Source organism: Carcharodon carcharias, chromosome 16 (genome assembly GCF_017639515.1).
Source record: "Carcharodon carcharias isolate sCarCar2 chromosome 16, sCarCar2.pri, whole genome shotgun sequence".
Lineage (NCBI taxonomy): Eukaryota > Metazoa > Chordata > Chondrichthyes > Lamniformes > Lamnidae > Carcharodon > Carcharodon carcharias.
The window spans coordinates 1,456,162-1,523,165 of NC_054482.1; the positions used below are offsets into that span (position 1 = coordinate 1,456,162).

At 43.7% G+C, this 67,004-nt stretch overlaps 1 long non-coding RNA gene across 1 annotated transcript; it reads right to left on the minus strand.

Annotated features, from left to right (window-relative positions):
* Positions 1–33,491: 33,491 nt before the first annotated feature.
* LOC121289451 lies at positions 33,492–59,231 on the minus strand. Its single transcript, XR_005945566.1, has 3 exons — positions 59,103–59,231; positions 40,464–40,542; positions 33,492–33,808 (listed from the first exon to the last, which is right to left on the minus strand). It is a non-coding gene; the product is annotated as an uncharacterized LOC121289451 (long non-coding RNA).
* Between the last annotated feature and the right edge of the window lie 7,773 nt (positions 59,232–67,004).

Sequence of the window (67,004 nt, forward strand, 5' to 3'; positions counted from 1 at the left end):
GGCCTCCTTCTGTGCTGTAACTTTTCTATGGTTCTAAGAAATTGAATCATCAGGAGGTGAGCAGTCATTGAGGTAGTCTGAGTCAAGGTGGCTTTTCAGGAAATTCAGAGGCTATATCTTTGAAAGTGAAGAGTTAAAACCCCATATGAAGGAGGCAGAGTTTAACGAGATTGTGTGATTCACAATGGTCATTGACATCTGGGTGGGTTGCTGAGAAATCCATGGGGTCTGTCTTGGTTGCATTTGCCATTTAATGGGCGGTGTGCTATGTACCATCACAGTTTGCCTGTCAATTCATATCTACCTCGTGTAAATTTTGAATGTTAGAGTATAAGATAGATATCGTAGATTGATTTTCTTTTCTGACTTTGTATAGTCAAGTTTGTTTTGTTTGTTTAAAATGATGGAATCTTGTGGCTTTATTCACCTAGTGGGGAACTGGTATTTCAAACCTTGTCTATTTTAAGCAAAAAGTTAATGATCCCTAACCAAATCATAACAGATGTAAAATTTCAAGTTACATTTAGAAGCACTTTGGTCCTCACAAAAGATGACTCCAGATTGAAATAGCTACTGCTTTGTCAGTTGACTTTGCTCATTAAAAGAATTGCTAAAGACAAACTTCCTCATGCCAATCAGAAGTTAAACTCCTTGAGTGAGTTATGCCCTGTTTAAACAACTTCCCAGAGGGTGAAGTACAAGCAATGACCTTAAAATAGCAGCTAAACCACAATCCTGTTCTGGATCCCTGCAACGAGCAACATGACAGGAGTGTGTAATAATGCAAGTGTTGTAATCAGATAACTGTGCATTCAGTCCTTTTTATCTGTCTTTAACTCCAGTTCTTCAGCTCTTACTAACATTGCAGGTCAGATCTTTGTGAATCCACCCTCCTTCCCTTTACCTCTAGCAGGATATGTTCCAGTTGACTGAGCCATGCTAAGCAGCTAGCTCAAGTTAAAGTTTTTAAAAAATATATTAACCATGGTATTGCATTGAAATTCACTCCATTGAGTCTTGATGACATCAATTCCAATTCTCAAGTGTTACCAAGGTGATAAGCTACTGGCAGCTTCTGAACCTGTCCCTTACCCAGTGACACCAGGCTAAGGGAGTGAAAATAGGCCACAATTAAGTGAGAGTCCTAACTCCTTCCAACCTTGCAGTTTATCATACACTTAGCAAACTTAATCGCCAGGATTTTTCATGCCCGCTGGTGTCAGGCATGTTCAGTGGCGCGAGCAGACAATATGGTGCAATGGGTTTCACAACCTGGCATGAAACCAGTTTGCGATCGCCCGCTCAGACCGCCGATGACAGGCCACTTTTCCCGCCATCAGACATTGGGAACCTCATTGTAATACATCAGCATATCATTACAAGGCCAGCTTATTGGACTCAGCCACACCCTCGCCCCACCCCACCCCCCACTGCCTCCAACTGGATTGTCCGCCCACATCAGTGGGAAATCATGCTGATGTGTTTTACAACAGTATGTACTTAATGGGCTGCACTTCGCTCTGGACTTCAAGGTTCATTTGCCTACCTTGCTTCGGTCAGCACACACAGTCATCAGCGCCAGGCTTCACAGACAGCACCACATCACTTTTAGGGGGGCTCACGGGTAAGTCTCTACCTACCAGACCAGCCACATGGCGGGGGTGGCTTTTCAATGGCCGCAGGGCTAAGGTTTGCTTGTGGGAGAGTTGAAGTGGCCTCAGACAAGGGAAGAGGCTACAGGGTGAGAGCTGTTCTGGGGAAGGGGGGGGGTCTCAGAGTTAGTGTGGGGGTACATGCTGATCTGTGCAAATGACCTCAAGATGGTGAGCGCTGAGGAGTCAGTCTGCAGAGGAGATGAGGCTAGATGGACATGTGAGGGTGTGTGTGTGAGAATGGGCAGTGATATCCCTTGAGCTGGCAGTGAGTGAGATGCCAGCGAATGTGTGATGGGCTTGAATGTGTGAGTTTATAGTGCTGAGATGGTTGCCATACCCTGGCTGCACAGGTGAGATCATTCATCCTTTACCTGCATTGGAAGGCCAACCTCTTCTGTGCAGCATTGGCGCTGATCACCACTGGCATTGCCTACCAAGCCGAAGTGGTAATGTAGCTGCCCCTCCTGTGGCCAGAGCAGAGGTAGAGGGCATCACAGTGGGGCCTCCACGGTGTCCAAAAGCTCGAGGGCTGCAGGCTTCTTGCTTTTCGGGGCCATGTCTTCTTTGCTGTAGTCCTGAGCTGGAAACACTGAGCGTGACTGTACTTTAAATGGTGCCTGGTGAAATGAAGCTTTGAGGTGACAGCATAGCGGACGAATGACAGCCCACCAGCCATGGAATTGGCATGTTTCCTGGGAATGCATAAGTAACAGCGGATTTGGAATGATATGGCGTGAAAACCGGCCATTGCAGCCGGAGTGGAAAACATGATTTTACCTGCCCGCTACCGCACTTCTACCAAAGAGTGGCAAATACCAAAATATGGTGGGAATATATTTCTAAACGGACTAACCCTGACTTGAAACCCATCCTAAAAGCTCAGTAAGTGCTGTCAGTGACTTGACTGCCATGTTATTGAGAATGAATTGCCCTAGCAATAAACTGCAGAACTGTGTATTAACAAGTATCAATGATTTGCTTTAAAATGAACATTCTGTCGAAGGGTCATGAGGACTCGAAACGTCAACTCTTTTCTTCTCCGCCGATGCTGCCAGACCTGCTGAGTTTTTCCAGGTAATTCTGTTTTTGTTTATAATATAATCTTCTCCTCATTATCTGAAATAACTTCAAAGATTGAATGTCGCTGTGTGGGGACATGTAAAACTAAGGTCAATTTAATAGAACCATCAAAAAAAAAAATCAGAAAATTACAAAGGTCCCAAAATGGAAACTGGACTGATTTACTAATACTATTAGGTATTCCTTTCCAACTGAGGAAACTGTCACTTACTGCAGAATGTTTCTGTGATATTTTAAAAAAACCCACTTAAAATCCGAATATATCCAAGAGTTTTGTTTCCTCAGCATAATTTTCTCCCTTCCTAACTGTGGTTGATGTGCAACTTATTCAGTCACCGGTAGATATCTAGCACTTGCCCCAAGACCAGTTGTCACGAGTGTGCCAGTCAGTGGGAGTCGACTAGTTATGTGACCATGCAGGCATTACAGCTGAACCTGGCACTGCCATCATGTCACGTTCAGCCATGCAAGCTATCTGTTAGTGGTCACAGGATAGCAACCAGGAGTGGAAATCCTTGCTAAATTTTGATACCCTCCTTCTTCCACAGACATCAAAGCTATTTGTAGCACTGCCCTGGTTTGAGATCAGTCAGATTAGCAAAGTGGAGGCTGAACATGGGACTGTATGACTTAGTATCACATCAGTCACTGCATTAGCTTTAAATTATGGGGGAGGAATCTAACAACTTTAACTGTCAGCAAACATTCTGGCCTGTCCCTTGCAGAGCAAGCAATATCCAGGAACATTAACATTAATGTAAAGCTGCTTTCAATGCCGCTTACTTTGTGAAGAATAACTTTCCCACATCACTAGATTTTTCCTTCAGGTTAGCCTGCAGCACATTGCACAAGTATCTTTGACCTAGCTGAAACCAGACTGAAACAATGAACCTAGAGCTAGCCAGTCCTGTTCTAATCAGGCCAGAATGTGACATGGATGACTTGCAAAATGATGAAATTGGCCTTATCTGGAATTCGAGAATCTAAGAGCTGTATGAATCAATCCAAAATCTATAATGTCACAGAAACATTTAATGATATGTACTTTTATTAGTATTATGAGGGTTTGTGTGAATATCACTTTAAAAAGATTCCTGCAGAGTTAGTTTGTCAAGTTGGAGGAAAAATAATCCTGTTTTCCACACTTAGCTGTGGGTTAAAAATTGTTTCAGGTACCTCTTTCCCTTTTGTGAGCTGGTCCCCACTATATAACAAATGAGTAGAATATACAGGTTCCATCAGACAATATCAATGGGGTTAGATGCTAAATCAAGCCAAAAAATGATCATTATTTTAGAATCGATTTGCAGAGCCAGAGTTGACCTGTCAGGGAAGGAATTATGCTGTGAGCAAAAACCTCACCCATCTTGGCATGATTGTAACCACAGCTCACACTGCATGCTTAATGCCACGTGCTGCCTTGTGCACTCTCTCTTCAGCAGCACAGATTGACTCAAAGCTCATCTCAAAGCTTTCCTGGTCTGCATTTGCACTTTGCTCTTTGCCTCATCCGATGCTTTAACAAATTATTTTACTTCCTTTCAGGTATCAAGGATCACCAGCGTCAACAACTCTTACAGACTAATGCCCCTCCAGGTTCTCCTACCCCTTCACTTTCCTCTGATCCCATGCCTTCTATCCATCTCACCCTTTGCCATGTTTTCACTCTCCCCTCTCTCACCCCAAATGACCTGTCCTCGACAAAGGCCTCAGCTTCACCCTCTTGTGTCTCCACTCCAATGAATTTTGGGCTCAACATGGTGCTGAACTCTTCTGCCACCATTGTCTTTGCATGCACTTCTTTGGCCAGGAATCGTCCCCCCCTCTCCCTTGCTCCTTTCTCCAGAATTCTCAATCCACCTGGACCCATCCATCAGGCCTTTCATTCTCTCTAGACCTTTTCATCGAGAACTGCTGGTGTGACATTGGCTGTCTCAATTTCTCTGCTCCCCCCACTCATTCTAACCAATTGACCTCTGAACTGGCAACACTCCATTCTCTCAGGTCCAACCTTGATATTGTAATCAAACCTGCTGATAAGAGTGACACATTTGTTGTCATAGAGTCATTCGGTTATACAGCACAGTAAAAGCCCTTCAGCCCATCGTGTCCATGCTGGCCATCAAGCACCTATCTACTCTAATCCCATTTTCCAGCACTTGGCCCGTAGCCCTGTATGCTATGGCGTTTCAAGTGCTCACCTAAACACTTCTTAATGCCCTGAAGAAGGATCATACAGGCTCAAAATGTTAACTCTGTTTCTATCTCCACAAATGCTGTCAGGCCTGCTGAGATCTACCAGCATTTTCTGTTTTTATTTCTGTTTTCCAGCATCCGCAGTATTTTGCTTTTATTCTACTTTGACGCCACTGACTTCTTCAAAATAATAGGTGTTGCTACGAGAATCTATATGGATCCTTGCTATGCCTGCCCTTTTGTGGGATATGTGGAATGTTCTTTTTTCCAGCACTACTCAGGTCCCATCCATCACCTCTTTTTCTGATACATTGATGATGGTATTGGTGTCATTTCCTGCTCTTGCCCGAAACTAGAAAATTTCACCAACTTTGCTTCCAATTTCCACTCTTCCCTTATCTCCATGTGGCCCATCTCCAACTCTTCCATTCCCTTTCTCAACTTCTGTGTCTCCATGTCTGGGGATGAGGATAGGCAACAAACCAATATCCATTTGAAGCCCATTGACTTCCACTGCTATCTTGACTATATTTCCTCCTGCCCAACTTCCTAGAATAACTGTATTCCATTCTCCCAGTTTCTTCATCTCCAACACATCTAATTTAACAATGCCAGCTTCCATATCAATTTACCAATGAATCATGCTCTGCCAGTTCCATTGCCCCCAACATGATGCCATCACCAGACACACCATCCCATGCCCTCCCCTTTCAGCATTCTGAAGGGACCATTCCCTCCATGACTGTCTGCCCACTGCTCTATCTCCCAACATCGTTCCCATTCCCAAGGCACCTTGCTATGCAAGTACATGAGATGCATCATATGCCCTTTCCATTTTGTTATCCAGGGCCCTGAACACTCCTCCCAGGTGAAGCAGCAGTTCACTTGTACTTCTTTCAATTTCAAATGCTGTATTCATTGGTCACGATGCAGTCTCCTCGACACTGGGGAGACCAAAACCAGATTGGGTAACTGCTTTGCAGAACACCTCCACTAACTTTGCAAATGTGACCCCCAACTTCCAGGCGCTTGTCACTTTAAATCTCTGACCCATTCCACTCTGATCAGTTTGGCCTCAGCCTCTGGCAGTGTTCCAATGAAGCTCAATTTAGACCTAAGGAACAGCACTTTATCGTTCGTTTAGATGCTTTACAGCCATCTACACTCAACATTGTGTTCAACAAGTTCATCCAATCTTAGAATTATAAAATGGTTACAGCACAGAAGGCAGCAATTTGACCTGTCTTGTCCATGTTGGCTCTCTGCAAGAGTAACTCTGCTGGTCCCACTCCACCGCCTACTCCCTGTAGCCCTGCAAATCTTTTCCCTTCAAATAATTATCCAATTCCCTTTTGAAAGCTAGGATTGAATCTGCCTCCACCACACCCTCGAGTAGTGCATTCCAGATCCTAATCACTCATTGCATGAAAAAGCTTGTCGTCATGTCACTCTTTTGTCTTTTGCAAATCACCTTAAATCGGTGTCCTCTGGTTCTCAATTCTTCTGTTAATGGGAACAGTTTCTCCCTAGCTATTCTGTGCAGACCGTTCATGATTTTGAATAGATCATAACTTCTGCTCCCATTTTTTGGAAGGCAGCTAATGGTAATGATTCTGATATTCCTATTTATACCTCCTCTGGACCCAGCATTTGTTTCTTTACTTGTCCCGTTGCCATTTTCTTTTGTCTTGTACCATCATCCCCTTTTTATCATTTAGTTTCTCCAACCCCCATCACAAACCTTCTATTTTGTTCCTCCACCACCAGCCCTTTTCCCTGCCTCTGTCCTTGCTTAAAACCAGTTACATCTCTAACTTCTTCCAATTCTGACAAACGGTCAGCAACCTAAAACCTAAACTCTGCTTCTCTCCCCACAGATGCTGCCTGACCCGCTGTGTATTTCAGATTTTATTTCAGATTTCAAGATCCGTGGTAATTTGCTTTTGTGGCTGCACCTTCGAGGTGGTGAGTGACATATCTCAACTGCTTGGAGAATCTGACCTTAATTAACCCCACTCTCGAAATAGGGGATGTCCCACAGGATGTCTCTGGAGGAAAGAAGTTGATTCACAGCTCTTGGAGCACCAAGAGGAGAAATGTGTTTAACACTAGCCAGTTCAGCATTTCTGCTGGGTGTATAATGTTGGTGCCTGTGTGGAAGATTTCAGCCCAGCATTTAAATTTTGTGTACTGGATGCTGCTCCAGGATCGTTTTGTGAAGTGTCTAATTATGAACTGAAGGGTTATAAGTTTAGTGCTGCATTTAATGGGATCTGCTGTGTTGATCTTTTGCATCAATCAATTTTCCATTCTTAAAACACTAATTCATAGATTAAAGCCTAACCCACAGGACATGACAGCGTGATGACTCCTCTATTATCTAACAACTAGCGGGATGTGAAAGGTCTTGCTTGTATTGTTTCAAGTGAGTACATGACAAGCCTTCTCCCATTGATCATGTGATCATGGGTACTGCTACATTGGCAGTTTTTGCGCACTCAAGGTCGCACTTTAATCTGCACGAGTGAACTTTGCTCACAGGATCGTTTGACACATTTCATTTTAATGCCCTGTCCACCTGGTTTCTTCCAGGCATGAGGAGCTAAAATTCCCCTTACTATTTCAGTCAAAAGAGTTAAAAGCAACAAGTTTTGTCAGGTAGGAATATGGAGTCTAAGAGATTTGTTTAAATAATTAAAATTGACATATTTCCTTCATGATTCTCTTTCACACCTACCAGGCTCTCAGTCACTGTGTTAATTGCACAGTGTGGGAAGGTAAAGTAGATCAGTTTTAGTAACTGAGTACACTCACTCTGTGACAATCTAGGGAATTAGTTCACAACAACCTTGTCTTTGAAAGTAGGTTAAATGGTATTGACGTAAGCAGACCATTCCTGTCTGCCATGCATTGATGTTTGGTGGGACAATATGAGTTTTTGTAGTACTCAAAGCAATGATAATGAAGACAGCAAGCAATTTGACTGCACCTGGGTTTATTTCGTGAAAGCTAGTGAATGACTTAATTTAACGTCTTAAACAAAAGCTGCTTTCCATTGTCAAGCATCCATTCATACAATGGGCCTGTAAGGACTGAATTTGTAGCTTTGCTGTCTTGGTTATTATTGACAAAAACAGGGCTTGGAATGTTTTTGTTCTCTGTGTGTTTTGTATTTGGCGAGGGACAGAATTGGGCAGGATGTATATGACAGAGGGAGATATGGTCTGACGTAATAGCAAAAAATACACTAAGAGATGGATTCAGAGAAATGACCTTGAGTTACAAGTACATTAGTAATTTAGTCTGGGCTAGATTTGAACCCAATTTGCAATAAAAAAAATGCACAATCTACTAACTCACTTTGTCACTCACTGTCCTGTATTAAAGAATGTGACAGATCAATAAAAGACATGCTGTAGCAACTTCAAGTTTCACATTGACAACCGCAGCCAGGAAGAGGTCACTGATAGTGGTCAGAATTGTGCACAGCTGAGTGTTGCAGATTGGCACATTTCAAGACCTAGCACTACGTGCTGAGGGACACACATTAAAGCTTGCAGCAGCACTGCAAAGGTGCAATGGGGAAAAAAACCACCATCTAAAGCCTTTCAGCCATTGTGCACAAAGGGCCTGGAAGCTGTGTAGAACTCCTTAGGCTGTATGCTGGACATTGAATGTATATAGTAAATATCACACGTATCACAATTGTATTGAGGCACAAGAGAGTGTAACATGCTCAGTGGTGATAAGTTGAATATTATTGCACTTTCTGTTATTACGACCAGGTGAGAAGGGGTGAACTGGCTCCCCACTATTCAACCTCCCCGGTTGGTCACAACAAAGGTTTAAGTTTCTTTTTCACAAGGAAATGCCTTTTCCCAATCAGAATGAATTTAACTGATTAAGGCAGGAGCAATAAGGAGTTAATCAAACCAGGCTTTCTTGATCAAAGAAAGATTAATTTATTAACCCGAGAAAAATGATAAAAAGACAATATCATGCATTCGGCCCTCATGCAGTTATTCAGGCACACATATGCACATACACACACACACACAGACACACAGACACTCACACAAACTCACACGCATACACACGCACACATACACATATCAGAAATAAGGGAAAAAAATATAGGAAGAGAGAGCGGCCTTCAGCCTATTTCTTCTGCAGAAGATTTTCTTGACACCGTTTGTGTCACTTGCAATCTCTTTCAATGGCTGGGCAGCCTTGCCTTGAAATACTTCAACCATTGTGTATTTCCGAGAGGCTTTGGGTCCGTCTGTGTCAATGTCCAATACTTTGCATTTTTTATGTCCCTTCCTTATACAAATACATGTTTTGATGGATATCTGGATCTTCACAATCTTCACAATCCCCTGAGGGTGATTTTTTTGTTTCTCACTTTCATCATGGAATATGGCTTTGAACTTTTAAGCAGTTTGTTCCGTCTCAGTTCAAATTACAAAATTTCCCATCATTGTCAAAGATAAAAGGACATAGCCTCATGACACCATAATGACCACTTTGAAATATTTTGGAATGTTCTTTTAGATAATTTATGAATGAGGTATATTTCTGAAAAAAAAGTGGTCAGAAAACTAACTTCCATCTCTTTAATATATAATTTGTACCATTGGTTGCAAAAGGATAGAGGAGCAGGCTGTCTGATAATGAATGACACTTCTGACGATTAATAGTTCATGAGTGAGGGACCTCATATCAAGGATAAAATGATTGCAAACAGGGTAATAATCAAAAACCATAAATAAAATAACTCTTTATTAGAGCCTGGCACTTCTTTCTACTGAAAAAGATAAATACTTACTGATAGAAATGCAATTTCTTCCCTTTCCATTTCAAGTAGTTGGTAAAGATTGATGCAGTTCAGATCCAACACCTCAACCCCTCACTAAGGATCGTACCAAGGAATTTGAGCTGAACAATTGGTTTTGATGGAGATGCGTTTTAATGAAGATTGTCCAAAACTAAGATATAAAAGCCATGGCTAACTCAATCTGCCTCCTGTTATTAACCTTTCTTGATCTAGTGTTTATTTTCAATAGAATATCATCTCGGAATGAAAGGAAAAGTAAAAATCCAAAATAGCTCACAACAAGAGTTAGAATGAGGCTTCAAAGGCAAGTACTACATTACACCAGGTTGCCAAGGCATTCTGGAAGTTAGTGAGCATGTGGATGAATGAGTTAAGTAGTAATGGGAGAGGTGGGGAAGGTGCCATTAAAACCTGATCTAGCAACTGTCCAGCTCAACCATCCCCGATGCTGACTGCTGTGCGTTTTCCTATTATGCTAATTAAGCCTCCTTCCGTATGGTTGAAGGTTCATAGAGTGGGGAGATCTCCTATTATGCTGATTGTCTCCCCCTTAGTAACAGCATTAAAGTGGCAAGGGGCTTTCAACCCTTGACATGTGTGAGCCAGCTTATTGATTGACAGAAGTACCAAGTATGGCCAGAGTGAGAAATCGTTGTAAGCACAGTAATGGCTTTCAAAAACATAGAAAGATTTATGTACAGAAGGAGGCTATTCATCCCATTGTGTCTGTGTTGGCCACAAAAGAGTTAATCAACTCTTGCTCCACAGCTGTAGGTTACAGCACCTCAGTTGCATACCCAAGTGTTTTTAAATACTTTTGAAGGTGTTAATCCAAGCACATAAGAAATGTAGTAAAGTCTTCTCTGCTGATCAGGGACAATCTTGGGAAGAGAAGGACTGAGAGTGTAGAGAGATAGATGAGTTCATGCTGTACCCACTACAGCAGTCAATCCACGTCAGCATGCAAAACCCCTGGGCCTCTGCTGGAATCTTCTTGCCTCCAAGTATCTTCCTGCAGTTCCGCAGTCTTGCCTCTATGCTTTGATCACAAGAAAGATAACTTCCCCTTTAAGCTGTTGTAGATCCTTAAGCGATTGCTTTCCCTTTTCCCACCTCCTGCTGTTTTCCCAGTGGGAGACTGAATTCACCGCCATGGTTCTTCAGTGGAAGATCTTAATGCACTCTGCGTACCATTTGCCATCAGCAGATCTGATATTCATTCCATGGTGTCTGGAACTTAGCTGTGGAACCTGACTCCAGCTGTGAATCGTCACGGTTCCACTCACATTGTGTACCAGTGAGACAAAGCAAAGGAGCACTCTTAGAAAGTGAAGCTTTCTGAGCATCCTTAGAACAAATAAAAGGCCATTTGGTGACTTTAAACTGTAGTATGAATGAAATGAGGAAGCCTCTGCAATTGTCCAATTTGGCATACCATCACCTAGGGAACAGCATGTTACAACATTCCAGAGAGCTCCAGGAGACCAAGTTACTGCTCTTCATAGTTTGTAGTGGATTTAAATGCTGTTGTGCACTTCCCATCACAACAGTATGAACGTGTACTTCTCACTGAATCACCATGAATTTGACAGATGAATCATCACTTTCAGGCTATCAACCCACAACTCTATGGCAAACATTCAATGAGCACTCAATGTGGCCAGATTCCAGATTCACCAACATTCCAAAAAAAATATATAAAAATTGCTTGGCCCACTTTCGTTATACAAAATATTGGAGTTTATGGTTATGTCAGGGTGCAAAACACATTACGGGGTAATGCTTTCCGATTTGGGTACAATTGCCAGTCTTGAGGAAAATTGTGCTCAAATCCATTAGTTTTCAGAAGTGTTCTTTTGCTTATGTTTCCAATCAATAAGCCCATTTTCATATCACAAGCATTTTAGCATGTAATTTTTTGAATTCTTTCGCATTCAAAAATATTCCTTGACATACTTAAAAGTGGTATGCTGGGACATTTTTATTCATTGCCTCCCTATCAGCACTTTGGGTGTATGATGGGCTGCAGAAACTCAAAAAGGCCTCTCACCACCACCTTCTCAAGGACAATTAGGGATGGGCAATAAACAATGGTCTGGCCAGAGACAATGAAGGAATTGCAAAAAGACATCTGGAAATGGGTTTATCACAGAAAAGTAAACATTTCTGTTCAGTGCCTGGTCCATCACCTGCCTGTAACTGGGGCAGAATTTTCTGGTCGGCGCATGGAGGTGGGCCTGACATGCCCATGATGTCAGGCATGCATCCCGATGTCATCGTGCGCCATTACGATACTTCGTTCGGCGGGCGCGCACCAGAATCGGCTGCATGCCCGTCAAAATGTAAACGGCCTATTAAGGCCATTAAGAAATTAATGGAGCCACTTGTGAATGCTGCCTGTCCAACCTTAAGGTTGGCGGGCAGGCAAAAAGCCCAAGCAGCCTTTGCGTTTTTCAGGAAACCTCATCCATGTGCAGGATGAGGTTTCCTGAAGCTTATATATATATATATATAAAAAAACATGTCTCCACTCAGGTGACACAGTCACATGAGGGGACATGTTTAAATAAATTTTTAACTGATTTCTTTAATTATTTTAATATCTATTCAATCTCCCTGAGGCAGCTCCGTGCCTCAGGGAGATTGCTGCGCTCTTTTCCTCACTTGTGTGAAAGAGCGCTGGCCCTGACTCCCCCCCTCCCCCCCACCCGCACAGGTAGCGCTGAGCGCTACTGGTTGTGTCTTACGCTGGGTGGGCCTTAATTGGCCTGTCTGTGTAAGATGGTGGCGAGGAGCCAGTCACGGGTGGTGATCAGTTACCCGGTTGCCCCTGCCTGCATCTGCCCAGACTACCCGCCATAGGAAAACTCCTGGCCCAGATTTTAAATGACTGAAAATTAGTCTAAAAAATCATAATGTACCATTGGTATACTGCGGACAGTTTCTTTGTAAATTAAGTGTCTTTTATATTGAAAAGCTTTTAAAATAAGCTGCCTTATGCCTAAAAAAAATGTTTAATTTTAAGAATCTCCTCAAAGGTCCACAAATGGACAAATGAGCTGGAATATGTAATAGGAATATTTAGATTCTAAAATGGTAGAAATTGGTATTGATTACACCTGTTTTTTTGGGGCATCCAATCTGCACAGACATTGTTCTCACTGCTAAATCTGTGGGCATAAACTTGCCATAGTGATTAATTCAATCAGTGCTGTGGCCAACTGTGTAGGTGGGGCCAACTGCTCACATCTGATTTTTAAACTGGTGCAAAAAAATCATGGAAACTTCAGTTTGATCTGGACCCAGTTTGCACTTGAAATTCCTTGATCTTGTGCATGGTTTGGCCAATTTCGGGGTGAAATGCACTGAGAAAAACCAGTGTCACCTAGTGGAAACTCCAGGCCTATACATAAACAATGCACAGTGTGCCCTCTGCACATGACTAATAGCATTTTCTTCTTAAACAGGACAGAATCTTCGGAAGCTACAGATATTGAACTGATGCCAGGGCGAGATATTATGAACCAACATTTAGCTGGGTTATTCCAGATCTCCCTGGGTCTGAAATGTTTGAGGTCTGAATGTGTTCACCTAAAATGGATTGTCAAACTTTCTTTCACAGGTACAATCGATCTCTAGACAGTCTGTTTGCATATTTAGATCTGAAATAAATAGGCAGCCGTTTTTCTTTTTAGGACAAATATTCAAGATATTTCTGGAAAATGTTTCAAGAGAGTTCAGTATGTGCCTGTAAACAACACTGGGCTTGAAGAATTTCGTGTTACACTTCAGAGAAAGCAAAGAGAATTTTTATTCTCAGGCCTGAAAATTCAATTAAATGGGTGAAAAGTGGGCATGCTCTACACTTCTATATTATGTATATAACTGCTTTGCATATTAATGAAATGGCTAATTGCACTCCAGCTGGAACTGTTAATTACAGTTAATATAGCCTCATGACTTATTTATCCACAAATAAATATATGAACACGCTGTTTAGTGGAAATGATACAGTGCTGAGAGAATTCTTTAATTACTGAACAATGTAGTATGTATGAGAACCTTCACACCTCAGTAAACTGCCACATAGTCGCTTCCTGCATTGTGCAGTCAAATTAAGTTTCTTTGTGCGGATGTGGTATGGGGGGTTTCCACTTATTACCCGAGTGACGTTAATGCCTTGGGTTTTGCAGGCTATTCTATAATCTCACATATCCATATTTATAAAAAGCCAAACACACAAGTTTTACAGGCACAGAAAGGGTTTTACTTATGCTTAAATTTTTCTGCAAATTCTTATTGCTTTTTTTTTTGTTTGTTCTTTGCTTTTGGAGTTAAAGTGAACTTTGTACACTGACAAAGAGGTGATCAGCTCATATTGATTTTAATTCCATCTATTGTCCCTTTCACCTTCCGAGCTAAGCTGCTTCTACTAATTCAAGTTAAGCTGCTCTTTCCCACTCTAACTTCCTCCACCTGCAACTTTGGACACCTCAATTAAAGGGAAAGATTACTAATGGGAAAAATTGGCAGGAACTGTGGGTAAAGAACAGGGGAGTGGGATAAATTGTTAGCTCCACAACATAGGCACAATGGGCTGAATGGCCTCCTGTACTGTAAGATTCTATAATTCAGTCAAGTACTTCTTTGTCTCAGGGGGAATGTGCCTGGTTTTTTTTTTACCAGTTTCTGTTATACCTACTTTTGTGTAGTTGTTAAAGACTCGAATCAGAAGAACAGTCTTTCTGAACATTTGACATGAGCATTTCTTGTTTTATACTGAGCTGGAATATGTAATAGGAATATTTAGGTTCTAAAATGGTAGAAATTGGTATTGATTACACCTGGTTTTTGGGGCATCCAATCTGTACAGACGTTGTTCTCACTGCTAAATCTGTGGGACCCATTTTTTAGGCATCCAGGTTGGTGCCTTGAATATAGTAATGAGCCTGTACAAAGCTGGTTACCATTGAGCACCATTGAGGTATTGAGCCAAAACAGTTTAGGATTCTTCAACAGCTCCTGTGGCCGCCAAATAAAGATAGGTTTTTAAAAAAAATATTAAGGAACATTTCTGTGGTGCCAGGAAGAGCAGAAGGGACTCGACAGTCCTATTGTTTAACACACACTCCCACCACTGTTAATCTCCCCTTTCCATCTGGAGTTTAACAGGTGGACCAGCATGGACTTCTCTCATGAAGTGGGCTGCTCATGGAGGCATGAATAGCACTGACAGATTGCCTCAGCTATGTAGATTAGGCCTGAGAATTAATTCCTGGCAATCCTCATGTAACGTTATTTTCAAACCCAGGCTAATTTCTACCCCCTAACATGTCCAAATTAAAGAACAGGTTCTGACCTGCCTCTTTCCTCTTCTCTTCATGATATGTATCAATGGAGGAGCTTTAAAAGATGTGAAGGTTGCAGCTTGATCCATATGTCTGGTTAATGATAGTTAATGTTGATAAATGTAGTGGGATGCATATGGTGAGGCAAATGCTTAGCAGGTACACACCATGTGCTTGGCTCTGAATTAAAGTCTATCCAGAGGGAAGGAGGCCTGAGTGTTACTGTGCACTCATCCTTAAAGGTTCACAATGTGCTGAACCCATAGCAAAACAAATAGGGTTTTAGGATGTGTAAAGTAGAATGACTCTATATAAAACAGAAAGCAACATAGTCTCAAATTTTTGCTCCAAGTTGGGAAACATTTATAAAAATATAATAGAAGGAGTAAGGCTCTCTAGTTCTCACCACTCACATCCCCTCATGTCCCACATACTCCACATGCCCCATCCATGCCAACTCCCCTCACCTCATGCCCTCCACCCACCTCCTCACCTACACCCCCATGGCCCCTCATAGCCCCCATGACAACCTATGCCCCTCTACCCACACTCATGGCCCCATAAAACACCCATGCCAACCTATGCCCCTCTACCCACCCCCACGAATGCTCATAACCTCCATGCCAACCTATGCCCCTTTACCCACCCCCTTTAAACCCTCCATGCCAAATTATTGCCAACTAATGACCACCACTCATCCCCATAGCCCTTTATAGACCCTATGCTAACTCAGTGCCAATGCATGCTGACCAATGTCACCCCTAGTCATTCCCAAAGCCCCACAGCCAACTTAATGCCAACTTATGTACCACCCACCACCCTATATCTGTAACAAACCTTATTAAAAACAAACACACTCATTTATAAAAAGCCCATTCAATACATTTACATATTTTCAAGTACTTAATCCCTTATAAAAATATATACATAGCTCCACATCAAAGAAGATAGATCCCTTTATAACAATATGGAGCTGTCAATAAAACAATGAATTTACAGGCCCCCACTGTGATAGTGATAGGCTGTGGAAGCAGCTAAACAGTACTAATCCTATAATGATAACCCTCAGGCTTATGTCAGCAAATATCTATTGAAATTGCAAGCACCATTTGTTTTCAACTGAGAGCCACAGCATTTTGTTTTTTTCCCCCAAAAATTTAAAGGGCAGTGGATTTTCATGACTTGACAGCTTGACAGCTCCACAAACTTTATCCACCTTTTACGCACACTCATGTCTACTGTTAACAAGCCCCAAAGGGTACCTAGCCTCTCCAAAGAGCTCGAGTAGCTTTAGATTTTTTCCTCAAATTTGTAAAGGCCAGTAGTCATATTTCAGAAACCTGGGTGATGAAAATTGCTTCTGATTTGAAAGCAGGTGCACTTTTAAATGTGCTGCTGACTCAGTGAACTGCGGATGTGTAAAATACGCCCATTCCTGCCAGCAAAAATGGTGGATGCCCGGTTTGGGGGCAGGACTTCAGGAATTGGGGTTCTGGTGCCATTTTTGCTAAGGCATAGAGCACTTCTGTCTCTGCAAAAATACAGATCATGGTGTCCTCGTACAAGACCATGGTTAGGCTCCATCTAGACTACTGTCTAGTTCTAGTCTCCTCATAAAATGATATATACTGAGGCATTAGAAATAGCTCAGCAGAAGGATGAGCTGTTCATACATAATCTAATAACTTTAGCAATCACCATAGTCTCGGAGAGCTGGGTCTGTTTAAGCCAAAGAAGCTTAGACTTCTGAGACACTTAACTGAAGTATTTAAAGTGATGAAGGAACTAGACTGTTTAGATGTGGGCTGACTATTTGAATTGGTTAAGCTCAAGAGAATAATGGAATATGTATACAAGCTTGGAAAGCATAGAACTATGTTCGATCTTAAGAAACTCTTCAGAATCACCGAGCTTTGGAATAGGATTGTACTTCATGCCATAGATACAGATTAGTTGCAACCATTCAAAATGGAGCTGGACAGGTAGCTGAAGATGGCCAATATTGCTGCCAACAGAGGGTTGATAGGTTGTTGGGTAATGTATCATGTGGTCATTGTAATCACCTAGAACTTACCTATGGTCGTCTTTGTGGGTCAGATATTAATGTCCAGGAATTCCCTTTCCTTGAATTGGCCTAAGGCTTTATTAAAATCCTGTCGTCTGCTCTCCCAGAAAATGTCATAATGAGTATTGGACACCATATTGCTTAGTTGCACCATGGCTGAAAAGCACAGAATCGAAAAACCAGCTGATTTCTTGTTCTGTCTATCTTTATAAGATATTTATAGTGTTATGACCCGGAGGAGTGCGCAGTTGATCTAGACCCACTACTCCACAGGTCACAACATTAGTGTAAATGTTTAATTCACTCACCAAAATGGCCAATTATTTACCTTCGCCCCTGTTAGACCCAGAATGAAAGAGAATTTAACCAGGCTTGTTTCAATTAATTCAGAATGATTGTTCTATTATAAAATGAAACTCCTTTTTAAAACAAGTTGCAAGAACAGGTTAACACACAATTTGTAATCTGGAAGTGTAACAACCTATCCTTTTTAAAATACCCCAGCATATGGGCACTACACACACACACACACACACGACAAACAAATAGGGTCTCTGCAGCCAAAAATAGAAAATGCTGGAAAAACTCAGCAGGTTTTTCAGTATCTGTGGAGAAAAAAAACAGAGTTAACATTCCCAGTCCTTATGACTCTTCTTCAGAGCTAAAGAGAAGTAAAATAGGTGCTACCAACACCACCCCCCCCACCCTAAACAGTATAAATTTTGTTACATTTTACTTCTCTTTAGTTCTGAAGAAGAGTCATAAGGACTCAGAACGTTAACTCTGTTTTTTTTCTCCACAGATGCTGTCAGACCTGCCGAAGTTTTCCAGCATTTTCTGTTTTTGTTTCAGATTTCCAGAATCCGCAGTATTTTGCTTTTATCTTAGGGTCTCTGCAGAGATGGGTGGTTGAAGAAAAGACCTTATAAAAAATAGGATAAGGTTCACAGGGCTTTGCGCTGTCAATCTGGAGCTCCCTTGTGTGAAGGCAGATCTCTAGTAGATGCTTGGAGCTTCTCACCAGCAGAACTTCAGCGTGGAGGAGCTTGGAGCTGGATCAATCCTTCTTATCTCAGCCTCTCGGGTTTCAAAATGCAGACAAGTTTCACTGAGATGAAGATTCTTAGCTGGACACTGATAATCACAACGGGGAGGATTTTCTCCCTGTCGGGTGGGCCGGTAGGGAGAGGCACGGGCGGGCATGGAGCTGATCGCCACCCGTGATTGGCTGTGAACCACCGTTTTACATGGGCAAGCCAATTAAGGCCCACCCAGCATGACAACCAGCCGGAAGCACTCAGCGCTACCTGTGCGGGCAGAGGGAGGAGGGAGAGTCAGAGCCTGCACTCTTTCATGCATGCGTGTGAAAGAGAACAGAAATCTCCCTGAGGCACGGAGGTTAATTCCTTTATCAGAAATTGAAAAAGGGAGTAAATAAAATTATTCAGACATGTCCCCTCATGTAACACTGCCACATGAGCTGGGACATGTTTATGAATTTTCTTGAAACGTTTTATTGAATTAATAAACCCTTCAGGAAGCCTCACCTCACCTGTGGTTGAGGTTCCAAGAAAAATGCGAAGGCTGCCTGGGCTCTTCACCTGCCGGCCAACCTTAAGGTTAGATGGGCAGCCCTGACAATTACTTCAATTAGATTATTAACGACCTTAACAGGCCTTTGACAGTTCGGCAAGCATGCAGCCAACTCCGGTGCGCGCCCATCGTACTGAAGATTGGAATGATGCGGGGTGACATCAGGACACATGCCCGACATCACCGCCCGTCATTTTACGCTTCAGTGGACGGTTAACCCCACATGCCAAACAGAAGATTCTGGCCACTGTATTTTAGGCAAGGCAAAGAGAGTGTGAGCTGGGCAGCTTTTCCCCATTTCTCAGTTTATTCCAAACTGAGTTCAAAAAAGCAAGTTCAGTACATAAATCTCACCTTCGTCAGGTGACTTCCAGGAAATCACCAGGGGCTTTGCCTTTAAAACAGTATTCTTTTCCCAGCCATAAAAGTAATTACTATTCAAATAAGCAAATAGCTCTCCTCAAGTGCCATGCAGGTCAGGTAATTTCTTGGAAAAAGCATGCTTGTTCAAAACCCAAGGTGAATTAATGACTTCTTTTTAAAAAAAATCCCAAGTTTCCAAATAATGTAACATCCTTCCAAATTTTAAAAGAAAATGCACTTCTTGAAAATATGGTTCTAACAGTAGGCTTGTATTTATTTTGTTAACAAGTTACCTACGTCACTGAAATGCCATAAGAGGTTCTCACTCAGCATATCTTATAATGTCAGATCTCCTTGTTCCACCTGGCACTCATATAAGTTAGGCCTGTTGCAGCAAGCTTCACAATTAAACAAAGCAATGTCAAGTAAATATCTATCAAACTGTAGAACCTACCCAAAATTCATGTACTATAGACTTTCATTTTCACCATGCCTCTTTGTCAGAGGACCAGGCTCAAAGCATACATTGCTAAGCTCTCATTTCAAATGTTGACCTATCTTTGGGCCAAAGTAGAAAATAGGAGGATTAATTTTTTTAAGCCACTTTGTCGGCTGTTTCAGTATGTTCCCAGGAATCTGTTCTGTAGGCTGCAGATCAGCCACGAGGATAGCCAGCTGGTTCCCTCCATCTGCAAAAAAAAATACTGTGAATTTTGGCGATCAAAACTGAAGGTGCTGGAAAGACTCAGCAGGGCATGCAGCATCTGCGGAGAGAGAAACCGAGTTAACGTTTCAGTCTGATCGCCTTTAATCCGAACTGGAATCGCTGCTCTCCCAGGAATCCGTAATGTTCTGGTGGATAGGGCCTCTGGAATAGGAGAATTTAGAGTGAAAGGGATGAACTCGCTTTAATTCAACATAATTTGTGTGAATTTGACAACCTAAGTTAGTGTCCCAACATCAATAGAATGTTTCAACTGAAATGTCAAAGTGGAATAAGGCAGCCTGTTTGAGGTCTGTGCTGTGGTACCACTTCAAAAACTTTAGAGGGCGTGTGCACCTTGCACTTTTCCTGACCTGAGAAAGTTTTCTATACTAAATACACCATGGAAAATATCGGTAATTGCTATCAAAGCAAATCTGCTCTGAGTGTCAGTATAGATAAGTCAGTCACAAAATATGTCTCTGTAGCCATGGTAGTTCTATTGCTGCAGATGAGAGTTTAGGTAAAATATGGCACTCGCATCATTCTAGCCCATAGCCAGTGCGGCCCAGGCTAAATGTCAAGTTGTTGTGGGTGATATCACCAGCTTTTGCTACGTGTGCCCTAAGTTTGCAGAATAGGCAAATTATGCTGTCAGTCAGCACCTATTGCTCATTTGATGTCCATTATGCCATTTTGGACCATGTTGCTTCTGTTAGCTCCTTCTCTTGAGCAGGCAGAGCTGAACAGGCATTCAACCGCACGAGGGATTCCCCATCATTTAAAGACATCGCAATTCAACTTTCAGATGAGGTCCTTTTCACCATCTACAGGCTCTTGTAAGGATTGTTGGAGTAGTTCAGAAAAATTGTTAACCTGCAGAGAATGAATGGGGCTGCACTTTGGGAAGGTGTTGTTTGCTTCCGAAAGGCCTTGAGCACATATGAACATACGAGCAAGGAGCAGGAGTAGACCATTCAGCCCTTTGAGCCTGCTCCACCATTTAATAAGATCAAGGCTGATCTGATAGTAACCTGAAATCTGCATCCCACCTACGCCCGATAACCTATCACCCTCTTGCTTAACAAGAATCTACCCACCTCTGCCTTAAAAATATTCAAAGACTCTGCTTCCACCACATTTTCAGGAAGAGAGTTCCAAAGGTTCCACAACCCTCTGAGAGAAAAAAAATTGCCTCATCCCTGTTTTAAATGGGTGACCCCTTATTTTTAAACAGTGACCCCTACAAGAGGAAACATCCTTTCCACATCCACCCTGTCAAGATCCCCAAGGATCTTCTATGTTTCAACCAAGTCTCTTCCTAGTCTTCTAAACTCCAGCGGATACAAGCCTAGTCTACCCAACCTTTCCTCATAAGACAGCCCATCTATTCCAGGTATCAGTCTGGTAAACCTTCTCTGAACTGCTTCCAATGCATTTACATTCTTCCTTAAATAAGGTGACCAATACTGTACACAGTGCTCCAAATGTGGTCTCACTAGTGCCCTGTACAACTGAAGCATAACCTCCCTACCTTTGTATACAATTATCCTCACAATAAATGCTAACATTCTATTAGCTTTCCTAATTACCTGCTGTACCTGCATACTAGCCTTTTGTGATTCATGCACTAGGACACTCAGATCCTTCTGCACCTCAGAGCTCTGCAATCTCTCACCATTTAGATAATAAGCTTCTCTTTTTCCCTCCCTTCCAAAATGGACAATTTCATATTTTCCCACATTAGGCTCCATCTGCCAGATCTTTATCCACTCACTTAGCCTATCTATATCTGTTTGTAGCCTCCAAATGTCCTCTTCACAACATATTTTCATTCTCTGCAGATTAACAATTTTTCTGAACTACTCCAACTATCTTTACAAGAGCCTGTAGATGGTGAAAAGGACCTCATCTGAAAGTTGAATAGCGATGTCCTTAAATGATGAGGGATCCCTTGTGCAGCCAGCAAATTTGGTAACCATCCCTTCAATCCCTTCATGCAAGTTATTTATATAAATTGTAAACAGTTGAGGTCTCAGCACTGATCCCTGTGGCACACCATTTGTTACATCTTGCCAACCTGAAAAAGATCCATTCATGCCTACTCTCTGCTTCCTGTTAGCCAGCCAATCTTCTATCCATGCCAATATGTTAGAGAAGTGGTACTGAGTAAATTGTTGCACAATTTTCATTTTCCGCAGTAACCTTTGATGTGGCACTCTATCAAATGCCTTCTGGAAATCTAAGTACAGTACATTCGCTGGTTCCCCTATATCCACAGCACCTGTTAATTCTTCAAAGAACGCCAATAAGTTGGTTAAACACGATTTCCCTTTTACAAAACCATGTTGACTCTGCCTGATGACCTCAAGCTTATCCAAATGCCCTTCTTTAATAACATCTTCTAACATTATCCCCATGACAGATGTTAAGCTAACTCGACTATAGTGTCGAGCTTTCTGTCTCCTTCCCTTTTGAATAATGGAGTTACATTTGCTATCTTACAATCTAATAGAACTTTCCCTGAGTCTAGGGGGTTTGGAAAATTAAAACCAATGCATCAACACTCTCCCTAAATCCTTCTTTTAAGATCGTAGGATGAAGTCCACCAGGACCCAGGCTCTTGTCAGCCCACAGCTCCAACAATTTACTCAGTACCACTTCTCTGCTAACTGTAATTTCCCTGGCTTCCTTCCCCACTTCCTTTCCTGGTTTATAGCTGTCCCTGGGATGTTACCTGTATCCTCTATAGTGAAAACTGATGCAAAATACCTGTTCAATTCATCTGCCATCTCCTTGTTTTCCATTATCAATCCTCTAGACTCAATTTCTGTAGGATCAATGCTCACTTTGTTAACTCTTTTCCTTTATAAATATTTATAGAAACTCTTAATATCTGTTTTTATATTTCTGGCTAGCTTTCTCTCATATTCTCTCATATTTTTCTCTCCTTATTAGTCTTTTAGTTATTTTTTGCTGTTCCTTATATTCTGACCAATCTTCTGGCCTTTCACCTATGTTTGCACAATTATATGCTTTTTCTTTAAGGTTGATACTATCTTTAACCTTTCTAGTTAACCACGGATAGTGTGTCCATCCCTTGGACTTTTTCTTACTCGTTGGCGTGTATCTATTCTGTGAATTCTGAAATATCTCCTTAAATATTAGCCACTGCATCTCTATTGTCCTTTCCCTTCAAAGTCGCCAGCTCAGCTTTCATGCCCTCATAATTGCCCTTATTTAAGTTCAAAAACTTAATCTCGGACTAACTCCTCTCTCCCTCAAACTGAATGTAAAATTCAATTATATTATGGTCGCTGCTACCTAGGGGCGCCTTCACTATGAGATCACTAATTATTCTGATCTCATTTCACAGTACCAGGTCTGGTATAGCCTGCTCTCTGGTTGGTTCCAGAACATGCTGTTCCAAGAAACAATCCCAAAAACATTCAATGTGCTCCTCATCTAGGCTATCTTTGCCCACCCGACTTTTCCAGTCTATATGTAAATTAAAATCTCCCATGATTATCGCCATGCCTTTCTGACAAGCTCCCATTATTTCTTCCTTTTTGCCCAACCCTACCTTGTGGTTACTATTAGGAGACCTGTACATAACTCCCACAAGTGACTTCTTGCCTTTACCATTTCTCATCTCTAGCCAAACCGTTTCCATATCCTGGTTTCCTGAACTGAGGTCATCCCTCTCTATTGTGCTAATACCATCATTAACTACAAGACCTTTTCCTCGCTTCCTGTCCTTCCTAAATATCCTGTACCCTTCAATATTCAGGGCCCAATCTGTGTCCTCCTTCAGCCATGTCTCTGTAATGGCTAGCAAATCGTAATTATTTATTTCTATGTGCATTCTCAGTTCATCTGTTTTGTTTTGAAAGCTATGTGCATTCAGATACAAAGCTTTTAGTTTTATCCTTTTATTGTTTTTATAGCCTCTAGTTTCATCTGTTGATTTACTGTTAGATTTGTACTCTCTATCTCTTCCTGTCATAGTCTATTTATCATTTCCCATATTAACATCTTTCTCTTTTGACTTGTCTCTACTCTTCTGTTTACCACATCTTCCCAATTTTGACCCCTTGACCCCACTATTTAGTTTAAAACCCTTTCGACATCCCTAGTTATGCAGCTCACAAGGACACTGGTCCCAGTACGCTTTGGGTGTAGACCGTTCCAACAGTACAGTCCCCACTTTCCCCAGTATTGATGCCAGTGTCCCACAAACCAAACCCACTTCTCCCACACCAGCCTTTGAGACGTATATTCATCTCCCTAATCTGATTTGTCCTATGCCAACTTGCACATGGCTCAGGTAATAATCTTGTAGTAAACCTTACCTACAGCACCTCTTTCCCCCATGCACTAATTCCCACTTTGAACCAAATTCCCAAATATACTCACTCGGTCTCTGTCTCACTAAGGCTGAAGTCTCCACTCAATGATCGTGTGCCTCTTATGGGACAGATGGAGCAGAGGCAGCAGAGAAGACAAGCTTGGAGAGGAAAGAGGAGGAGGGCTCTCAGCAACAGGCCTTGTCTACCCAGAGTGTTCAGGGAGCATATCTCTTACCTGCACCTAAGCTGGGAGCAGTGAGCTCGGTGTCTGAGCTGCACCAAGGATGCAATCATAGAACTGGACCTGCAACCTCAGAGCAGGGTGAGGATGACACAGCCAGTTGGCAACAGGGTGACTGTCACCCTGAATTTTTTTGTCAGCAAATCCTTCCTGGTTCCAACAGGAGGCGGAGAAAACATCTCGCAGTGCACTCTCCATCACTGCATCAGGGAGGGGGCAGAGGCTCTGTACACCAGGACAGGGGAGGTCATTGTCTTCTCTCTAAACAGAGAGAGGCAGGAGGAACAGGCACGTGGTTTTGCCAGGAGAACACAATGCAGGATGCCATCACCTACACATACCCGGCTTTGCAGGCACCACTTCTCAGTTGTGAGGAGTACCGAAACTGCAAAGGGTGTCCGCTCACTCAATATGTAGCTGATGTGAGACCAGGCCCAATATTTCATGTTGGTGAACGCCAGCTATCCAGGCAGCAGTCAGGATTCATTCAGCTTGCGCCAGTCGGCTGTTCCAGCAATCGCTCAACCACCACGTCAAACTAGAGAGTGGCTGCTCAGCGACATGGGCTGCCCACTGTACACCTGACTGATGATTCCCTCCACAACCTCACCACACATGATCAGCATTAATACGTTGAGAGTCATGCTGCCATGAGGAACGTCATCAAGCAAGCCATTGGGATGCTGAAGCAATGGTTCCATTGCCTCAACCGCACAGGAGGATCCCCCAGTATTCAGCAGAGCAGCTGTCCTGATTGTGGTCTGCTGCACCTTCCACAAGCTGACCATCATGAGGGCACAGTCCTTATCACCACAGTTTCAGCAAAGAACTCAGGGAGTGGAGGGGGAGGGGTTGGAGGTAGCCAGCACACCCATGTTCCAGAGAGACTATCTGTGAGCGTCTCATTGGACTCTGGTTTCCCCTAAGTGAAATCCCAGATTTCAGCTGTTCGACAGTCCCGCACCTTAGCCATCCCTCTATCACTGACAATCACAGCATCCTCCTGGCCACAATGCTGAAATAAAAGCCTCCACAAAACAACCGACCCATACCAACATTATCAAAGAAACCATCGAATATTCCAAACCAAACTCAATTATTGATCCTTGTGCATTCTCTTGGTGCCTGTCATGTTTTTCTGGCCTCGTGCTCCTACACAGAGCTACACAGCCGGGCTGATGGAAGGCTGCTGACATTCACTGGAATAGGTTGCAGATGGCTTTGAAGGACAACCTTGAGCAGCTCTGGAACTGATCACCTCAGCACGGGAGGCAGTAGTCTGGGCTGGCTGCCTGACAGGGCAACAGCAACTAGTGGTGTGGCAGTGGTGGGAGAATCAATGCTGCCTTCTTGTGCCAGGACAGGGAACCACTGCCATTCCATAGGCCATTCTTAGTAATCTATTAGGGGTCAGTTTGCTGGTCTGCAGTGAGAGCCAGCTAGCGACTTTGAACAGCACTATCTGCGGCCAACTGAGCTTGCATGGCGAACAAAGAGAGCTTCCATAACCACAGTCTGAGCTTTCACTGCAGCACTCAGTTATTTGGTGGCTTCTCCTTGATTTGCATTGGAAGCTGAGATATCAGTCATTAGACACTGCGTCGTGGTTGGGTCCACAAGAGTTCTCATGGAGCTGGCCACCACTTCTACGCTGGAATGGACGGGTTCTAGGTTTGCAAGTGCCATGAAGAGATATTAACGTGTATAATGATATTGGAAATTATATTAAATTGGACTTCTAGTAGGATCTGTGTCCGTGGGTGTGAGTATGTGTGTTTTAAATGGTTTAAAGCCAGCTAGTCTGGGTGCTTTGATGTTTAGTAGTTTTGAGATGTAAACAGCCAGGTAGCAGGTGCATTTGCATGAATAAACCACTCAAAGACTGGGGGTGAAATCTTGCGCCTAGCTAGAAGACAGCAAGCAATATGTTTATATCACTGATAAAATTGAAAGGAGTTTTATTGTTAGAAGAGGTGGATTTCAAAGGGCCTGGTGATACAATGAGAATTTGCAATCAAAGGGAAGGTTAGATATATACAGAAGAGTTTTATGTGTGGAAGTCAGAGGCATGTGAGGTCTAAGCTGCCTGAAAACCTACAACTGTCCGCAAAGGAAACAGATTGAAAGGAAACTCATTTTGAATTCATAAGGTAAAATGTGCCTTGCCTGGTGTCTGTTTAAAGTCTATTGTTATTGTTGCCTTGGTGAAGGTTTTAGGAGTGATTAATTTGGGGATTTGTTTAATAGTTATTATAGTAATAATTTGTAGATGTGTATATGTTTAATACCTTGTAAAATTAATAAATGTTTCATGTAATTTATATAAAAAACCTCTGGAGGCTTGGTGGTTTCATTTCTGAATTCAGAGCTGCAACTCAAACATACCGAGTGAAAATATAGGTTATGACAGTTGTTTAAAGTTTCCGTCTGGAATTTAAATAGCTCAGCCTTTACCAACAGCTGTGTCATAATAGAAGCCCCTTGACAAGTTGGAGTTGGACTCCTCCATGATCCTTGACAATAAGAATAGGCTCTTGGCCAGGCCTGTGCACCAAGCATGTCTGTGTCTGTGCCAGCCAGTCTTTCACCATACGCTGCTCCATCAAAGTCCTCATTTGAATCTTCTGCAGCTCAACTTGTGTGTTACCTCACCTTCTGGGCAGCTGGTATCCACACTAGCCTTTATCCCTGCCCTTGGCTGATGCCCACTCACACCCAGCTCTAAGATAACTCTGCAGTATTGGACTGCGGGATGAAGTGGGATTTGAGAAGACGGATGAGGCAGGAACATATCTTCATTTTCAATGGCTTCAGCAATGATGCTGCCACTGCCTTAGAGACGACCTGGCTAATTATTCCCAACACTGTCCCCTCCATGGGATAAACATATGCAGCTGTGCCTGCCTCATGCACACCCTCCATCTCCACCTCACCACCCCAGTGCTCCCACCCCACTACCCCACTGCCAGTTTGCTACTACCATGGCCACCTTGCATTGCAAAGGGAAAGAAGTGTGTCAATGAGTGCGGTGCCATTATTTGGGTAATGGGCCTTCTGCAGTAGACTAGCTGGCAGTGTATGTAAGCTGTGAGTTATGAGGGTATGGCTTGCAGCAATGGCATGTGTGTGAGATGTAGCACATAAGGTTTATGTCATTGTTAACATAGATTGTTGGTAGGCGAGTGAAGGGGATGTGGTGAATGGAGGAGTTTGTGAAGCTAGTGGTACAGATAGTAGGATAAGATATGTGATGATGCATTCACTGACCATGAAATCTGTTGTGAGGTAAACGTCTTTCAACACTGCTTCCAGGCTTTCAGAGATAGACTACTGACAGTGACCACTATGGCTAGCAGCACCCCCTGCAATCTGTCTGGTGGGCCTCCTGGACCCCTGATGGATGAGAACCTCTTTCACCTCTTTACCTTCTGCACCAATGATTCAGGCATGGCATCCAAGAACCTGGGGCAGGCTCTCTGGCCTGCTGTGTTAATGTTGCATTTGCTGCAGCAATTGAGTGCATGCTCTAGTTGTGATTAAGAGCAGTGAATTGGGAAAAAGTTAGGGCACATACAAATAGTCAGCACTCATATTATACTGGGCTTTGTCAATAAACCTATGTTGAAGATGGACTGGCTCCAGCTTCTTCTCTTGGATGGATGGATGTTCAGCGACTTAACATGCTGCACCATTTCACTTCCTTCCTGCGGGTCTTCAAATATTCTTCAATCCATCTCAGCCCCTGGCACAGCCAGAGCTCACCTTTAAGAGGTACGATTTGATTTGAAATAGGTCCGCGGTTACACAGCATCACATTCAGCACTGAGTTAGCTGCATGCCACAATCATGCAACTGAGCAGGTAGCACAAAGTTTCCGTACTTTCTGTTATTGCTTGGAACTGTGGCAGAAACATTTCGGATCATGGTCTTCACATCTCACTTCAGGCGCTTTCCAATTCACCACCACCCCGCACCCCCCAACCACCCGCTACCCCTCCACCAACCACCACCCCCACCCCACCCCCAATTGTTTGGTGTGTTCAAATCGATGGCTTAGTGAAACCTGTAGCAGATTATTCAATGTTTTGAAGAAGATTTGCAATTTAGATCATCCTCAGCAGTTACAATGGTTCCTCAATAAAGAAAACAATCTCGGACAGTGGTTCTGACAGGTCTCTGTCACCTGATATCATCAAGAAGATTTCCAATGAGAGGCAGTAGGTGTACAGCAAGTCTATCCAATTATGGAATATTGTAATGTAGTGGGAATGACAGCACATCCGTGTTTGCTCACCTGGCAGAGCAGAGATTTACCCTTTAAAGGATAAAATGCCACATTTCCATCAATCACATGAGAAAAAGTGGGAAAGTTACACACAGAATTATTAGCCCAGAAATATTCTATGCCAATGCTCTGCATGAGTCTCTTCCCATGCTAGATTGTCTCACCCTATCTTGTTAATAGTGAGTTCTACATTCTAACCACTCTCTGGTTAAAGATGTATCCTCTGAATTCTTTACTGAATTTGTTAGCGATTAGCTTCTATTTCTCACCCCTAACATTGAACACCCCTCAAGTGGAAACATCTTCTCTGCGCCTACCCTATCAAAACCCTATAGAATTTTAAAGACCTCTGTTAGGTCACCCCTCAACCTTCTCTGTTCTAGAAAAAAGAGCCCCTGTTTATTTGACCTTTCCTGATAATCTTCACCTCTTAGTTCTGGTCTACCTTTCCCAAAACCTCCGTATCCTTTTTATAATATGGAATCCAGAACTGTTCACAGTGCTCCATTCTATGCTCTAACCAAAGTTTCATACAAGTTATCATAACTTCTCTGCTTTTCGATTCTGTTCCTCTAGAAATGAACACCAGTGTGTTGTTTGCTTTTTTATGGCCTTAACATTTATTTTCTTCTACTACTGCCCACACAGTATATATCATGTCCTTCTCCCTCCCACTGCCCCGGCTTGCCCCAACTCCCACATCGCAGTCAAGGTAGTTAACCCTCACTGATGATGGAATTACCCCCAAGAGCTCAACAGACTGGGGTCAAGGGCCGGGCATGACCTGGTTATGATTTCTGTCCATTGTTAGTTGGAAGTCCTGCCCTGCATGTTCACACAGCTACTGAGTAACCAGCATATAGACCCAATTCCAAGGATGGGAACAAATAGATTAAGCTTTGCCATAGATTGTTTTCAAAAAGTGCCATCTCAGTGTGGCTCATCCTTGTTTTCAAATCCTTCCGTGGTCTGGCTTCTCCCTAGCTCTATAACATTCCTGAGACGTACAACCTTCTGAGAGCACACCATTCCTCAAATTCTGGCCTCTTGCACATCTCCGATTTTAATCTCTCCACTGTTTGTGGTTATGCCTTCAGCTGATTAGGCCCAAAATTTAGGAATTCCATCCCAAAATCCCTCTGAATCTCTAACTCTTCCTTCGCTTTTAAGTCACTCCTTAAAACTTATATCTTTGATAGGGTTGCCAACCCTCCAGGATTGGCCTGGCATCTCCAGGAGTTGAAAATCAATCTCCAGGAAACTACTGTGTGCAACCCTGGAGAAAAATCATCGTGAAGTTAAAAAAGATTGGTTTTATTTGTTGTTTTTTTTTAACATTTTCTTTACCAGATATAAAAATATCGAAAATGGAGGGGGGGGGAAAGGCTGTTTAGCTGACTGTCAAGCATTATCCAATTGGGTAATGTGTTCTTACTTTCCTGTTGGTGTCAGAAGGCACAAGGTTGGATGTGTTGGCCAACTAATGGCTAGAGCATGGAGCAAGTCATGTGATGAAACCTCCAAGAACATGTTTAATCACAGTTGGCAATCCTACTCTTTGATTGAGGTTGTGGTCACCTGCCCTAATATCTCTTTATCTTAACTCATGATCTTGGGACATTTCATTATGTCAAAGCTGCTATCTAACAGCAGGTTGTTGTCAATGTCTATATAGTGTACTGGTTTCACAGGTTTGTGAGACAATTTCAGTGCAATAGTTCCTCTCCATGGATCCCCAAAGCTACTTTGAGTCTACAAAACTGATCAAAAGATTGTGAGCAACTGCCTCATAGTGCACTCAGATCCATGTAGCTGGCCACTTCCAAGAGATTACCTTGTCAATAGAGTTGAAATGAGCAGAAAGTAGCAAGTAAGACTAGATTCCTATTCATTGAATATGAAGAGGTGGATAACTTAACACGAGCCTGAAATCATACATCTCTATTTCCTGTGTTTGATTCTGGCTGCAAAGTATTCAGCACACGTTGTTTTTGAAAAGATCTCAGGATGTCCTATCAGAAGTTTAGGTACATCCCAGTAGCCTACAATTTTTTTTGGTTGCCTTAACAATAAATAATAGGTTTGGAACAAGGTGACCCATTGAAAATAAACCATCCGTGGTGTCAAGTGGATAATTCATGAGTTCACAGATATAAGTGGTTCATTTTTTGCTGTTTTACTACTGGCTTATTTTCCATAAACATCTGCCTTCTGTGTATACACTTACAGGTAAACATTAATTCAGATAAATGGCTGTTTTTTTTAATAATCCAAAATGATGTAATATAATGTATTGCTAACTGAGGACTAAAGGGTAACACAGTATATCTTCCACTGCATCTTCAGGGTAAGAAATAAATCCTGTAAGTGTTTAGGTTATTGTTAAACCCATTACATAATTGTTCAATGTTTAGTTTGACTTCTCTGGCACACTTAATGTTGAGAGCAATTAAGTCTTCAGGAGTAAACTGGAGCATAGGAATTGTGTGATGACAAAGTTTAGCTCAGGCAGTAAAAACAATTTAATTAGGTCAGAAAAACACAATGGGACTTTACATCCCTTCAAGCCCTGGATCTTGTGAAAGTTGCTCTCTCTGACATAGAGACGAACAGACAAAATGCTGGAAGTGCACAGCAGGTACATCACCAGCGGAAAGGGGAAATGACAGGTTAATTGCTTAAGTTATAGGGCCTTCGACAGAATTGCCCTGTGGTACTGATGTATTTGTTTTAGATTTCTTGCACTTGAAGTCAAGGGAGGCTTTAAAGAAAAGCTCAACTGAGAGTCTCCAAATCACATGGTAAGCCATGCACGTCACAGGGCTGGAAACATTGGGCACAAAATGTCACACTCCCATTTGTGAGTCAGGGCTAGTCGTAATAGAGCTCTTGTCACATCTGGTTGGAGGAAACAGGTTTAATGGAGTCAGGGAATTCAGTCTGATAGCACTAGAACACAGGCAGCAAGTGGGAAAGGCAGAAGATGATGGCACTTTCCGTTCAGTTTTGCACATTTCTTTCAGTTCCTTTATTAAGCTCATTTTAATTTAAAGACTAATTCTTTCTTCAAAAATCCTCACCCATTTTCTTTCCCAGTAAATTTTTATGTAACATTCTCAGTTTGCATCCTTTCCTTTCTGTTGAAACCCATCTAGACTTAATTCATTTCTCTTCTCTGTCTCTCTCACTGGACTATCTGACAGACTGGGAAACAATTAAACTGGATGAAATTTTGACAATGCTACAAGATACTATGTCACATTTGTTTTCAAAGGCAAAAAGCATGATGGCTATCAGCAACATCGATAGCCAAAAGAATGGAAACCGGGATTTAATCCATTGGGAATGGAATCAATAAGTAAACAGGGCTGCAATCAAACACCAGAGTTCCTGCCATGTTTCTAGATGAGTCAAGCTTTGGTCTTGGATGGTTAATCCAGTTGTGTATGAAGTACAGTCAAATCTTGCCTTCTGGACTAGAAGAAACAAAGATGGAGGCTATATCAGACTAGACAACTGGGATGCTGGGATACAGGGATTGTGAGGGTAAACATTTGTTGTTAACGAGTGCAGCAAAGATGGAGATGAGAAAATGCACAGCTTCAGAAATATCATGACAAATGGAATGCCAAATGTTGTGTAGTTGAGAGTTTGGAGGTATAGTTATAGATGACCCAAGGATGGATGCAGAAGGAGCTGATCATGTCGGTGGCAGGTGTATGGATGGCAAGGGATATTAAGGAGGATAGCCTTGTCAGCGGCTGAATCGATGGAATTCAAGGAGAATGGCAAGGTTTAGGGGGTGCACATGGGTATTTTATGTCAAGAGAGAGGTTGAAGCAGGACATGAGAGAGGTGAATTCAGAAGACAGAGGGAAAGTGGAACTGAGATGGATATTGACATCAGGATGGATAAGGAGCTGCTTAGTGCAGAGACCAAGGAGTAGGAAGGGTGGAAGAGCTCAGTGAGAGTGTCAGAGTGGGACCTGAGGGCAGAGTTGTCAGGCTATCAGTAGACAATAAGGGGAGGTGAGAGTGGTTAAACAAGGTAAGAAAGTGTTAAAGGAGCAGGAGGATGTCTGATTTGCAGCAGTATGGACTGGGCAGGTGACGGAAAGTACAGGAAGGCTGGGAAGATCCAATAAAGGTTAAAGACATCGCCATTCATGAGCCAAGTTTCAAAGCCAGGACCCCAATCACAATTCACAATAAGGTTATGGACAGCAAGGACTCCGTTCAGGTTTAATTTATATTCTGGAGGAAACATGGAGGGGGGGTGGGGATCAGTTGTCTAGTAGATTCTAAAGGGGTGGTGTGGGTGAGGCATGGTGAGTAGGAAAGGAAGGAGGTTGCTGAGGCTAAACCCCAGTGGGCAGGCTCACCAGGAAGGTTGGCAAACAACAAGCAAAGCAAAGATTTGACTGTACCTGGTACACAACTGAGTTAACCATCCAAGGCAGAAGCTTGACTTGTCTAGAAACGTGGCCATTGGGATTGTTGCTTCTAAGGAAGCGACGATGTGTACCTTGGTGACACCTTCAAAGAATTAAAGAGAGGCATAGAAGGCAAGTGTAGACTTGGGGATCAAACCTACAGCAGTCAGACAGTAGGAGAGCAGAGGAATAATAATGTGCTGGAGTAGGGAGGAAAAATGCTCATAATAAATGAAAGATGGTTTGACTGGATGATAGGAATGGGAGGAGACAGGAGAGAAGGACCAGAAAGAGCCCATGGTAAGACAAGGGAGACAAAAGGATATCGACTTCAGACATGTTATTTTAGTACTTAATGAGTTTATTCAGGTTACAGGACCACATAGATCCCTTTATATAGAAATGTCCATCCATTGTTTGATGCAGGAATAATTCATGTGATTGTAATTTTCCACACTTTGTTTTCTAGGTTAGCCTCAGTGCAGAGATTGCCATGAAAGATTTGTTTCTCTGTTGCTGTGGTATCCATTACATAAATCAACCAGCTTCTGCATTAGCTCCTCAAGCCGGCAAACATTATGAAAACATGAGAAAGTGCTCTTGGCCTCTGTCCCACATTCCCTCCGTGGAAAGATGTGCCACAACTCGACAAACCAGCTCCTGCATTGGGAGAAGTAACAATCTTGTTCAAAACAGTGTCTGCTTCCAACTCACCAGCATTTTGATTTTACAAATTTCCATTCACGATCAAAACAATTTAATTAAAACGATTCTTCTTGGCAAATCAATTTATTGTTTCCCGTTCTACAGAGATCCATCAGTGCTTCTGCATTTGGAAAGCATGAAATTAGGCTGAATTAGCAGTGCAAGTGACATCAGAACGTAGTCCCCTTTATTGCAGTATTACTGAGGCTGTTTTTTGATGCTAATCTGTCAAACAATGCTGCAAGAGGACAGATAGCAATGATCTGTCCCAGCACTAGGGGGAAACACTCACACTATTTTCATCTGTTTTTGTGGGGAGTTGAGAAGTTATCTCAAAAATGATCAGAAGGCACTCAGCTTAATGATGATGATAAGAGATCTAAAGAATAAGGAGAATAAGGTTTAACCCTAAAAAAATTATCTACAGTAATAAAAAGAAGTATAAAGATAATTATCAAATATTTATTAAAACACTGAATAAAAGAGAGACTTACGTTTATATAGTGTCTTTCACAACTACTGGACATCTCAAAGCGCTTCACAGCCAATTAAGTACTTTTGAGGTGTAGTCACTGTTGTAATGTAGGGTGCATGACAGCCAATTTGCGCACAGCAAGTTCCCACAAACAGCAAAATAATAATGGCCAAATAATCCATTTTTATGATGCTAATTGAGGGTAAATATTGACCAGGACAACAGGGATAAGTCCGCTGCTCTTCTTCGAAATAGCACCATGGAATCTTTTGCATCCACCTGATCAAGGAGGCAGATAGGGCCTCAATTTAACATCTCAGCCAGAAGGCAGCACCAACAGTGCCACACTCCCTCAGTACTGCATGGAGTACCTGCCTTAAATTTTATGCTCCAGCTTTGGAGTGGGACTTGAACCCAGGGGCAGGAGGCAAGTCACACTGGCATTCTCCTGAACTTACTGAAGTTAGAAATGATTGTTGAGTGGTCAGGGCAGGACTGTGTCACTTACAACAATGCTTTCAAATCACTGGGTACTTTCTGTAAATTTCACTGACATCTTCAGCTATTTTCTCTGATGCCTGAGGTATTAGGAGCCACAAATCATTCCACATGCCAGAGAATGGGACTGATGTCAGGCCTCTCTGTCCAAGGGAATAACTTCAAAATGGTGTCCGTGATCTGTCCCCCCCAGCACATTCTGTGCATTCTACATGATGGCAATATGACAATATAAAAAGTAGAATGAGGTCTCCTCCAGTGAAGTGAAATCATTTCAAGTTTTAGATCTCCAAGTGAGGGTAGAAGGAAACGTGGGGTTGAATTTCACTAATTCCTTCCAACTCCACTTTCAGAACATGCATGCTGCTCCCAGCTACAGCACCCCACACCCATCAAACACTGTGACCTATACACCAGCCCACCCCCTCCCCATCTCACCCTCTGCCCTCTGCCCTCTGCAGTCATGACTGGACACTACTCTCCTGGCCCAATCACCCCTATCCCAGTTTCCCCACCCTCCTAGTTCCCTTTAAATAATTACTTGAAGTCTGGGGCTGTTTTTGCAGCAGCCCAATCATTCCTCTTTGCTGGTGCGCTGTCCACAGATGCCTATTAGGTGTCCGCAACTCACCGGGTCAATGATCATGAGGTCCAAGGCTCAGTATCAGGTGCTTCCCAGGTCAATTCATTTAGGGGCAGGGATAGATTCCTGCATCTTCAAATTTCTAAGCCAAACAGTGTCTCTGTGAACAATCAGGTTTAACAGCAGAGGCTGCAAATACATATCCATAAAGACTCGCAATTTCTCTGTAATAAGTGAAAAATTCCTGAAGGTTTTCCCAGAATCTGTCACTGCACAATGATGGAACATTAGATTCTGATCGGTTTGTGCACACTGCACTTTCACGCGTTATAGCCCTATATTCAGGGCTGGTTCACTTCAGCTGATCTGAGACTTGTGCCAATTGATTCTGATGAGAGGTCATTGACCTGAAACGTTGACTCTGTTTCTCCATCTCCAAAGATGCTGGCCAGACTTGTTGAGCATTTCCAGCATTTTCTCATTTAACTTTATTTTGAAATTGTTGGTTAACTTTTGATAGTTTTCCAATTCAGCATGCATTGAACCACAGCTGAATCTGACAAAGCTGTGGCAGAAACCAGTTCTGATCATAACATTATCATATCATGAGGCGAAGCTGATAAATTCCTATTTGCTAGTGTGAGTTCAGCCTCCTTTGGGTTACTGTGACGCTGAAGTATTCCTCCAGGAAATGTGAGTAAAAGCATGCGAGACTCCGAAGGGCTCAAATCAGCCATTGTGTTGGTGGCCATTTCTTTAGGCATTCTCTTCCTACCCATTCTGATGATATACTCAGCATCACACTAAAGGCCAAGCTAATCGGCAGAAAGGAGTGATCCTGAAAGTACAAAGACTGATTGGGTCACCCATTAAAATAACTACTTAAAGCTTCTAAGAGGGTGTAGTTAATGTCACTGAATGATTAATATAGAGGCCTAGACTAATGCTGTAATGGGTACAAATCCCACCACAGCAGCTGGTGGAACTTAAATTCAGTTAAGAAAATCTGGAATTAAAAGCTCATCTCAGTATTAGTGACTGATTGTGTACAAACCCACCTGGCTCATTAATGTCCTTTAGGGAAGGAAATCTGCTGTCCTTACCTAGTCTGGCCTACCTGTGACTCCAGACCCACAGCAACATGGCTGACTCTTAACTGCCCTCTGAGATGGTCTAGCAAGCCGCTCAGATCAAGGGCAATTAGGGACGGGCAACAAATGCTGGCCTTGCCAGTGCCGTGAAATAATTTTTTTTAAATCAATCATTTTATCACCAACATGTCAAGTGTTAATTCTAAGTAGATATTTTCAACAAGACCTTTACTTAATGTTTAACCTCAGCGCATCAGTGACACCAGGAAAGGATAAAAGTGATTAAATTCTTGCTGCAAAATCAACCAGGCTTCACCTCAAGCCTGTGATTTTTTTTTCCCACCTAATTTTCTTCCATGCAATTATTTATCCCAAAAACATGAAAGAAGAAAATCTTCCCCACTATTTTAACCACCCTGAACATGAACAATTCGATTAGAGAGTGCTCATCCTGCTGTACCCTCAGTACTTCGAAATCAGGGGGGGTGCAGGATTCCTTCATTTTCAGATGTTCAAGGCAAAAGTGTACAGGTGATGTGGGGGGACAGTCACTAGGGGGAGACAGTATCCTGTTGAATGCCTCAAATATCAGCAGTTCCCTTGTTGAGGAGGTCCATTCTACAGCATTTAAAGGGCATTCAACTGAAGGAGAATAAAATCAGGCTTTTGTTACACCCATTTTCACCTCCCCCCCTCCACCCCCATGTCTGAACAGTGTCAGAAACATGCCCTACCATTTATCGATGTTACAGAGAGACATTCCTCTAAACAGAAAGGTACAGACAGGCACGTATCTACGTTACAGAATCATATATACGATACAGGCACTCGAAAGATGTTATTATCCTCAAGCTAGGCATTAGAGCCATTGAATATGTTACCAAGGGGGCCTAGCACCAGTTTTAGGGCCCCTTTTCGCACAACTGACAGATTTTTTGCGGCTCCAGCTCAGTTTCTGTTTCGCTTCCTCCTTGATCCTCCTGACTTCAAAGCAATGCTGCAGGTCTCCGCTTGAGCGTCACTGCTCCCCAACCCCACTCCCCTAGCACCCATACTCTGAGAAAAAGCCGCAAATCATGTCGGCCCTCAGATGAAACGTCATGGGCGGGATTTTATGTCCTGAGGGTGGGTGTGTAAAATAGTGCGTGATGACGTGGGCGAGCAACCCGACATCATTGCGCACTCAGCCGTGAGAGTCTGCAGCGTGCCCGCCAACAATTAAGAGGCCTATCAAGGCCATTAATCAACTAATCGAAGCTCTTTGTTACTGACGGTTGGCAAGCGGGCAATTCGGCCAGATGGCCTTTGTATTTGTTGGAAACCTCATCCACGGGCGCGATGAGGTCTCCAACATTCATTTAAAACAAAACATTTTGACATAATTTTTATTATGTTTATATTCATGTGAGTGAGTCCTATGTGGGGACATCTTTTTTTTCACATTTTCAAAATCTTTCTTTTTGTTTTTACAATCGTTCAGCTGACGGAGGCAGCTCTGTACCTTCAGGGAGCTCCCAGCGCACCCTCCCCCCTCCGCGAGTGCGCAGACTTCTGTGCTCGCCCCCCCCCCTACCCTAGCAGCGCTGAGATTCTCAGTGCGCCTTTCACGCTAGCTGGTCGTTAATTGGCCAGACAGCATGATATTGCCGTCGGCGGACAGCGGAACATTTCCCAGCCGCCCACTGGGCCTGCCCCATGATTTCACTCAAAGGTACAGCCTATAAAATGAGCTTTAACAGAGTCTGCTGCCAGGCAGTCTCTATCTTAAGATACAAAAATAATTAGTGATGGACAATCGAGAAATGCAGAGAAGTTTTCAATTGTCTTTCCTTTATACCATCTTGGATTACGGAGCAGTTTGACAGAACATAAAGCTAGAAATTAGTGATATCAGTGTGTGACCAGCTACCATACTCAATGATATACCTCTTTTCAATTACTGTACCTGACATGTTAATACAGTTTGAAATAAATGAGTTAATCATTGCTTTAAATTAGCAGACGTAGGGTGTCAGACGAATGAGTTAAGCACTTATTCACTAATATCACAAACTGCAGTTAAGTGCAATTTGTGTACATTGGATATAATATATGAGAGTATGAAAATGACAACAGGAGAAAGCTAACTGGTCCCTCTAATCTACCCAACTCTTCCGATCCCACCCCCGCGCAGCCATGTAATCTCCTGGGGCCTATCCTGACTACAGGGAGAAATGACTTGAGACCCACAGCGGGAGATAGTCCTGCACCACTTCAGTTTGACACTGTAATGGCGCATGGTCCAAACCTGCTTTAAGCCTTTGCGGTTCCTTGGATCTCCAGGTGAGTTATTAAATCCCAACCCCACCCCCCACCCCAACTCCCAAACCTCCGTAACATGGAGAGTCCGACACTGCCACTTGCACCCTTTATGTTCTTTAATTTGTAACAGCGTGTGTGTGAAGTCTCGCCAAAAGAATTGCTGCTTGTACCAAGCAGTGTAACCAGAGTATCTCCTAGCTGGAATTCAGTCTGCAGCTAATAGACTCGAAGCAATAGCAACACTATAAATGCAGCATTAGATTCAGCCAATGCCCACAACACTGCATCATGTTGCATTTTACCATTTACAATGAAACAGGGTTGCTAAGTGCTTTTGATATAAAGGATGGAATAAAGTAGCACCTATGCTCACTTTTCCCACCACTTCTTCTGTCCCAGGGACTTTAACATTTTGTATAATCAGGACTGTAGAGCTGATTTTAACCTAACTCAGTGAGCAGGAAATCTTTGGGATTGGGTGGAATGCCAGTTTTACTCCCAGTCCAAAGCTGGACAGTAAAATCTAGCAGGGTGTAAAATCACCACTGCATTCAATCCTGTCACTATCCCAATGGCTAGGTTGGGTTACAATTGTTCCCACACATGTCTCAGACTGGTGGCTGTGTGGTCTGTCTAGCAGATGCCAGTAGCTGAATTATACTGCAGGCTCCGAATCTCACTCTGGAAGCCAGAGCACTGCTCCATCCACCTACACACATCCAAAGGGTCATGGTGTTCCCTAGAGGTCCAAAGGATTCTTGACCCCTTTCAATGAATCCCAACCATTGAGGTTACTTCAGGTGTTGAACCGTATGGTGTGACGAGGGATCATGAGGGAGAGGTGGAGGGGCTGGTGGTGTACACTGGAACAGAGGAGGCTGAAGGGAGGTTTAATTGAGTTGTATAAAATTATGATGAATTTAAAGAGCTTGGTTAGGGAATACCTTGTTCACTTAGCAAAGAGGCCAATATCCAGAAGGGACAGGTATAAAATAATTGGCAGAAGGATTATGGACTCCCGGCACTGAAGAATAACAGGATAACTTCATCCTCGAAGGACATTCTGTAGGCATAGCAAGAAATGTTTGAAGATAATAAATGATTACTGATCTGAATTATCATTCCTGTAGGTGAATTAAAGAGGGAGATGGGTTGTAATTTGAGGTTTATGTAATCTGTACAAACAGTTCCATTTTGTGCCATTTCAAGTTTCTACTTAGCCTTGAAGGCCCTCCCTTGTAATATGAAACAAAACCGTTTGGCAGGGTTTAAGGACATTTTTAAATTTCAGAGTTACACAACGTAAATAAACCAGTCAAATCTCCTCTTATGGGTTTATAGCAGCAGTTAAATCTCTTCCATATTATAACCTGCGAACAACCCGCTGATCATCATCTGTTCTACAAGGCCCAATCAGGAGGCAGTCAGTGTGAGATCTTCTAGAGTACATTCTTAAAAGTAAAACCTTTCTCTGATGTTTCAGTCACACCTCTCAGAATAAACTTCTTTAACTATACAAAGTTAATTGTTATTTTTGAAGTCATTAATCTAGCAGCCAGTAAATCCACACAGCATCACTTTGATGCACCTTAGTTCTGATTGGTAGCACATCTCAATATGATTACCTCCCCGCAACTCCTGAGCATCAACCTACATACGAACCTTTGAGTGTGTGTCAGTCAAAATCGAGAACGTCCAACCATGTCTCAACTATACTTGGCTTGTTGTTCAACTAAAGTTTCTGTTAGAACAAAGAAAGATCCCATTTTAGGAGAAATCCAAAACTACCAGAGAGGAAATGACTCATAGATTCATAGACTCATAGACATTTACAGCACAGAAGGAGGCCATTTGGCCCATCATGTCCGCAACAGTTAACAAAAATCTGACTACACTAATCCCATTTTCCAGCGCTTGGCCCATTGCCCTGGGGGCTTTGGCAATGCAAATGAATATCTAAATACTTCTTAAATGTTACGCGAGTTTCTGACTCAACCACCCTTTCAGGCAATGAGCTCCAGACTCCCACCACTCTCTTGGTGAAAAAAATCTCTCCTCAACTCCCCTCTTAGTCTTCTACCTCTTACCTGAAAACTGTGCCCCCTGGTTATTGACCGCTCTACTAATGGAAAAAGTGCCTTCCTATTCACCCCATCTCTGCTCCTCATAATCTTATAGACCTCTATCAGGTCCCCTCTCAACCTTCACTGCTCCAAGGAAAACAACCCCAGCCTATCCAATCTCTCCTCAGACCCTCCAGCCCAGACAGCATCCTGAGAAATGATTAAAGGCTATGCCACAAAACTGATATATTTCAGTCTCTACTTTGCGAGTTGATTTCAAACGTGCAAAAATCTATGTACCGTTGAAATTGACTATAAACATTTGGATTAAAAAGTGTAGGAGGACAGAACTATATAACACCTTTTGCAACCTCAGGACATCATAGAGCACTTTAGAACCAATCAAGTACTGTTGTGATACAGAAAATGCAGCAACCCTTTGTGCCCAGCAAGGGCCCCAAAACAGTAAAATGATACATTTAATCATATCAAATATACAGTACAGAAACATGCCATTCATCATATCTAGCCTGTACTGCTGTTTATACTCCACACCAGTCTTATTCTGTTCCAGCTACCTCATCTCAGCCTTTCGACATATCTTTCGTAATAAATTGATGTACTGGACAGGTTTCTTACTTGAAACAGATAACTTTATTACAGAGCTCTTTTAGAAGCTACATGCTTGAACAAGGTCCACAGCTAGAAAGCACCGCCCCTAGTATTACCCGCACTTAGGGCTCATTCATCAGAACAATCATGTGTCCCCATAAAGGCAGTAGGAAAGGTTATACCTACAATCATTACATTTCCTCCCCCCTTAATTTTTTTTACTTTTCTAAGTTACAAAGAACCTTTTAACCCACAACATATACATACATACACAGCTCATGTGATTAAAGATTAATTCTCTGAAGTGGTTTTCTAATTCAGTTAGAGCAGTGAGATTCTCCCACTGGATCGACATGATCAGGAACTGCAGCATCAGGCACATCCTTAAACAGTGGCAGCTCAGTATTAGGTAATTCAACACAGATATCAGGCATGTCTATTCTAAGTCGATCTGTCACCTCAGGGTTTAAAGGTTTGACGTCAATTACAGTTGGAAAAGCTGGTTGTTGGAATGCCTCTCTACTCTTTAGATGATTCACATGTCTTCCAACAATCCTGTCTCCCACTTCTACTTGGAATGACAAAGGTCCTGTTTCAGAGACAATTATACCAGGAACCCAGCTAGGACCATTTGCAAAATTCCACATGAAAACTGTATCTTCCATAATAAATATTCAAGCCTTGCTATGAATATCATGATTCAATTTCTGACTACTCTGATTCTTCTTTACCTTCCCTTCTAAGTTTGGAAGCACCAAAATTAACCTTGTACAAAGATGGCGTTTCATCAGTAATTCAGACAGTGTTGAACATGTAGTTACATGAGGAGTTGTACAATAATTAAGAAAACGTGAGAGTCGAGTTTCTGATTTGAAAGTTTGCTTTGTTCTTGCAGATAGCCCATTGGATGAGAGATGATATGGTGCTGTTTTAGCATGTTTAATTCCATTTAAACTCATGAATCTCTGAAATTCTGTACTAGTGAAGACAGTACTGATATCCGAAACAATGACTTCTGGTAGGCCATGTATACCAAAACATAGGCGCAGATTTTCAACAGTTGCACATGATGTCAGTGATCTAACTTCATTCACATCCATCCACTTAGAATGCACATCGCTAACCAATAAAAACATGGTACCTAAAGATGGACCTACGTAGTCTATATGTAGTCTAACCCAGGGTCAACCAGGCCACTTCCACAGATGCAGTGGAGCTGAAACAGGCAATGTCCGTTGTTGCTGAAACTGGAGACAGTGCTTGACCATGCTTTCAATGTCAATGTCTATGCCTGGCCACCAGACATAGCCTCATGCAAGCATCTTTATCTCCAAAATGCTTGGATGTGCACTGTGAAGCTCTATTAAGAGTGGTTCTCTTCCTTGCAAAGTGACGATGACTCTTAATCCCCACAGCAAGATTCCATCTTGACAGCTTAATTCTGTTTTACAGGCATGGAATGGTCCTATCTCTTTAGACATTGGTGAATTTGACCATCCTTGCAATACCTGGTCTTGGACTTTTGACAAAATTGGATCCCTAGTTGTCCAATTCTTTACTTGCTTCGTATACATAGGTGAAGAGTCCAAGAAATTCAGCAAAAGCACAACTTCTTGTGGCACTGGAACATGTACAAAGCTATCTGGTAACAGAAGGCAACTGAGTGTATCTGCATTTGCAATATGAACACCAAGACGATGCATAAAGGTGTACTCAAAGCCCAAGGTTGAATTCTTTAATTTTTTTACATTTCTTATTTACAAGGAGCATTTTAATTGACAACATATACATATATACACAGCGCATGTGATTAAAGATTAAGTTTCTGAGATGGTTTTCTAATTTGGTTAGAGTGGTGAGATTCTCCCACTGTATCACTAAGGCTATTGGCAGAATGGTTTTATCCTTACTTAAGTTCATTAATGGTTTATGATTGGACACGATGGTGAAATGTCATCCACGCAGGTACTGGTAGAATTCCTGAACTCCAAATATTACTGATAAACCTTCATTTTCAAGTTGTGAATAAACCTTCTTGTTTGCCGAGATGACTGTGGAGACATAGCTGATTGGCCCTTCAGAACTATCTTCCATCCTGTGTGACAACATAGCTCCCCCACTGTAAGGAGGGGCATCACAGGTTAGTATTAATTCTTTTGATGGGTCATAATGTATGAGTAGACATGTGAGTGAAATAGCTTCTTAACTTTTACAAAGGCTTCTTCTTGTTGCACCTTCCATGACAACAAATGGTTCTTTTTCAATAATAAGTGTAGAAGTACTAATACTGTTTACAAGTTTGGCAAGAAGCGACTATAATAATTTATCATGCCCAAAAAAGACTTGATATCAGTGACACTGGTAGGAGACCGTGCCTCTTTGATAGCCCTGACTTTTTTCTTTACTGGATGAAACCCATGGGCATCCGCTCAATGACCCAAGTAGTGACTTCTGGCACTTGGAATGTACATTTCTCTTTCTTCAATCGTACACCAGCTTCCAAAAATCTTCTTAGACCTCTTCTAGTTTGGCCAAATGTTCGGCTTCTGTTGATCCTGTGATCAGGACATCATCCAGGTTACCTATAGGACACAGGTACAATGGCAATGCCCTTTACTCATCTCCAGTGTATGTCTTCATTGTGCCGTGGTTTGCTCCAGATTCAGTGACTTTCATTTAGGTATTTAAATGTGTGTTTTCCCACCACTGTGGTCGGGGCTCCTGTGTCTACTTCCCTGGCTAGAGGCTTCCCTTTCACCTAAATGGTGGTGTTTTTACTGCGGTGATATTGTATAGGGAATAGATATCAGTATCAGCGGCTTCTAGTTCTGTTATATTTTGCACTTTAATCATCTTGGTCTGCTGTCTTATGGGCTGTCTCGATGTCGCCTTGCATTGCTTCATTATGTGCCCTCTTTGTGGCAGTAATAGCATTCTTCCTCCTTAAATCTGCAGGTTTCTGGTACATGGTTACCCCCACATCGGTGACAGATTGATTTCTGAGTCGTTGCAGTAATGCTTCCACCATGCCTTTTCATTTTTCGAGCAGCAGAGATTGTCTCCCGCTTCACAGCTGTCTCGCTGGTTTTCATGCCATGCAGGGCTAGGGCTTGCTTGGGGAAGGGGGAGAAGTGGCCTCAGGCAAGGGAAGAGGCTGCAGGATGGGGACTGGCTGTACTGGGGAAGGGGGGGGGGTATCCCAGGCATGTATGGGTGCACACATTGATCTGTGCGGGTTGCTTCAAGAGGGTGAGGGCTGCGGAGGCCAGAGGTGAGATGCAAAGGGAACTGGGTGTACTTGTGCATGAATCACAAAAGTAATTAGCAAAGCTAATAGAATGTTATTGTTTATTGTGAGGGGAATTGAATACAAGAGTAGGGATGTTATACTTCAGTTATAAAGGGCATTGGTGAGACCAGATCTGGAATAATGTGTATGGTATTGGTCTCCTTATTTAAGGAAGAATGTAAATGCATTAGAAGCAGTTCAGAGAAGGTTTACCAGACTAATACCAGGAATGGATGGGTTGTCTTATGAGGAAAGGTTGGACTGACTAGGCTTGTATCTGCTGGAGCTTAAAAGAGGAAAAGGTGACTTGATTGAAAAATATAAGATCCTGAGGGGACTTGACAGGGTGAACGTGGAATGGATGTTTCCTCTTGTCCAATAATCTAGAACTTGGGGTCACTGTTTCAAAATAAGGAATCACCCATTCAGGGCAGAGATGAGGAAAAGTTTTCTCTCAGAGGGTTGTGAGATTTTGGAATTCTCTACCTCAAAAGGTGGCTGAGGAGAATCCTTAAATATCTTTAAGGTAGAGGTAGATGGAGTCTTGATAAGCAAGGCGGTGAAAGGTTATTGGGAGTAGGCAGGAATACGAGGTTAAAATCAGATCAGCCGTGATCTTATTGGGGTGAAGACGGTGGGTTACAGGAAGAAGGTAGAAGGTGTCGGAAACAGTTTGGAATGTGGCGCGCACCATCTTCATTCAAGGGCAGATCAGGGTGTCGACGCCCTCAATGTCCAACAGAAAAAAATGCTAGGTAGGAGGAGAGTCATTCGGTAGGGGGAGCTGGAGGTCAAACCACCTGGACAACTGAAGGAGAACCCTGATAATTTATCCTGACAAGGCAAAGGTCTCTCTATAGGATCCAAAGGGCAGTGGAGGGAAAGGGAATAGAGTGACTGGAAGACTTCTCACATATGGCTCGCATGAGCCGTTGCAAAGAGTGATGCCTCCATATGCAGTCCTAGTTCAGGGGGATATAGACGCAGCCTTGGGGCCCCCTGGAAGTCAGGTGGAGTCCACACAGGCAATAACACAAGTAGCAGCAAGAAAAACCCAGGAGACCTCTATGAAGTGAAATGATTCATATATTTACAAAGGTGCAATAACTATATCCAATGATTGTACACCCATGCCACCAATGCGAACTTATAATTTTTCTTACCCTACCACTACTAAGTGCTTCCATGAGGTTCTGCAGCAGGGGTGGAGGCAGCCTACTGACCACTCTGCCCCTTGTCTCTGATGACTTTGGTGGGTGTCCTCAGGAGGTCCAAGGCCAGGAAGGCCCTGGCTTCCTTTGGGTTCCCTGCTCTGGACAGGTGCACCCTCAGTGGTCTCAGAGGGCACTTGGAATGCTGGACACCCGTAGAGAGTCCTGGGTGGAAGTCCCAGGGATGTCTGCATGACGCTCCTCTTCCCTTTGGGTGTCCAATGCCCCTCCCTGACTCTTTATGGAGAAGGGGCAACTGGAGGGAGGTCGGGGTGCCCCATCACCCTCTCGTGTTGCCACTGCAAGAGCTTACCCATAACTGCAGTGATGGAGTGCAGGTCTGAGCGTATCCCCGACAGAAACTGGACGTTCTGCTGGACCAGGCTCTCCATGACATCAGCCATCCTCCCAATGGAGACTTTAATGCACTGACATGTCACAGCTACCACATCAGAGAGCACACCGATTCACATCTTCGCCTCACGTGCTACTCCTTTGAGGGCCTCTGACACCTCTTCCCCGTGCCTCTCTGATACTCCAGCATCCTCTCCATGACTGCTTCCAGAGGCTCATCATCCAACTCAGGCTTAGCAGGGGCCTCTTCTCCAGGAGTTGTCTGAGCGCAGGCGACCTTGGCTGTCACTGCCTCCTCCTGCTGTGGACACGTGCCCGTGCAGTGAGCTCCGGAGTGTGAGACCGAGCTTGAACTAGATCTATGAGCTGCTGAGGTGTGTGTCTCTGGGCTGGCGGAGGGTGCAGGTGAATGATGGGATGGCTCTACAGGTGAAAAGTTGTCCCCGTCCTCGTCCTCTTCTGAGGCTGTGGCTGAGTTCAGGTGCGGGAGCTGACCTCACTGTCTTCCTGCTGGCACCTAAAATGCAAAGAGGAGAGAAAAAGTGATTTACAGGGGTTAATCATCCTCACTGGAAACAAGGGAATTTATAATGGGGAACAAAGAAATGGCTGACCAACCAAATACATACTTTGGGTCTATCTTCACAAAGGAGGACACAGATAACCTACCAGAAACGTTGGGGAACACAGGTTTAGCGAGAGGGAGGAACTGAAAGAAATCAGTGTTAATAGGGAAATGGTGTTGGGGAAATTGATGGGATTGAAGGCTGATGAATCCCCAGGGCCTGATAATCTACGTCCCAGAGTACTTAAGGAAATGACCCTAGAAATAGTGGATGCATTGGTGGTCATCTTCTGAGATTCTATAGACTCTGGAACAGTTCCTACAGATTGGAGGGTAGCTAATGTAACCCCACTATTAAAAAGGGAGGCAGAGAGAAAACAGAGAATTATAGACCAGTCAGCCTGACATCGGTAGTGGCGAAAATTCTAGAATCCATTATAAAAGATTTAATAGCTGAGCACTTGGAAAACAGTGACAGAATCAGACAGAGTCAGCATGGACTTATGAAAGGGAAATCATGCTTGAGAAATCTACTGGAATTTTTCAAGGATGTAACTAGTAGAGTTGATGAGGGGGAGCCAGTAGATGTGGTTAATTTGGACTTTCAGAAGGTTTCAGTAAAGTCCCACATAAGAGATTAGCGTGTAAAATTAAAGTGTATGGGGTTGGGGGTAGTGTATTGAGATGGATAGAAAACTGGTTGGCAGACAGGAAACAAAGAGAGGGAATAAATGGGTCTTTTTCCGAATGGCTGGCAGTGACGAGTCAGGTACATGAGGGATCGGTGCTGGGACCCCAGCTATTCACAATATGTATTCATGATTTAGATGAAGGAGCTAAATGTAATATTTCCAAATTTGCAGATGACAAAAAGCTGGGTGGGAGGGTGAGCTGTGAGGAGGATACAGAGATGCTTCAGGGTGATCTGGACAAGCTGAGTGAGTGGGCAAATGCATGGCAGATGCAATATAATGTTGATAAATGTGAGGTTATCCACGTTGGTAGCAAAAACAGGAAAGCAGATTATTATCTGAATGCTATAAATTGAAAGAGGGGAATATGCAACGAGATCTGGGTGTCCTCATACAGCAGTCGCTGAAGGTGCAGCAGGCGGTAAAGAAGGCAAATGATATGTTGGCCTTCATAGTGAGAGGATTCAAGTACAGGAGCAGGGATATCTTGCTACAATTATACAGGGCCTTGGTGAGACAACACCTGAAATATTGTGTAGAGTTTTGGTTTCCTTATCTAAGGAAGGATGTACTTGCTATAGAGGGAGTGCAGCGAAGGTTTACCAGACTGATTCCTGGGATGGCGAGACTGACATATGAGGAGAGATTGAGTCAGTTAGGATTATATTCACTGGAGTTCAGAAGAATGAGGGGGGATCTCATAGAAAACTATAAAATTCTAACAGGACAGGACAGGGCAGATGCAGGAAGGATGTTCCTGATGGTGGGGGAGTCCAGAACCAGGGGTCACAATCTGAGGATATGGGGTAGACCATTTAGGACTGAAATGAGGAGAAATTTCTTCATCCAGAAAGTAGTGAGCCTGTGGAATTCGCTACCACAGAAAATAGTTGAGGCCAAAACATTGTATGTTTTCAAGAAGCAGTTAGATATAGCTCTTGGGGCACAAGGGATCAAAGGATATGGGGAGAAAGTGGGAGCAGGCCATGATTAGCCATGATCATGATGAATGGCGGAGCAGGCTCGAAGGGCCGAATGGCCTTCTCCTGCTCCTAGTTTCTATGTTTCTATGGATGCTTGAGGGAGGCCAACCTCACCGGTGACACATGCAGTCACGGTCCTCCCCTGCCAGTTCATTGATCCAATTGTGTGAGGGGCCAGATGTCAGGCATGCCCCTTCCCGTCTTCTTGCCTGTTGTGAGCTGTCTTCTCCTGCATAAAGATAGCTAGATGGATTGTCAGCACTTCTGATGCAGGAGCAGGTCACATGCTGCTAATTCAATGGCTGAGGAGTGACCCCATGACTCCCCAAATCATGTCCACAATCTGCAAGGTACAAGTGAGGGGTTTGAGAAAATACTGTCCACTTGCCTGAATAAGTGTAGCTGCAACAGTTCAGGAAGCTGGACACCATGCAGGGCAAAGCAGGCCTCTTGAGTGAATAACCCATCCAGCACCCTCAACATTCAGCGCTATGTGAAAGATGCACAGCTGCTGGTCCCCAAGGCTACTCTGACAGCCCCCTCCAAACCTGTGAGCTGGAGCAGCTGGAAGGACAGGAGCAGCAGAGTCGTAGCATCAGCAGCTTCTGCAAGTTGCCCTCTACTGCAACCACCGCCCCCCCCAACCCCCACCCCCACACCCCCCACCACCCCTCCCACTCCACCCAAATGGTTATGTCCTCAGTGTGGCTGGGTCAGCAACCTGCAGTTGCCATGCTACCAGCAAACCATATGGGCTGCAGTGGGGTAATAAGGCAGCACTTCTGAAGGGCTTTTAGGGATGCGCAGCACAGATGCTGGCCTTGCCATTGACACCCATGTTTCATGACAGATTTAGAAAATGTTAAGGTGAAAATAGACAGTAGGGGGCTTACTTACCCTGATGGCACAGAGTAAGTCATTCATGCACTTCCTGTGCAGGGTGGACCTTCTCTGTATCCCTGGGGCATTGATCACCCTGGAGACCACCTCCCAGGCTCCGTGATGAGTTGTGTGGGCCTCCAGCTCCCATCTCTAGGAAAGAGGACATCCCTCCTGTCACCCACGGCCTGGAGGAGAGTCTCCAGAGAAGCATCACCGAGCCATGGGGCCAGTGCTTGCTGCTTTCTGGAAGCGACCTCGATGTCCTGGGCACCTGGCACGATGAATTACATGGCGCACGGAAACGATGGCGGGGCGGGCTATTTCCTGCCAGCCCCACCACGCAGTGCGATGTAATCCTTCCAGCTACAGAATTAACTAGGTGAGCAGCGGACAATTTGACGTGCTTCCTTGCCCAGCTCTCCAGCGAGAGGCCCTCCGACTTCCCACGCCCACTGCCGGACATAGGTCTGGAGTGGGAAATCCTGGCCCATTTGTGGTCTCACTAAAATGGCAAGCAGAAAGCAAAGGGCACGCATCCCTGCAGCAGTTTGCCACCCTGACCTATTAGGAATAGACAAACCAGAGGCATCATTTACCCACACCTGAAGCAGACATTAGCACATTTGCCTATGTAAATAAGGGATCAGATGCTTGCTTCTAGTCCCTGATGCAACCTTGGTTTAACTCGCAGTCTCCTGCTTTTTCCCCATCACCCTGCAAACATTCCTTTTTCAAACATGTATCCAATTTCTTTTTAAAGATTACCACTGAATCTGCTTTCATTGCCCTTTCAGCCCGTGGATTCCAGATCACAATAACTCATCGTGTTAACATATCTCTCCTCACCCCTCTCTAGTTCCATAGCCCATTAAATCTACATATGTCCTTTGGTTACATGTGCCTCTCCCTCATCCCTGCACCCCTACTTCATGCGCACACCTATAGAACTGTCCTGCTTTCACTTCTTAATTTTTAAAAAACCTCAAAAATGTGATTTCCCTTTCAAATAAAGATATTTAATTTGGTAAATTGTTGTAGGGTCACTTTGTTGGCAATTTTAGAGTCAATGGGCTGTCATTGAAGCATGTTTCTCCTTAAGGTCCAAAATATAAAATAAATTATAATGTATTGTTAAATATGAGCTGAAGTGAAAAAAAGGACAATTCTGAGGAACTGCTTATGAAACAGGAAGTTGTCTGGTCATGTTTTTAATCAGTGACAAGATCAATGTACTTGGATTGCTATTCTGCTGCCTCAACACGTCATTGTTAAAAAATTACATTTACCATCTCGAAATGAAGCAATGTTCTGTAAACTACCCTAAATTTTTTTTAAAAGTGCTGCGATTGCACACCATTCTCACGCTAAAGAGATAAATAAAGTGTCTATCACTGCAGTGGTCTGAACACATCTTTCCCACAATTGTCTGTCATTCCCAGCTCAAAGCCACTGGCCTGAATTTTATTCTAAGCAGCCAGGCCAGATCGGTGGGCTGTGAGCGGTCGGCAAACAGGCCGCTGTCCGCAATCAGCCCCCCAACCGCAGTTTCACGCTAGCTGGCCAATTAAGGCCTGCCCAGCATCAAACCCGTCTTCCCAATGGTCGGGAAGGGCCTGGTGGGGGTGAGGGCCTGTCGGGTGCCGGGTCCAATGATGACCCGGCGCCTGGTTTAAAAACGGCACAGGCAGCTCGTTGAAAGCTGCCAGGGAAGAACATGTTTGCAGCGTTCTGAACACCAAAGTTATGGCCTCAAGTGCAGCTGGAGATACCAGGCGGGAGGGCAGGTCAAGTGGGCACTCAGCCCCCTCTGGTTTTCAGATGAGTGCCTCCTGGAGGAGGTGGCTGCCAGGAGGGACGGCCTTGTGCCCAGAGGTGGAAGGAGGAGGCCAATGCACGTAACAAAAAGAGCTTGGGAGGAGGTGGTAGCGCAGGTCAGCAGCCACGACATTGTACGGCGCACATGGGTGCAGTGCTGCTAAAGGTTTAATGACCTGCTGTGCTTGGGAAGGGTGAATACCGTGTTGGCATGGGTCAGTGTGGTGAAGTGTTAAGGTCTGGTTGTCCCCCCATGGAGCTCAGGGTTGTTAGAGTCTGAGTGCCAACTGTCAATGACACCGGAGCTGATCAAGAGCGTGAGCCCTGTCTGCTTGGACTGAGAGCCTTGCGCCTCGAGGGCCACGACACGGATGTGCCCTGTGAGGTGTTCCTCAGCTGGGGTTGGCCAGGCTGCAATGGTGCTGCAGGTAGAGAGCGGACCAATCAATGCTCCTCTGTCTTTTCAGGAGGAGATGGCCCACCCAACATTGAAAGGTCTAGACAGGCTGAGGCCCCCCAAACCTCCCAAAATCCTGACCAGATTTGAGCAGGACCCCTTGGAGCTGGAGAGGCACCACACACCTCGGACTACCGGCCATGAAGAGACTGGGGTGTCAGACGAAGGTAAGATTGCAATGCACCGAGGTGAGAGTTTCAGATGGTGCAAACATTCTTGTGTAGTCTCATCATTGATGGGAGGTTCAAAACTGAATTCCTCATTGATCATTGAAAGACGAGGGCACCATGATACAGATCTCCATTGCCTCACCAGGGTGCCTGGCATGCACAGCGACTGTGTGTTGACTTAAAATAACAACATGTCATTGTTCTCCCATAGATTCACCAGCACGCACTCACTCGCAAGACCGCGAAGAGCCACCCTTGATGACAGGGGACCACTGGGCTTTAGGTGCACCTGCGTCACAGCCACTCTCTGAGCCAGGCATCAGCGCAGATACCAGCACCTCAGTGATCATTAGCCCCTCGGCTAGAATGCTGGAACACAGTCATGAGGGTACTTCATACTTGATTGAGGAAGCTGGTGGAAGCAGGGCGCCGGCGGTCGGAGGACTGCTGGAGATCAGGTTGGTGCTGAGACAAACGCTGATGATGAGCCTCTGGAGTTGTCCATTAGGCGGCAGATGCTGGATGTTCACCAGGATGTGCGGAAGGATCTGGTGGGGATCCATGAGGGTCTGAGTGCCACGGTCTCCGTTGTGGAAAAGTCTATGTGGAGCATGAGCATTGCGTTTACCCTCATGGCCGAGCACACTGCCTCCTCCATTGAGAGAGTGGCGACTCTCATGGAGAGGCAGCTCCAGGAACAGAATCAGAGGTTCCTGAGGTTGTACTTGGACCTGAAAGCCCTCACACAGGCAGTGACCTCAGGTGGTCAGTGTTAGTGTGGGAGATGGATGAGGCACCCAGTGTCCCAGCTGGGTGCCCGTCCATCAATGGTAATCATGGAGGCCCAAAGCAACCTCACATTGGCACATGAGCTGCACAATCTCCTCTCAGGGCATTCTGGATGATGGCATCAGTTCCTCTGCCGCTCGGCCAGTGACCTGACATCTGCAATGACTGAGGAGATGCCAACCATGGCACTGGCCACTCCCTCCCAAGCAGGGCCATTACTGGCTCCACTGGCCAGAGGATGACTGCCAAGGTCATCAAGGCCACCAAGACAGCAGAGTTAGCAGGCTGCCTCCAATGCCACTGCCAGTGAGGGTGGGGGCACTAAGACATATCACTCACAAATGTAAGGTTAAGGCACCATGAGCACAAGAAGGACTGGTCACAGGTGATCTTCTCTTGTGTAATGTTTTGTTCATGTTTACTGGGATTGAAGGTCAGAGAAGGCTGTTAATTTTTTTGGATTGTCAAAATGAGATAAATTTTGTTTTAGTTGTAATGGCCTGAGTATGCTTCACCTTTGTATTGTTTTGGTGCAGGGTACACCAGTGTGTAATGTGGGACGTGAGTGTCTCTAACCTTTGTTGCACAGGCACCTGAATGATGGGAGAGCCCAGCACATCAGTGCAAAAGATAAGGCTGAAGCATTTGCAACAACCTTCAGCCAGAAATGCCAACTGGATGATCCATCTTGGCCACGTCCGGAGGTCCCCAGCATCACAGATGACAGTCTTCGCCAATTCAATTCATTCCACGTGATATCAAGAAACAGCTGAAGACACTGGATACTGCGAAGGCTATGGGCCCTGACAATATCCTGGCACTTGTGCTGAACACTCGTGCTCCAGAACCTGCTATGCCCCTAGCCAAGCTGTTCCAGTACAGCTACCACACTGGCACCTACCCGGCTGTGTGGAACATTGCCCAGGTATGTCCTATCCACAAGAAGCGGGATAAATCCAGCCTAGCTATTTACCACCCCATCACTGTACTTTCTATCATCAGAAAAGTAATGGAAGGGGTCATCAACAGTACTATCAAGCGGCGCTTGCTTTGCAATAACCTGCTCACTGATACTCAGTTTGGGTTCTGCCAGGGCCACTCAGCTCCTGACCTCATTACAGCCTTGGTTCAAACATGGGCAAAAGAGCAGAAATCCCGAGGTGAGGTGAGAGTGACTGCCCTTGACATCGAGGCCGCATTTGACCGAGTGTGGCATCAAGGAGCCCTAGCAAAACTGGAGTCAATGGGAATCAGGGGGAAATCTCCTCTCTGGCTGGAGTCATAACTAGCACAAAGGAAGAGGGTTGTAGTTGTTGATTGTTGATAACCAAAACCCAAGCCTTTCTGTGGATCACCCTTTCTTGTGACATCAGCAGATGAATTCATAGAAATGCATAGAATTTGCAACAAGCCAGATCCAAGCCAGTATTTATGCTTCACTTAGGTACCTTTCCATTCGACTTCTCTTCATTTTACAAGGATAACCTCCGTTCCTCCCTCTGTCATATACTTACCTAGTTTCTCCTAAAGTTCATCGATGCTATTCATTTTAAATACCCCTTGTGCTAGAAAATCCCTCATTCTCCAAGTAAAGAAATTTCTCCTGAATTCCATACTGGGTTTATCAGGGAATATCTTATATTGGCCCTAACTTTTATTCTTTTCGTGTTCTATGCATTTGCTAATATGTAATATCATTGGGCCGGAACTTTTGTGACTATCATAGTCGGGTGGTTAGTGGGGTGGGTCTGGTGGTCGGTGGGTGGATCAGGTGGTCGGGGGGTGAGGAGGAGTTGGGTGGTCGGTGGTTGGTGCGGAGGGTTGGGTGTTCAGTGGTGCGTGATTAGTGGGGCGAGTGTTGGGTGGTCAGTGTGGCGAGAGGGTCGGGTGGTCTCCAGTGGGGGGAGGTGGGAGGGCAGTGGTCAGTGGGAAGATAGTGAGGGGCTGGTGGGTAGTCGGGGGATGGGGTTAGTTGGGAGACCAGGACCGTAGTCAGGGTAGGAGGAAGGGGGTGCTGAAGTGTAGTCGGAGGCGTTTGGAGTTGGGGCGGGGCTATTCAGGGGGTTGGGGAGTCCATTAGGGACGTGGTTGTAGTCAGGGGGCCCCAGGGAGGGTCGGGCGTGTTGGTACTGTAGTTATCCAGGAGTTAGAAGTGGTTTTAATATTTCTAACTTTTCCTGAGTAACTATTCGTGCCAGACAGTCAGGACCATCTGAACACTGTGAGTTAAACCAGAGTGTCAGATTGTTCCCAGTGTAAGCTAAGTGCCTAATGGAAGTTTGAACTTCCCGGGCAATTCCCACATAGTCCTTAGATGGTGACATCTGGGGAGGTCTCCCTGTGCATTTTTGGGGTACCTCCCAGGTACAACACTCCAGAGACTAGAAGCTATGGGCCATTATATATTAATCATATCATTGGAACAGTATTTTATCATGACATATAAGGAGAAGCTCTTTTCAAAATGCCAGAACTCAAGCAGTTCTACAATGCACAACCTGATAATAATGGGTAACAGAAAGACACAGTAGGGTTATATTCTTCTCCTTTACCAGACAGCATGGGACAGTTTAGAATACTTTCCCTTTTAACCATTTGAGGGTCATAGACAGATTTGTTTGTCTAGACACTGGATAAGCAGGAGAAATGCATCAGCAACAATCACTTCCCAGTTTTCACATGATCGTTATGGCAAGAATTAGACAGCTGGCAACATGTCAATCTTTGCAGTTTAAGTTCTTTACAATTGGAGGCAACCCAAAGAACGATTACCCAGCCTACTCTAAAACAGGTTCGTGATAGGGGTCAATTGGGGGCTGAGGCTAGGGAAGGCCAATGCATGGAAGGAGGAAGGAACCCACTGTACATTATTTTCAGTTTCTTTATAAATTCATGAACCTGCCCCTCCTGGTCCTGCAAAGATAATGAAAAACGTCCCTTTATGGCCCCAGTCTGCAAGTGAAAACTCCACACTTGTTTCCTAAGGTGACAGTCAGGGCCTTATGCACATAATGTAGCCCCAATTTCCATTCAGTGAAATTGCCCATCAGTTGAATCAGGCAAATTCTCAAGTCGCCCATGGATAGGTCCTCCTGAATGTGGCATTGGCCACAAAAGAATCAGGAATGGGGTGACTAGGTTTTTGCCACCCTTTTTTAGGGCTTCCAGCACCTAGTGCGCCCAGACATAGTAACAGTGTAAATACTCACAATGCACTTGGCCTGGAGTAAAGTTACTATTTTCACAATTTTTTTCACAGATGTGTATTTGATAATGTTGGGTATTTTCCCCATTGCTCTCCTCATGTGTGCTGCCATAACAAGCCCCAGCTTATTGGGGGAGCTCCCTTAAGTAAAGTACTTTGGATTACCCTGGGATCATGAAAGGCTTTATATAAAATTCAAGCCTAACTCTTCTTCATTGGTTGTAGATGCAAGAGATATTGTGTGGGAGGGGGAATAGAATATTACTGAGATTCCCAATTAGGTATTGTCTGACTTTTTACCCTATTGATCATACTCCATTCTATCCAAAGTGTTCTGTTTATACTACCTGTTTGGCAGAAATATGTTTTCTTCTTCACCAGCTTTTTCCTGTCCCTCCTAGCCTCAGCTGCCACCAGATAGCACAGCCAAGAGGCAGTTCTTCATGAATAATCCTCCCCGACCGTGAGCATTGCAAAACTATTCAACCATGGAGTGCATCACAGCTGCATTTCAGCATGTCCACACCTAACACCCATGCACCTGCACTTTCCAGAAAGGGCCCTTTGAAACTAATGTCATGCTCAGCGCAGGCATGAAGATATTACAAATTTAAAGCTTCATTTGTTTTTAAATGTACAGTTTTTAAGATGGTTGACAACACGTGATGTGACTTTGGCAATATTGGTTCCAGACAAGACCAGAACTCAAATACCTCATTAACATATGAAAAATTCCAGCCGCTTGTGAACCTCACAAGTCCTTTTGTTCAGGATGAACTGTAAACAAGCAGGACTAGGATACCAACCGGTTCATCTTCCTGTCTCACCATGACTAATAGAGACGTTGAAACTCAATGGATGTTTGGCCAATGTGAATCAAGTCTCATTGACCTTTTATTGTATTGTGATGGCCCCTCATCTCAAAACACTCAAAGTGCGAAAGACCACAACACAGGACGTGTATCGGCACAACCTACTACCTCATTTGGGAAGGTCTTTGGACATGTGTTGATCACATGCTTAGGGCAGCCATGTTTGTACCTGTTTTAAAAGTTACAACAGAAGCTACTCTGATCACAGAAACCCCATGAGAGATTCCATCTGAAAAACCATCTGAAAAACATTGAATCAGCCGCTAGACAACAGAGCCAAAATAAAACAGCTATACCTTGAAAGAGGGAGAAGGAATTTTCCCCCAATCTGTTCCATCTTCAAATTCACCTGAGAACTGACTTTCTGTCAATTCAACTGCAAGAAAGCTCGCAGGTTACTGAGAATCCTTTGCTTTTACCCGACTTCCACTCCAGCTACAGCATCAATTCAGCTAAGAAACTACAGGCCTAATACAAAAGAGAATGAAATCATCTCAAGTTGTAATTGTATTGTTTTTTTCCTCATCTGTAGCCATGCTTTTTGTGTGTCATAGATGGCTGAGGCATTGTGGTAAATCCTCTGGGATGCGTGCGGGATAATAAACAATCTTCTTTATTTTTAAATTCACAAATGCTTGGAGCTAGAAATTATTTAACTTGGGACAAGCCGCACTGACGATTAGAACACTCACTAACCTCAAATATATAAAAAAAAAACTTTGATCATGGGCAATTGTCCGTGACGCTGGCCATGAGTTGATGGGATGGCTTGCAGTCACTCATTGAACAGGTTTGACAGAGTAGGTGCTGGGAGTATGTTCTCCCTGGTTGGGGAGTCTAGAACTAAGAGTCACAGTGTCAGAACAGAGTGAGATGAGGAGAAATTGCCTCACTTAACAGGTAGTGGATCTTTGGAGTTCCCTCCCCCAGAGAGCTGTGGATGCTCAGTCATTGAATGGATTTTTGGATACTAAGGGAATCAAGGGATATGCGGATTATGTGGGGAGGTGGAGTTGAGGGTAGATCAACAATGAACTCATTGAATGCCAGAGCAGTTTTGAGGGACAGAATGGCCAATTCCTGCTCCTATTTCTTACGTTGTTTTGTTCTTACGCTGTTAGTGAGTTAGTATCATGGAATGATAAAGCAGAGAAGGAATTCATTCAGCCCATTAAATCTGTACGAGCATTTCAGTGGAGCTATTCAATTAGTCCCAACCTTTGCTCTGGACCTAGAATTTTTTTCTCTTCAGGGAATGATCTAAGTCCCAGTTACAGTTAGAGTCTTCCTTGAGCTCCCCTGGTAGCCTCATTACAACCCTACCCCTCCTCAGGGCAACACCTCCCAGTTTGAGACCCTCTCCACTGGGTGAGCTCGACACACTATTTGTGAAAGTGTTGCAATTACCTTCTTATTTTTTCTTATTGTGGACTACTATGATCCTGTCATATTCTTAACCACTATGGCTCTGTATGAATGAAAGTGCTTCTTTCTAGGGAGTTGCAAGCTGTTCCCCCAAAGTATTTCAACTTTTTGGAGTAATTTATCATTATACTCATATTCAGTGAGGCCCAAGTTCTTTTTGTTTTCTCTCCAATTTTCTGTCTAACTTTTCTTCAAGGAGCTGACTGATGTAGGTCATGGTTTCACCACTAACCCTCTGGCAGGGATCCTTCATGTGCAAAGCTATACAGTAAGTGTTGGTAACTGGGAAAGCATGAAAATCTGATAGCATCCTCATCTGATGTCCATAAACGTTCGCTTTCCTTGGGGAATCATTGGGTGCCCGCAAGCTCATTGTCACCTTCACCTCTTGGTGGTCAGCTGGCAATGAAGTTGCCCACCTGTTGTAGGACCCACTTGATTTTCATTTCCGTTCTAAAATGGGCATGTGAACCCCTCCATCAGGTTACTGACCAGGACGGCAAGTTGAAAATGATCCCCTACCTTTGTTGATTTTCTCCCTTTTTTGCAGAAGTTCAGGGCTCACTGATGTACTCGGTACAAACCACCCTACCCCCCACCACCACCACCGTCACTTCACCCACTGCTACCCCAGCCATTATCAGATAACTCAGACAGACTAGGAATCAAACTGTGGCCATCCTGGTCAGAAACAGTTCAGTACCAGCCCATCTATCCATGGCATTTACCCACTGTGCCCTAAATGACATTCAATCTTGGCCATTGTGTACATGAAGCAACAGCAACAACAGCCTGAGAAGGCCCATAGCTCAGAAGCTATCTTACCAGCAGAAGGGACCGGCCAGTGTGAAAGCTGGCTGAAGCAGTGTCGTTAAGAGTGCGCGTTAAGAAGAAAAGGAACAAAAAATCATTTATACCTGGTCATATAACACTTTGAAGCAGTGCTAGGCAGGGCACAGATGCAGGAACTGCCTCGCCTTCCATATTCCTCACAGTGACCTCCTAATCGCTGAGTCCCCATTTTCCCTTTCAAGTGAACATAAAAGATCCCACCGCACTGTTTTGAAGAAGAGCAGAGAAGTGTCCTGGTCAATCCCTCAACCAACATCACTAGACAGGGATATTCTGGTCATTCCTCTTGTGGGATCTTGCTGTCCACAATTTGGGTGTCAAATTTCCTACATGACGCCAGTAACTCCCCTTCAAGTTACACGTCAAAATCACTTCATCAACTGTAAGGCGCTTTGAGGCACCCTCAGACCGTGAAAGATGCTCATTAGGTTTAAGCCCTTCTTTACCTTCCAGTCACGTCTGCCTGGAATAAAGCACATGACGGGTTTGAGCTGCTGCCCAAAGGGAAGGAAGGAAAAGCAAGAGGGAGATTAAGCGACCCCCACCTCCCTAAAGCTACGGCAATGTCAGTGGAGCCTGAGAATATACTCAGCTACCCATTCTCTCAGCTGGAGTGGGAAGACCCTGGTGATCTAGGAAGAAAAGTAATGATGGAAAATAAACCAACAATGTCTTTAATTTGAAGATTTCCAACATGAGGGGGCCCTGCTCAGTCCATGAAGTCATCATGTAATGATTCTTGTCACTGAGTTAATCATCTGCTTGCCCCCTTAGTATTTCCATTTTAGCACTGTGAGGATATGTCTGACCACCATCTGTTCATGGGGAAGACAAAATGATAGAGCTGGCGACAGGAGATGAACTTCTTGCATGTGTGTGGGCTGCTCTGTGGAGATCATTGCAAATGTTCTGAGCAAGAACAAAAACAAATGTGGCTAAGTGATCTCTGAGTTTTACTTCAGAAAGGACGATGTGGAAGAAATTTGTATTATTTAGAGGAGGGTGACTCTCAGATAACATTTTCATGTTGATAAAATTGACCTCATCCTGTACAGCTCAGAGATCTGATTAAGGCGTGTCACCACTGATATCACCAATGGTCCTACTGGTCCCTGGAAGGACTGTTAAGATTTTGGAGGTCCTTCCCTGGCCTAAGTCCTACGTAGCTGCCCAAATAGATCCTTCCAGAGGCTGAAAAGCTCCTCTCAGTCGAGGCACCAGCTGCTACTCCTGGCAACTACTGAGGAGTGAGATCTATGGCCATGGGGGAGGGGTGCAAGGGACTCCTCCTCTGGCTTTCATTTACCCTGTGAGCCACAGGTAGAAAGGAGCCAGGAAATTTCTGGAAAGTACAGAGACTGGCATAACCACTGCCATTTTACTATGGGTTCTGCTCATCACCTGCCAATGAGCCGGTGAAATCCCCATGGAATTGAATTAAGGTATAAGGCTGCAGTGTTTGCATTATTTTGTGCACACTCCAGTGTGCACAGTACTCCAGTGAATATTCACCAGAAACAGCGCACTGTCACTATTTGTGCAGCTTTTCCAGAGAGATGAATCTTTGCCCATGTTGGAAATTTTGGAAAAGCAAAAACCCAGCCAAGGCATTCCAAAATCACAGGGAAATGGCAGGATTGAATCAGGGATATCACAATATGCCTGCATATTCTGGTACTTTAAACCATTCTACTCAATTGGAAGATATGATTTACCGTAAAAATGTTACGTTTAAATGAAAAGTTCTCATTGGATTAAAATGGGCATAGCAGTCTTGTAATATGGCAGTGAGGGGAGAGACATGTGGGGTGAGTGGTTAGTTATTAAAGTCAGACAGAACAGTTGCTCAGCCACTTTGAACTGAGTCAATAACACCAACATCAACTTACGTTTATATAGTGCCTTTAACATAATAAAACATCCTAAGGCAATTTAATAATGAGTCAATTGACTGAGCCCAGATTTATCATGTCAAATTGCTTTTTAAGGATAGCAGGAGGTGAGTTCTAGGTGCTCACACCTAAAGGGAAGAAATGCCAATCTTACTGACCAATGCACAGATAGGAGAGGGTCAGAGGTCAGCTAGTAATTCTCTATCCAGGAGAAAGACTGAGCGAAATGAGTGACATGGGGAAATCAGAGGAGATAGTTTTCTGAAAGGAAGGCTTAGGCAATTTAAGCCTTGGTCTGCTTCATCACTGACCAATGTATTTATCCCAAGCTAGAGCTCCATGGTGAAGCAAAATACTGCAGATGGAGGAAATCTGAAATAAAAACAGCATCTGTGAGGAGAGATTTAATATTTCAATTCAAATATCACTCTTCTTCAGAATTATTTGACTTGAAACATGAGCTCTGTTCCTCTCTCCACATACGCTGCCAGAACTGTTGAGTATTTCCATAACTTTCTGTTTTTACTGCATGGTTTATTGTCTGTTTAATTCAAAAGGAGAGGTTAATTGAGGAGAGGGTGGTGTTTTGATTATAACGTCACGCCAAATGTTTACATCCTGTGTGTCAAATGAAGGAGCTTAATGCTTTGTAGCTGACTTTGTCCAACTAAAATGTTTGCAATCTGCTTGCAAAAATACTTGAGAAAGGTGCAAGAGGTGGGGGGGTGGGAATGTGCAATACAAGAATAGGTTCAGATCACAAAGGGAGTTATCATTTCTTCGGTTACACCATTGTGTCTTTAGATATTCAGCCGTACAGATACATGCCTGAATATAAGGTGCAGGACTTCTTATTGTGTGATCCAACCCCATGAGAATGAAGAGAACTTCGAAGGCACAATTTTTATCGGAGCCAACTATTACTCCAGGGGCAGAATTTTACATCCCGTGGACGGGTGCATGCCCAACCCAATTGGGCCTAAAAGACTGTGCGATGATGTCGAGACGCTTGCCCGATGTCATCACGCACTTGCGCAATATTTCAGTCGGCGGGTGTGCATGAGAGTCAGCAGTGCAGCTGCCGACAATTAAGAGGCCTATTAAGGCCTTTAAAGTAGCAGTTGATGGCGATTTTTCGCTGCCCGTCCAACCTAATGACATTTTTGAGGAAATCTCATCCAAGGGGGGGATGAAGTTTCCGTGATTAAATTTTTTAAATATTAAAATGTTTTGAAAAAGTTCTCATCATCCATATGTTGAGGTGACTCATTCTGACGTGTGGACAGTCTTTCCTGATTTTGAGTTCTGTTTTCATTGATCTTAAAGTCGTCAGCTCCCAGGGGCAGCTCTTTGCCTTCAGGGAGCCTTCTTCCCACGCTCCCCTGTGCCCATGCTGACTTCAACGCTGGTCCTCCTCCCGCCCCTGCTCTGGCAGCCCTGAGCTCCTTGGCGTGCCTTTCAGGCTGGCTGGCTTGTTAATTGGCCAGCCAACGTGAAACTGTGGCCAGGGGACGATCGCGGTCAGCGGTCCATTCCCTGGCTGCTCCTGGACCCACCGATCACAGCCGTCCACCAGCCGAAAATTCTACCCCAAATGTTTATATTGTTGTGGCCTTACCCTTCCCTTCCTCTGTAACCTTCTCCAGTCCTACTGCCCTTTGAGACCCGTGAGCCTCCAATTCTGGCCTCCTGGGTATTCTAATTCCCTTCGTTCCACCATTGATGGCATAGCTTCAGCTACCTAAGCCCCTACACTCTCAAATTCCCACCATAAACCTCACTGCCTCTCTACTTCTCTCTCTTTCATTAAGTTGCTCCTCAAAATCCACCACTTTGACCAAATTTTTGGTGACCTGAATCAACGTTTCCTTAAATCAAAACGAAAAATGCAGGGATAACGGGCGGAATTATCCAGTCCCGCTAGCAGCTGTGTGTGGTGGGGGGAGGAGTCTAATTTGGTGGGAGGCCAAAAATCAGATTCCCGACGGCGGGATGAACTGTTGGAATCCTGTTCCTGGGACTTTAAAGACAGGTCAAATTTCCTGATGGACAATGTTGGGAAGCCCTTTTAAATGCATTGGCAAGTCATGCGGGCTTATTAAAAGGCCACCTCACTGGAATTAAGCTCCCCCTCCAAATTAAGCTCCCTGCCAGCGGGAAACTAGAATGTTCACATTTACAGCTGTATATAAGTGATGTGCACCCGGGAGAGCTTGACCTCTTCCACGACTTTGAGGAGAGTAGATGCTGCTTTCACTCCCCTGGGGGCCGTTGACAACTTGTCTTGTATCAGGTGCCAGTCGCAAAAGCTGTGCCAAAGGCTGGACGTGGGAGGCAGGTGAAGGTGGGTGGGGGAAGGGAGGCAGGCTGTCCAGATGCCCTTTCAATATGGCCCATGGACCTTTGGCCCCGTGAGGTAACGGCAAGGAGGGTGACTTCCTGCCTGGCCTGCAATGAGATTCAAATGCTCCACACGGATGCATAGGTTATGAGCTATAAACAGTGTAAGACCAGGCGTGGTCCATCATCCCACCATCACCATCACCACCACCCCACCCCCCCACTCCCCCAGTGGAAAACTCCCCGACATCTGTGCCCACTACCAAATTTAGACTTCAGAATGGAACATTCCGCCGAATGTTTCAGGTTGAGATAACCTTTTATCAGAATGGCCCGATCTGAAAGGTTAACTCTGTTTCTCTCTCCACAGATGCTGCCTGACCTGCTGAATATTTCTAACATTTTTTTAAAATCAGATTTCCAGCATCTACAGTATTTTGCTTTTGTATTAATATTTTCTTATATGGCTCAGTGTCAAATTTTGTTTGGTAACACCCCGGTGAAGCGCCTTGGGAAGGTTTACCACCTTGGAGGCACCATATAAATGTAAGTTATTGTTGTTTTTACCTGGTAATTATTTTTGCAGTGAGGACTCCAGTAAGACTATATTTGTCACATTGTTACTTTACAATCCTGGTGCCAGAGGCCTCTTGTTGGTGTGTGTGTGTGTTTATGTGTGTACATGTGTCTATGTGTGTGTGTGTGCACGGGTGTGTGTGTGTGTGTGTGTGTGTGTGTGTGTGCGTGAATTCCATACCAAACATCATGGTAGGAGCAGCATCAGCACATGGATTGCAACGTTTGAAGTGGAAGGTCCCCTTCAGCTTTTTGGGAGGACCTGGGAGGGACAATAAATACCAGCCTTGCCACCAAAACTTACAAGGAGCATGAACAGATTTAGAAACTTGCACCATTTGGAGGGCTAGGTTCCTTTACCTTACAACTGTAATTTCTACTTTGTCTTTTCACTTGCCAAAAAACTTCTCCTTCTATGTTTCTTCAGTCACTGACCTCTGATAACCAGATTTTAATGTGGGACAGTTTTCCTTGCACTGATTTACTATGTAGATTGTGGCCAGTGTTCAAAATAAAGGAACAAATTTAAAAACAAAACAATGCACATTTGGGAATTTGTCCATAAAAAACTGGATATTTATAAGACTGTACTAAGATAGGGTTTAATGTTCTCCAGATTTCAAATCCATTAAAATAACTTTTCAATTTACTGCTGACATTATGGATTGTGCTGTGTCAGAGCAACTGCACTATTTTTATTCCCACAGATAGTTTTATGATTGGCAAGTCAAAAATCGACCACACTTTCTGTTCAGTGTTACACACAATGGATCAAGTTCTCTGACCTGTCAGTCCTGAGTCAAACCAGTCAAATCAAAAAAGAGAACTGCTATCCTTCTGTTCCAGTCCCTGTGAAGTAAAATTATGGGCTGGGATTAATGCAGTGAAATGGCACATAGCACATCATCTCTGAATTACTGATGCTGTGATGAAGGCCTCGATTTGAACCCAATCAATGCCCACTCACTTTCAGAGTTAAAATCGGGCCCGACGCCTGTCCTATATTGTGCCTGAGATCATGGACAGGTCAGATAGTCACTCGCATTTAAATGAGGGTCAAGGTTCACAAAATGTTTAATATTTTTTGTACTATCAATGCATCCAATTTGGTCATTATCTTTCTATAGTCAGGTTTTTTTTAAGCCTGAAACGTATATTAACCTTAAGCATTCTACTCCTGCAATAATGCATTCAATTCATTTGTTAAGTACAGGTTTGACTGGTGACTCTGCCTTGAACACAAACTTTATAACCAAACTGCTGAATGAATATAACCAAATACAAAGAGGTGGTAAACTGAGAGGAAGGTGTGAGGGTGACCATTGTGCAACATTATCAGAGCTGGAGCTCAGCTTGATCCTGAAGAGTATAATGGGGAAAGCCAAGAACCGGATTGTCTGCCTCTGTCAACTCTTCAGCACTAACCACATGCTCACTCTTAATAAGTGAAAATCCTGGAAAGTCAGCTTGGAAAAAGGTTTTTAACAGATGACTAACCAAGCTCAGACTGAGACTCAAGCTTTGCATTTTACCTGTGAATATTACCTGTCAATGAAAGCTAAACTCCAAGGGTGATTCTGTGAAAAGGTGTCATCGATATTGTAGGCAAGACGTTGGAGCGGTGCCAGAAAGAAGGGGAAATTGGGCAATATGATTGGAATGTAGATGAGGGCTGCACCTCACTGGAAATTTGGGTCGCGGGCCTCTGACATACAAATCAAGCGTCAATGTCACTTCCCTATTGGATTCATTGGAGATTCAGTCAGCTCCAACACCTAGCCAGAACACAGGTAGATCATTGGTGGGGGAGGGGGGGCCGGTATGTAGATAGCAAACCAAGGAAGGCTAGCACAGGCTGACAGAAACTCTATAGAAACTCAAGAAATTACTTACCATTTTGTAGGTGGCCTCCAGCTTTAAGGACCACTGGTTAGACCATTGTTTGTCAGGGTCATAAAACCTTAAAATCCTATTCCTTTATCCTAATATCACAAGACCTGAAATGCTAACAATTCCCTTCTCTCCACAGATGCGCAGATGCTGAGCATTTCCATCATTTCTATTTTTAAGCTGCCATTCCAACACCATTTTGCTTCTTGTTTCAGCAAGTGTTTAGGACACATATTTTAAGCTGAGTGTCCCAGGCAAGTGAAATTAATCTTCATTCAGTAACATGGTGGACGCTATTGTCACAGTGAAATCTGTCTCCTTTTCACCATGGGGTAGATTTAACTCCATTGGAGCAATGAGAAAAGTACAAATTTATGGTTTGACTTATTTCTGTTGGACCTTTCCCAACAAATGTGAGAAGTGCTTGCATGGTCTGAATCCCTCAAGTCAACCAAGAACAGATGGTAACCCATTCACTCTGATGACAGTGCATATCTGATTGTTGGGTTGTTGCTGTTTCTGGACAGCTCAGAAAAGCCCCTTCCTCAGTTGGATTTGGTTCCTTCTAACCAAGCAGGAGATGCTCGCTTACCAAATGGCACAGCTGTCAGACTCACCGTTAGCATGACAGCAGCATTGTAATGCAAGTAGGGCACAGGAAGATTAGTTGATGCATTGCTATAATATTGTAGTACAAATCAAGTTCTCTAAGGGAAACCTAGAATATGTTGCATATTTGTAGTAAATTCAGGGTTCAAATGACATGCTCAACCATAGAAATAGCAACCAATCTCTATTTATAAGGTCCTTTGAGACCAAAGAGGATGATGGTATCTCACTGGCCATTTAACTACTTGCACACCCTTCCATTAACAAACAGAAAATATCTTTCCCATTTGCCCACCTGATTTGTTTAATGCCCTCAAATGATTTGTTACAGCAGTTACTTTCAATAACTGAAGCAATTGGAGTGACAGCAAATTTCTTTTCTCATGCGATGTATTAGCAAAACAAGGATCATCTTCCTCTGTGATTGAATACTGTACCCCCACTCTCTGCCAAAGTTCAAAGGTGAAGATTACACTCCTAGGCCAGAATATTGGCCAAGGAACCAGATATCAGCAAGGGTTGGGAGTGGGGAGGGGATGCAGTTGGATAGGTATTCCTCCTACTGCACTTGATCATATTGGATTGCCTGGATATCGGAGGTGTGACTAGAAACTTGGTCAAAGAATTGATCATTGAGGAAGATCTGAAACAAGAAGAAGG